General features: G+C 51.8%; 1 protein-coding gene and 1 non-coding gene across 3 annotated transcripts; both read left to right on the top strand.

Annotated features, from left to right (window-relative positions):
- Window positions 1-5,064: 5,064 nt before the first annotated feature.
- Window positions 5,065-58,380, top strand: RAMP1 (receptor activity modifying protein 1). Of its 2 annotated transcripts, none has more exons than XM_055379878.2 (3): window positions 5,065-5,326; window positions 23,483-23,621; window positions 57,802-58,380. In XM_055379878.2, the coding sequence occupies exons 2-3, from the start codon at window positions 23,497-23,499 to the stop codon at window positions 58,055-58,057; spliced, it is 381 nt and encodes a 126-aa protein (XP_055235853.1). In that variant the 5' UTR covers window positions 5,065-5,326; window positions 23,483-23,496; the 3' UTR covers window positions 58,058-58,380. The 2 variants fall into 2 exon arrangements, with proteins under 2 accessions (XP_055235853.1, XP_004033474.1); XM_004033426.4 differs by lacking the exon at window positions 5,065-5,326 and adding an exon at window positions 5,715-5,926.
- Window positions 16,182-16,260, top strand: LOC115933854 (small nucleolar RNA SNORD55/SNORD39). The gene has a single exon (XR_004069700.1). It is a non-coding gene; the product is annotated as a small nucleolar RNA SNORD55/SNORD39 (small nucleolar RNA).
- Window positions 58,381-70,403: the final 12,023 nt, after the last annotated feature.

Genomic DNA, 70,403 nt, shown 5'->3' on the forward strand with positions numbered 1-70,403 from the left:
TAACAACTCCTGTAACCATAGTAAATTTATCAAAACTAGGAAATTAACACTGGTGCGATGCTATTAACCACAAATCTTACTCATTTTTACCAATTTTCTTCCTAATGTTCTTTTTCTGTTTTAGGATCCAATCCAGTAGCCCACATTGCATTTAGTTATTGTGCTTTCTTCATCCTCCATCCTTCATCTGTGACAGTTCCTCAGTATTTTCTTGAGTTTCATGACTATTGTCATGGTAGTGAATTGTTTTATCTTGACATTTGATGAGTATTAATTGGTTATTTTGTAGATTACCTCTTAATTTGGATGTATCTGATGTTTTCTCATGATTAGATTGAGCTATATGTTTTTATGAGTACCACAGAAATAAAGTCTCTTTCTTAGCACATCATACCTGGGGATAGTATCTTTTACAGGTGATGTTATCCTTGATCACTTGGTTCAGGTGGCTTCTGCTGGGTTCCTGCACTATGAGGTTAATGGTTTTCCTTTGTAATTGAAGGAGCTCTTTGAGAGTATACAAATATGCTGCTCCTGAAACATTTGGTCACTGGTTCTAGTATTCGTCAAATCTTGGCTGAAACTGTTATTCTTGTGGTGTTTGCTTAATGATGATTTTGTGTGTCTCTCATCCCTTCTATATTTATTACTTGGAATTTTTCTGTAAGGAGGAGCCACACCTTGTCCCCTGTTTATTCAGTGTTTTATATCAGTATGCACTCGATGTTTATTTTGTTCTGTGCATTATAATACTATTCTTTTCTTACTTCATTGCTCACATTATTCCAGCATTAGCCATTAGGAGCTTCTTCAGGTTGGGGTCTGTGTCCTTTTGAAAAACCCATTCTCTTTTAAGTACTTATTTTCTGGCATCACAGGATATTTTTGGCTCATCTTGTACATTCCCTGCCCCAGCACTGGACTCCACCACTTCAACAAGCTGTTTCCTTTTATTGGAGAATAGTATTTAGAAACGAAGACCTGGTCAGGAGGTTTGCTTGTTGCTGTTGGAGTTGGTCTTAGGCTCTCTCAGTAGATATAGCTGGGAAATATGTGCGTGTGTATTAATCCAAGCAAACAGACAACGCTTGTATTTTGTCCCTGTATTTACAGCTAGTCATCAGCACCATATATATGTGTGTGTTCATACTGATACTTTGAATTTCTGTCCCTTATTTCTACCTTATACCAATAGTGAGAAAACTGGCTCACGTTATTCACAATTTATTTATGTATTTATTTGCTCAATCCTACTATACACGTAAAGTCATTACAGCGTTGCTAAACCATGGCCCTGTGAGAAACAGATTTACTAACTGGAGTACGTCATTTGTGTACAGTTCTTTTGTCTTTTGCTCTTTTGTCTAAATGTGCTTAGGTTATGTCTTTTATTCCTGATCCACCCAGGGTGGCTATGTTACACATTTGTAATATAGTCTCCTAGAGGTTAGGGGTTCCTTCAGTTTGTATGTCTGACATTTCATGTCCAGCTCTAGATGGACTTGTCTCTTGTTTGTCTCTATGGTATTGGGGTATTTTAAAATTTTCATGTCTAGAGTGTTAAGAGTTCGTCTTTCTGGAGATTGTTTCATGTCACCCGTAGGCCTGTTCATCAGCCTCCCTCTTGGCTCCACGATTTTTCTCAGTCTGCCTTTGCTCACACTAAGCATGTGACTGGCTGAGGGTAGTATAGGAGTGTGAGTTGTGTAGTGGGATTTGGTGGGAATTTTTTCCCTGTTACTCAATTCCTTTGTAGTTGGAAAATTCTCCAAGTAATGCTGAGGACAGTTTTATATAGAATTTATTTTTCACTTCTTGTTTTTTGTTTGTTTTGTTTCTTGGGGGAATAGGGAGATAGGCAACTTCTGTTCTCAGCTACTTGCAAGTGTTTTGGTTTTAACAGTGGGACTTCCTGCAGGACTTGAAAAATTGATAGTTGATGAACCTGAGTTCCCTGAGATACTGCTGTTTTTGTTAGTGTTTATCCAGCAATTGCACGATTTAAACAACTCACAGAACTAAGTTGTTATTGCTTATAAGCATGTTATCTTCAGAACCACTGATTCATTATTGATAATGATTGAAGTTCAGCCTTTAAATTGCAGGCCTGATAGTGAGGACACCAGTGGAGTCTTCCCCTTCATATCGGCAAGTTATTGAAAAACTATCTGTAGAATATTTGATGCTTTTTTTCCTTCCAGTACTTAAAAACGTTCCATTGTTTTCTGGTTGCATTATATCCCATGAGAACTCTTCTGTCAACCTTACCTGTGTTCTGTACATCAGCAGTCCCTAGCCTTTTTGGCACCAGGGACTGGTTTTGTGGAAGACAATTTTTCCATGGGGTGAGAGGGGGATGGTTTAGGGATGAAACGGTTCCACCTCAGATCATCATTCTCATAAGAAGCGCAACCTAGATCCCTTGCATGAACAGTTCACGGTAGGGTTCACACTCCTATGAAATCTCATGCTGCTGCTGATCTAACAGGATGCGGACCTCAGCCTCACTTGCCCACCTCCTGCTGTGAGGCCAGGTTCCTAACAGGCCATGATCTGGTACTCCTGTGGGGTTGGGGGACCCCTGCTATACGTAATGTCTTCTCTCTCTGGCTGCTTTTAAGGTTTTCTCTTTATTACTGGCTTTAGGCAATTTGATCATGATGTGCTTTCACATATTTTTCTAAATGATTTTTGTGCTTGGAGTTTGGGGATGTTCTTGGCTCATGGGTTAATAGAAAATGTTCCACATAGTGGTTTTTCACATATTTCCCACCCACCTTCCTCCAGGGGCTCCAGTTACACCTTAGAGTTGCCACCTGGAGTTGCCTCATGGCTCTCTGATGCTTTGTTCTTTTATTGTTTTTAAGTTACGGGATGTAATAGCTACTTGGAAATCATTTGCTCCTGTTAGTTCTTGCTTTTAAGTTTTGTTAGGCAGCACCAGAATAGCCTTTGTAATTTTTACTGACTACAGAGAGGGACTTGCCCTTCTAATTATGCTCTGATGTTCTGTGTATTTCAAGATTTTTCCACTACGGTTGGTGGGAACTGGAACTATTCCCAGCTGGGTATGGGCTCTTAGGCTCTTTTCCCTTGGGTAGTGTCCTTAGATGTGTGGGCTGAGACTCAAGTGGGACCCTCTGTGATCTCTCAAGCGCATTCTTTGCGCAGCTCTTTCCTCTCTGGTACTATGCCCTGCCAGCGTTAACTGCCTGGCTTCCCCAGACTCTCTTTGGGTTTCCTTTCTCCATCTGTGGTCTGCAAACTCCAGGAAGTGAGCAGTTGTAGCACTCACCTTATTTGTTTCCCTGCTCTCAGGGGTCCCTGCACTTCTTGTGGTCCACAGTGACAACTGTTGTTTCATACATTTTGTCCAGTTTTTTAGTTTAAGATGGGAAGGTGAGTCCAGTCCCTGTAACTTCATCTCGGCTGGAAGCAGGAATCTTATGTTAATAGTGAATTTTTAGCAGTGTTGACCAGGCTTTGGCTGTATCTTTAGCCCTACTGTGTATGCAGTAAAGCACTTGGCCATCTCCTAATCTCTTCCATTGTTTAACCTAATGCCTCTCTAGATTGAGGTACCCTGGGAGAGGAATGATTTTCCATGCTACCTGTGACCAATTAGAAATACAGATACATCAGACTACAACTTTTGAAGAAGGGAAGCCCATAGTAGTTGCTAAGGAATCTCTTACTTAGACCCAGGGTACAGACAGGAAAATCATTAGGAGAGAACATGCCTCTAGGTGTGTGCCTTACTTCAGCATTCTCCAGAGAACTGTGAATTTCTAAAGCATGTGAACTTGAGAAATAGGCTTTGTCTTCTTAGGAAAATGTATCCTTTAGGGGGTGTTGAGAAAACAGCAGTGACAGGGGCCTCTGGCCTTGCCTCCTTGCAGTCAAGCTTCAAAGAGAAAACGTCGGGAAGAAAGACTCCTGCTGAGCCTGATGAAAGAGGAGTCCCAGTTGCCAACCAAAAACATGCAGCCAAAGTCCACAAGCTACAAGTAGAAAGGGTGGCTCAAGCCAGAGTCCCTGGATATGGAGGGTGAGTGATGGTTGCAGAAAGATGCAGGTTCTTCTCCCCCACTATGACTGGCCATCGCCTAGTGCAAGATGTACGGTGGCCCTGTCCCAGGGCTGTGCTGGCAGCCACCCTTCCCCACTAGCTGTGCTGCTCTCACATGGCACGGCCTCTGGATGCCAGGCCTGTGCTCGGGCCTGCATTTCCCTTGTGCCCTTCTCTCCACCCAGCCCTCAGGACTGCCTGGGCTGCATTTTGTCCAAAGTCCTTTGTCTCCTTACTTGCACTGCAGCTGAGGCAAGTGTCCCTCGTTCCGGGTGGCTCCTGTATTGTGGCGCTCATGTCATTGAGAGTTTTAGAGGTCACCCCCTAGATTCACCAATTGAAGGGCAGGGCTTGTCGATCTAACAGTGTCTTGCACATAGGGACACAAATGTCTGTTAAATGAAGAAAGTAGGGATGCCAGGCCACCCAATGGGGTGTATCTCCTAGGGTTCAAGAACAAGGGCTAATCAAGTCAAGAGAATGTGTGCCCTCCCCCACCATCTCACCCCTCACTCAGAACACTTGGGGCCCCTGCACAGGTGGCAGGCATGCTGGCCCTGAGTGCCCTCCCAGCCTGTGTTAGAAGAACCAGTGGATGACCTCGCTGTCAGCTGTCTCCCCTTCTCTGAGCTTACTGCAGGTGGCAGCAGCCTCTCAGCCACAGACTGTTCCCTTTCCTAGGAGAAAACGTTGGTCACTCAGCAATGCTGTGCGCTTGCAGCTTCCACCACAAAAGAGACAGCTGTCGCCGCAGCACCAGGGTGGTGATTCTTCCCCCTCCAAGGGCAATGGTGCATTCCTTAGCACAAGTATAAATTTACTGTTGCTAAGAGTTCTCGGAACAGAATAATACAAGAAGGAACCACTGCAAGTGAAATCCAGCCACCAGTAATGCCGAGAGGCCAGGCCTGTGCCTCCCAGAACCTGCTCCTCCCTAGGCTTCCCCGGCCCATCTCCAGAGCGCCCTCCTTTCACCACTTTACATAAACGAATGTACCCAATATCCCCCATCAGTTTTCCATGCAGCTGCCAGAGTGCCCCCAAAGCAAACCTCATCTCAGGACTCTGTGGCCAGGCCCTCACAACCTCCTGCCAGGCTCTCGCTACCTACCCATCAACAGCAAGACTCCCAGGCCATCTCAATCCCCCCAAAGAGCCCTGTTCCTCCAGCCCCACGGCTTCTGTTCACCTGCCGTGATGTCCCCGCCTCTGCCCACCCACTCATCCTGCAGATCTGGAGCAGCATTCCAGGGCCTGGTAAGTGTGCGCCATTTTGGGTTACTACGGGTCTCGCCAGGCGCGGCGGCGAGTTTTGCCCCCCACGCTCCCCAGCGCCTGCACCTGGGCGGAGAGGTAGATAAGGCTGGGAGATCTTAGCCTTTTGCAAGGCAAGCACCAGGCAGGAACGCCCAGAACCTCGGAGGAGGAGGAGGGGAAGATCCCCAGGTGGAGACCAAGGTGCCGCTCACGCTGAGTCGTCTAGGAGACCCTCCCTAGTTTAAAAAGTGTTTATTTGCTCGGAGAACATTTCAGGAGGCCTTCCTGGGACCCCAAGTGTGCCGCCCCCCGGGAGGGGCCTGGAGACGCCCGCGCGGCCCCCCTGCAAGGTTTTACCGGCCCTGGGCGCCGCCGGCCCTGGCACCCACCCGGGGAGCCGCAGTGGGCCGGGCCGCGCGGCCGCCGCCTCCCACCGCTCCCGCGCCCGCTCCCGCCCCCGGCGCGTCTCCTCCGGGCCCGCGCCGCGGCGGGCTCAGTCCTCAGCGGGGCGCGTGGCGAGCGGACTCGACTCGGCACCGCTGTGCACCATGGCCCGGGCCCTGTGCCGCCTCCCGCGGCGCGGCCTCTGGCTGCTCCTGGGTGAGTAGGGCCAGGGGTCCCGGCCGAGCTCCCTTCCCCTGGCCAGCCGGTGTCCTCTAGGGGAGAGGAGGGGAGCGGGTGGGAGCGGGTGGGGGCGGGCGCCGCGGGCGCACAGATCCGCTGCCCTTGAACGCGGGCCGCCCCGGTTCCAGGCGGGAGGCCCCAGGGCACAGGGGAGGCGGAGGGCGCGGACCGGTGTTGCGCTTCTCGCCGGGGAAGGGACGGCTTTGGGGACGTCGGAGAGCGGGCATTCTGGAAAGCGTGGGGCGAGTCAGCCCTGCACACTGGAGAACTAGTTTTCAGAAGGAAAAACAGGACGCGGGGTTCCCCAGCCCCACACCTCGTTTCTCAGGCTGTGCGCCGCGGTGACTGCCGGCGCAGGCTCCCTTCCCTAGGCCGTCCCGCGTTGCAAAACCTGCAGACAGGCACCTTGCAGAAGACGCAGTGTTCGGGAATCAGAACCACAGCCAGTTTGTATGGAAATTAGTCAACACTGACAATCTGTCGCCTGCAGCAGTTGCTTGTTTGCAAATCACGTCTTTTGCAGAAATGAGGCCAGCCCTTTTCGGGACATTTCCATCGCTTTTTTTCTTTTTTCTTTTGGTTTGCTTGTTAACTTGGCACTTTTGGCTAATAGAAATTTAAAGAAGGACGGGTCCCTTGGTGAAGTGGTGGAACATGTTTGGCTTTCCACTTGGAGGGAGAAGTGGAGATTAGCAGCAGCCCCATGGCCACAGGAACTGGCCACACACTCGGCAAGAAACGGTGCTGTTCACTTCCCTTGTCTGTAATGTGTTCCTAAAATGCTAACTCAAGCCCCTTCTAAACCGCTTTGGTTATTGCATTATTCCGTGTATTTAGCTACCTTTTAACGGAAACTGAATAGGTTACTGGCGTGGGAGAACCCAGTGTCCCTGGGAAGGCCGGAGCAGTTGTTTCTGGTATGTGTGGCCTTTCCCCGGAAACAGTGATGTTGGTCAGAGGCACCTGCCGCACAAGACCTCTTTGGCGCTGGCACTGGACAAGCAGGGACCACCGGCGCTGTTGTAGCTGGGGGAGCGGTTCGTGGCCCAGCGAGGAGAGGGGCCAGGTCTTCTTGGGAGCCATGGATTTCTGGTCCCTATTTGTAAACCTCTCCAAGGGGTGGCAGATCTGCATAGAATCCTCAGAGGCCGATATAATATAATCTGAAAGCAGATCTTGCCACTTTAGAGTTTTGGCTGAAGTTACGTGGAAAGCAGAATCTCGCAGTAATTTTATTCTCTCCATTTGGCTTGACATGGCCTTCACTATTTTCGTTTCCTAAGAAACAAACATTTCTTTGTTAGCAAGGCAGAGAGCTGGGTTGTGGAATATTTTTTACATAAATAACCAAATAAATAAACGTTCTTTACTAGTGTCCAGAGGCTGAACCCTCTAAAGCTTGTGTAAATAAAACACTATGTCACGATCACATATAAAGACCTTCCTTGTTTACCAAGAAAACTATTCATGTTCTGCCGAAAGTCCAAAGTCCTGTAATTTTAACGTTATTTTGAGTGGCCTGGCTAATGTTATATCTTGGAAGAACAAACAAAACCTTATGAGGTTATCAGCAAATTAATGTCATTGGAGCCCAGCTGTAATTAGTAGAATTACTGAGCACAGGCTGTTTCCTTCCCAAGCTGTAGCACTAGCCAGGTCTCCTTGGTGATGAAGATTTTGCTACCCAGAATGGCAATGTGGAATTTTTTTAAGTACTCTAGTTTACAGGTTTAAGAACTTATCTGTGACAATTTTACAGTCAAGCTATTTGTCTTAGGTAGTTATTAAGACTCTCACAATCCGGCCAGGCATGGTGACTCATGCCTGTAATCCCAGCACTTTGGGAGGCTGAGGTGGGTGAATCACCTGAGGTGAGGAATTCGAGACCAACCTGGCCAACATGGTAAAACCCCGTCTCTACTAAAAATACAAAAAAATTAGCCAGGCGTGGTGGCAGGCACCTATAATCCCAGCTACTTGGGAGGCTGAGGCAGGAGAATCGCTTGAACTCGGAAGGCAGAGGTTGCAGTGAGCTGAGATCATGCCACTGCACTCCAGCCTGGGTGATAAGAGTGAAACTCCGTCTCAAAAAAAAAAAAAAAAACTGAGGATCCATATATAGTTGTTTTCCCTCTGAGCATCCTGTGTACTCTTCTGTTTACTGGAGACTCTACATGCATTCTGAAAGGTTTGTGTATAGACACCGAAAAGCTGTTCGTTAATCAGGAAAGAAGGATGCGTTAGAAGCCACTGGTTTTTCGAGTCCATCTTCACTCAGGGAATGCTGGCTGGTGCTGTCACACATGAACTCAGTCACCTGTCCTAGGAAACACATGCCTTCCTTGGCTGTCACGTGGGAGCCAGGGGTTTTTTTAATGGCTGCAACATTAATTGAAATATATGACTTTATATAAATACAAGTAGAATTGAAATGACGGGGACATCACAGGAAATGCTATGTGACTGCTTCAGATTGCCATGCGGTTTTAAATCTGAACACAGTTCTCATGCCAAAGTCCAAATCTGAAGGATTCTTATTTGTTAATCAACTCAGTGTGTTTGTTTACCCTCTCTGTGTGTCTAGCTGCAGGAAGAAATTTCTGGATTTTTGTCTTCCTTCCATAGGCGCATGCCTGTCAGTGTGCTTATTACCAGTCCGAGGCCAGGGCTGTTGAGAAACATTTATATCAACAGTGCAAATGGTAGATTCAGCTCCAGGAAATGTTTTAGGTGGAATCTTTACTTAAGACTAGTTGGAAAAGTCTGTCCTGATTTTTTTCCCCAGAATGCGCCCATTTCATAGCTTCTAATCAGTTACAACTGGCGTCTGGCTGACTGTGTGATGCAGGTGCCATGTGTAGTGTGAATTCCAGCAGAAATGCTGAGCCCAGAGAGTGAAGCCCCTCGGGCTTGCCTGCCAGTGCCCCTGCCAGTGCCCTCGCCCCCAACTCAGGCCTAGAACCCCTCTTTCCTGATGGTCTTTGTGGTATGGTGGGCTGGCCCTCAGTGGTCCCTGAGCCAGGCCTGGCCATCCAGATGGTCCCAGGGAGGAGACTGGCCGCAGGCTGGACAGTCAGTGTTCTGCTGGAACCACGGGGAAAAGCTGCGTCTTTCCTCCAGGCTGGATCTGAGTGGGGCTGCCACAGTCTACCCTGTGAGCCATGGGGGAACACCTGTCCGTGACATAGAGTACTCCTGAAGCCTTTTGAGCCCCTAGATCGAGCTCATGGGGTACACATTTCCATCATGTGACCCATAACGTTTGAGATGGGTGTCTGTCCCTTGCAGGGACGGCAGGCTCAGGGGGCTCCCAGAATGGCGTACCTGGGGGACTGTGGGAATCCTGCCCAAGAGCCTCCTCCTCCACTGGGAACCCAGGGAGGCCTCCTGAAAGAGGAGGTGCTACAGCCAGGAAGACAGTGGGAGCTGGGAAGGGGACAGGGGAGCCCGGGCTACAGTGGCCCTGGTGGCTCCAGCACTTGCTGGACCGTGTGCCCACTGCCCCAGCCCACCAGTTTCTTGGTGGCAAATGAAGAGGCAGAGATGGTGCTGCCAGGGCACTGTTCAGTTCCCAACCTGCCATACCCCCTGCCTACCTCTGACACATCCCACAGCAGACATATGAAGCCCTGGAGGGATGTCCTTGTCCCCAGTCCTCTCTGCTCCGGAACAGGAGGACCCTCAGCTGGGTGATGTTCCTGAAGGACCTGTTTCTCCTTGGCGAGGAGGATGCATCAACACGGCCACCATAGGAGGGCTCCCAGCCCAAACAAAATCGTACTCACTTCACCAAATGACGTTATTCTGTTCAGGAAAAATATTTTTTCCCTAAAATGGTTTATTTCAGTAATTTCTGGGGCATCCAAAAGGCATCACTTTAACCATCTTTTAAATCACGGCTTCTGGGTGGCTTTGTTGGAGCAGGGTCCAGGGGGACACACTAGCCAGATGTGGCAGGAGTGCAGGGCTATGGGCCTGAGTCACAGCCCCCCCGACTCTGCGTTCTCAGCTCTCTCGGTGACTCCTCGCCGTGCTCCGAGAGTGCTTCACTCCCTCCCATGTGCAGTCACACGGTGGATTCTCTGGGACCGAGAACCAGAATCCCAAAACCCCAGGCCCCGGCCGTCCACTCTGCCCTCCGCCAGGGTTAGCACCACCTCCACCCCTCACAGGGACAACTGCCCAGCCTCCCAGAACCCCCACCCCACCTGCCACCCCAGGGACAGGGGGTCTTCCTCTGTGCCCCCAGCAGACCCTCAGGGTACGTTAGTGTCAACCCCACACATGCCATGTTCAGGCCCCCAGGCCTTGGCTCCGGGGAAGCGGCTCCTGAATTAGCTGAGAGTTCTGGGAAACCACGGGGGCAGGAGGGGAGGCAGAGTGACCTGGCCCGTGGCCTGGGCCAGCTCACTCCAGGGGGTGGGGTACAGCTTGCCCAGGAAGCCCTGCCCCCTGTTCTCCCGGACCACGTATCCCCACACGAGTCTCAGGAAGGACTGTCTTGAGTCTGACACCACCTGGGAGGAGAAAAGTCAGTGACTTGCCCAACCATGCGAGTGTTTGCATGGTAGGCCTGCCGCTGTCGGGTACCCTGGCCCCAGGCCGGGAGGGGAAGAAGCCTAGAAAGCACTGCCTCTTCAACGGACACTTGGTGACTGACACCCGGGTTGGCTCTCTCTGCAGGGATTTTCTTGCCTCTGGAGGAGACAGTTGTGAGAGGGAAGACGGGGAGGTGGATGGATGAGGGAATGCCGGGAAAGCGCTGCACCGTTTCTCCTGGAAACACCCATCTGCCACCTCACACACGGGACACACGGGGTCAGGACTCTCACACACGTGGGACACCCAGGGTCAGGACTCGGAGGGGGCAGAGGACAGGGGTGTAGAGCAGCCTGCTACGGTAGGGTGTCCTACACAACCCAGGGCAGCTCCCCCAGAGGATGATCCCACACCAAATGTCCGTAGTGCCAGGGTGGGGCAGCCCTGCTGCATGTCAACCATGTAGACATGTGGTGCTTCTTAAATGCAGCAGGAAATAAACAGGACACCACGGAGCACAGCCCTGAGGAGCAGCGGCAGCACAGTCCAGAGGGCAGAGGGCAAGGACGGTTGTGCAAAGGCCCTGCTTTTTGGAAGTTCCTGGAAGCCTTTTTGACTGAAGCATGGTGGGGAAGAGGGCTTTGAGCCGAAGCTGGTGCTGGAGGAAAGACCCATTCTCTAAGCATTCAGATCTCATTCCTAGGGCAGTGGGAAAACCTTGAAGGACATTAAAGGGGGTGACAGGACAGAAGGTGTGGTTTAAAGGAGCCCTCAGCTGTGGCCCCCAGCATGGGCAGGAGGCCAGGCAAGGATAGGAGTGGGAGGGTTCCAGGGAGTCCTGGAGGCGAAAGTGATGGACTCCAGTCCCTGGGCCTGGATGCAGGAAGTGAGGCAGCACTGAGGAATGAAGAACAGTACCTGGCAGAGCTCCTGGGGGAGCAGGGAGGGCAGGGCAGGGGAGAAGAGAGGAGAGGAGGAGAGGGCAGGGGAGAAGAGAGGAGAGGAGGGGAGGGCAGGGGAGAAGAGAGGAGAGGAGGGGAGAGCAGGGGAGAAAGGAGAGGAGGGGAGGGCAGGGGAGAAGAGGGGAGGGGAGGGGAGTAGAGAGGAGAGGAGGGGAGGGGAGGGGAGGGGAGGGCAGGGGAGTAGAGAGGAGAGGAGGGGAGGAGAGTGCAGGGGAGGGGAGATGACACCCCAGGCCACAGCCAGGGCTGCCAGGAAACATGGGAGCCCCAGGCAAACTGGAATTTCAGATAAACAAGAAGCATAAGCCTGTCTCATACGGTATCGGGGACATACCTCAAAAACCACCGTGTCTCTGAGATGCAGATTTCGCAGGGCCTCCTGTCACCTGGCAGCCCCGTCCTCAGCAGCCACATGGGGTTCAGCGTTCCCCTTGGATTCTGAGGGGTGATGGTACGTTGACAGGAGTCTGTGCAAATCAAGGGTTCAGAAAGAGGTATGGCCAAGAGAGGTGTTTCTGGCGGCAGCAGGGCCTGGACTATGTCAAATCCTTGCTTGGAGGGGTGACCAGTGAGAGTGGGTAGAAACAGGCCCAGGCTCCTTGTGAGAGGCCAGAGAGGATGGCCAGGGAGGACAGGGAAGGAAACGGGCCCCAGGCACCACTGGGCACCTTGACATGATTGGTGGTGGGGGGAGGCAGATGGCAGGGTCCTTTGCAGGAGAGGCAGCAGCGAAAGCTGCCCTTAGGAGGCAGCGAGAAGGTGAAACCAGAGAGCATGCCTGTGTAGGTTTCCTCCAGTGCCTTATGGTTGTAAATACACAAACCTTTGATGCATCTGGAATTTACCTTAATGTCCTAGCAATTTTTATCAATGGCTAAATATTTGGGGGATTTTCATGGTAATTGCACTGAATGTATTAACTGGTCAGGGAGGATTAAATCAAGACCACCGGCTCAAGAAACAGCAGTCTGTTCCTCCACCCGCACGTCTGCATCCAGGCCCTTCCACAGAGATCTCATTTCTCCTGCAGATGACTCAGTGTCTAGGAATCCGGGGCTCTGTGGCCACTACTGAGAGTGGGATATTTTCCCCCATTTTATTTTCTAGCTGGTCATCGCTGGGCTAAGAGGAAGCTCCTCTTCTGTGTGTTTGTTTTGTGACTGTTGTCGCCCTGTGCCTGTTTTTTATTTTAGTTTTTTTGCTTCCTGCTTGGTTCTTCAGGCCAGTCATAAGGTCACCCGTAACCTAGGGTGGTCCTGCCACCTCTTAACAATTTTCCCTGTTTTGTTCTGCAGTCGTACTGTGTTGGAGAGTGACTCACTGCTGAGTAGGGGAGTGACAGCAGCTGCCTTCCTTTGCTGCTGGCGATGGCAATACAAGTGACCCTTGAACAACGCAGGGGTGGGGCACCGAACCCCCACATGGTCAGAAATTCGAGTGTAGCTCTTGACTCCCCCAAAGCTTAACGATTAATAGCCTACTATTGAGCAGAGGCCTTACTGATAACATTATCTGTCAGTTAACCCATATTTTGTGTGTTACATGTATGTATACTGTATTCTTTTTTTTTTTTTTTTCTTTTTTTGAGACTGAGTCTCCCTCTTTTGCCCAGGCTGTAGTACAGTGGTGCAATCTTGGCTCACCACAACCTCCAACTCCCGGGTTCAAGTGTTTCTCCTGCCTCAGCCTCCCCAGTAGCTCAGATTATAGGTGCCCGCTACCATGCCCGGCAAATTTTTGTATTTTTGGTAGAGACAGGGTTTCACTATCTTGGCCAGGCTGGTCTCAAACTCCCAACCTCAAGTGATCCACGCATCTTGGCTTCCCGAAGTGCTGGGATTACAGGCGTGAGCCACTGTGCCCGGCCTATACTGTATTCTTATAATAAAGTAAGCTAGAGAAAAGAAAGTGTTATTAAGAAAATTAGACCCAGCATGGTATCTCACGCCTGTAATCCTTGCATTTTGGGAGGCCAAGGTGGGAGGATCGCTTGAGTCCAGGGGGTGGAGGTTGCAATGAACCAAGATCACACCACTGCAATCCAGCGTGGGCAATAGAGTGAGATCCCATCTCAAAAAAACCCATAGAAAATATGTATACTTTTCATTAAGTGTAAGTGGATCATCATAAGGTCTTCATGTTGAGGAGGCCAAGAAGGAGGAGCAAGAGGAGGGATTGGTCTTGCTGTCTCAGTGGCGGCTGCGGCAGAAGAAAAGCTTCATGTAGGTGATCCACACAGTTCAGAGCCATGTGGTCAAGAGTTAACACCTTAAACCTTCTGTCTTTCTTCTTTGGGGCCAGATGCTTTTTTATTGTATTTTTGTGGGGGTGGGGGTGGGAGAGGGATGGAGAATGCATCTTCTTCCCATGTGTAAAGTAAGCTTTTGTCCTGTGAAGGAAGAACCGTTCGATGTGACACAGCAACCTGCCCAGCTGGACATTGCCTCGGTGCTGGCAGGCCGCTGGCACTGGTGAGGCTGTGACACAGGAGAAGTGGTCAGAGGCTGCGAACCTACCGTGTTTCTGGGATGAATGGAGTGTTTCCTCATTCCTGTGCAGTCTTTCGGCAGTCTCAGGTGTCTGTTGGCCTCTGTTTGTTCTGAGTGTGGCTTTGTTCTTCCTGAGTGACCTTGCCCTGTACTTTACCTTGGGAGTTTTATTACCAGCATTGGGTTTTCTTCCCAAGATACAGGTTGTGGACCCTTATTCTTTCCCTGTGTGCTAGGATAGTCAGGATGATGGAAATAAGCAGTTCCTTGAAGATCTAGAGGGTCTTCATTTTCACCTGCAAAACCACTGGGGCCAGGCTCCTTTTCATGGTGTAGAAAATTGGCAACCTTTTCAGTATCTTTCTGGTGTTATTGGTCCCCTTGGGTTTTCTGTCTTTTTTTTTTTTTGGATGGAGTCTTGCTCTGTCGCCCAGGCTGGAGTGCAGTGGAGCGATGTCAGCTCACTGCAACCTCCACCTCCCAAGTTCAAGTGATTCTCCTGCCTCAGTCTCTCAGGTAGCTGGGATTACTGGTGCCTGCCACCACGCCCAGCTAATTTTTGTATTTTTAGTAGAGATAGGGTTTCACCATGTTGGCCAGGCTGCTCTCGAACTCCTGGCCTTCGGTGATCCACCCACCTCAGCCTCCCAAAGTGCTGGGATTACAGGCATGAGCCACTGTGCTTGGCTGGGGTTTTCTGTGTCTTGTAGCAGTGATGTTGTTTTACATTTTCCTCTGAAGTTGTTCATTTTATCCACATATCATTATGTGAACAATTATTTTTCTAATTCCCTCTACATCTGTGAACATCTGTCCTTTTTAGTGCAATTTTGTGAATTTGTATTTTCATGTTATTTCTTGATCAGAATGGACAGTGGTTAATCTGTGATTAGTATCTTCCCCACTGATTCCCTCCCCCCGCCAAAAAAAAAAAAAAAAAAACAGTTCTTGAGTTTACTTACTCTACACTTTTTCTTGAATGCCTAACGCATTTCTTTTTGTTCTTTGCTGGCGTGGGAATGAAACGTCATCGGTTCTCTGCTTGGCAGCTTGGCTGGATCCCCTGAGTTTGCCTCTGCCTTGTGCTCATGGTTGATATCTTCTGGATTCTCTGTATTTGTGGTTTCTGTTTCCTCTTTAGCACGTGAATTGTTTGGAAGCAAGTTTTTACAAATCTCAGGGGCTCCGGCTTTTTGGTTTCTCTCCCGATACTCATTGCTAGTTTATTGCACTGTGGTCGGGGGCAGAGCGGGAACCACAACCATGACTTAGTGTGCATTGCGGGTTCTTTCTTGGTCTTACAAATTTTTCGTGTTGTAAATGGCCCGTAAGCCCGTGGGAGGAGTGTGGCGTTTTTATGTATCCGTCCCGGTCATCATATTAAATTTAATACTTAGGGCCTCCGTATCCTTATTTTCATCTTCTCCATCCATGCGCATTGTGTGAAAACCCTGCACTGCGTTTGTGATCCTGCCTGCTTTCCCTGGGCACGTGTTGCTGCGTGTTCGTGCAGGGGAGAGGATGGGGAATTCCATATGTGACCCTGCCAGTCACAGCTGCATGGTGACTTCTTATAGCTCTGTCCCAGTCATTGCTTTTTTAATTTTAATTGCGGTAAAGTATACACCACATAAAATGTACCATCTTACCTATTTGTAAGTGTACAGTTCTATGCCACTAAGCACACTCACGCTGCTGTACAACCATCGCCGCTATCCATCCCTAGAAGTTTTTTCATTTTGCAAAACTGAAACTCTGTCCCAGTTAAACACTAACCGCCTGCTGATTTACCACCTCCCCCAGCCCCTGGGACCCACGATTCTACTTTCTGTCTCTGACTACTCTAGGAACCTGTATTAGTGGAATCATACAGCATTTGTGACTGGCTCATTTCACTTAAGGTTCTTCCGTGTCGTAGTGTGAATCAGAATTTCCTTCCTTTTGAAGGCCAAATAATATTCCACTGTTATGGATAGACCACACTGTGTTTATCCATTCATCCATGGACACGTGGGTTGCTTCCACTTCTGGCTGTTGTGAATCAGGCTGCTGTGAACATGGGTGTTCAGATATCTCTGTGAGACCCTGCTTCCAGTTCCTTTGGGCATATACCCAGGGCATATACCCCGGATCATCAGGTGGTTCTGTGTTTAATGTTTTGAGGAGCCGCCACGGCGTTTCCCTAGTGGCTGTGGCATCGTGCGTTCCCACCAGCCGTGCACAAGGCTCTGGTTCTCAGGGGCCGTGTGAGGCCACCTCTGCCACACTGCAGGCTCCCCAGCACGCGGTGGGGAACCCAACCTTGGAGAGCCGAGCCGGGGAAGAAAAAACGTCTCCACAGCCTTGGCAACACTTGTGATTTTGTTTTCGGTGGTAGCCGTTCTAACGGGATTGAGGAGCCATTCGTTACTTCACAGGCAGACAGCAGCAGCTTTGTCGGGGACAACATTGTGGTTTCTCGTTGTCTAGTCTTTTGTCTGTGTCATGTCCCGCCACCCACCTTTTGGATGTTCCCCGGAGTCACTTAGCTCTTTGACCTGGTTTAACATCTGGTTTTCTTGTGGATTTTAATGTTGTTTACCAAATCCCAGGGCCTGCCCTGAGGGCCTGGTGACCCTGGGCAGGCCGTTTCCCATCCTGTGCAACTCTGATCTGCAGGATGGGGTGGTGTGGGAGCACCCATGTCCCTGCCTGAGGACTCTCCAGGCCTCCGTGGGGGCGGTAGCAGGGCCTGGCCCATGTGGTGCCCTGGTGCTGCTCACCCGCCTTTCTGGCTTTAAGTATGCTTGGAGCTCATCTAACATCTTATTTTCCATTTTCTGTTTCTTAATACTTACAGAGGCTTCCTACTTTTTCTCCAGGTCTGTATTTTCCTTGTTCTTCTCTGGTAATTTGGAAGGTAGACAGTCAGTTTTTAGTTCAACCTGTGTTTTATTTTATGACTTAAAAAAAATGAGGATTTCTTGGCTTGTCAACTTCAGAAATGAAGAGTGCCTGTTGACAATGTGTAGAATTTTACTGAATGGCAGTCGGGGGCAGGACCAAGGCTGGGGAGGAGGATGGAGGGTGCTGTGTGCAGTCAGGGGTCTCCCACCAGGTTCCTAAGGTTGGAGGTGAGGCTGGAGGCTGCCACAGTTATCCAAGTGAGGACTCGGAAGGGCCTGGGCATTTCCAGTAAGAGTGAGCAACACGGACGCAAGAGAGGGACAAAGAACTGTGCACAGCCCAAAGCGGGCACTTCGTGGGGGTAGAGGCTCTGAGCCCGAGAGAGGGGACAGTGGGCTGGAATGCAGTGCTTTGCTGTCTTTGAGGACCAAGATCAGATGACAGGTGGAGGAGAATCTACTTGGTGGAGGCTTTGGCGGGGTAAGCAGCTGTGTGGGTGGGAGAGGAACAACCCGGCCCTGGCCCACGGCCCCGAGGACCTTTCCTCTTCTCGCAACCGCCCCTGCACTGGCTGCTCAGAGGTGTCAGCGGATGGCGGGAGTTTCTCAGCCTGGACTTGAGAAGTTGGAATGAGAGGGTCTTGCCAGAGAAAGGAGAGCACCTTGGGGCTTCAGCCAGCTGACCCCTAGAGAGACAGGACTTTAGACAGAGCAGGGGCAGGGAGAGGAGGAGCTCAGACAGCTGAGTGCTTTCACTCTAGAGGATGTCAAGTTTGACCTGGAGGGAAGCAATGGGGAGATATCCTGGCCACACAGGAAACGCCAGGCCATGGTTGACACCTCACGCAGGCACTCGCATGCCTGAAACGGACCAGGCCATGCAGGGAGCAGACGCTCACTGGGGACAGAGGCCTCGCAACCCACCAGGGACAGATCGTGGCAACTGAAGGGGCCCTGTTCAGGAGAGCTAGATGTCAGGGAGGCAGCAGCAGGCGTTCCTATGGGCTGGGGAGCTCTGGGTTCCTCCACCGCCCCCGCCCCCACCCCAACTCCCTTGGGCCCTGGGCACTTCTACCCTCTGGGACAGTCATCCCCAACTCTCTCGGTCCTGCCCCTGCCAGTAAAATAATCTGGACACGCTCCTCCAGGATTTGCTTATAAATTAGACCCCTGTGCCACTGCGCTATGTGTTCTAAAATGTATGCAAAAATAGGCTTCTTTAAGCCCAGGAAGTCAAGGCTGCAGCGAGCCAAGAGAGCGCCAGTGCACTCCAACCTGGGCAGCAGAGTGAGACCCTGTCTCCAAAAAAGAAAGAAAGAAAACCACTAGACACGGTGATGGTTGTACAACTTAGTGAATTTACTAACAATCATTGAATTGTCTATGTAAAATGCGTGAATTTGTGGTATATAAATTATACTTCAATAAAGGCGTGTTTTAGAAGAGAAAAAATATAGGCTTCTTTGAAAGGAGGGATGCTGAGAATCGTTTACTACAGTCACGACCATCTTTCCACCCTCCCGCAATGGTATCATCCATGCCTTAAGGACGTTAGTGGTTCTTAGCGGGGGCTTCAGGATTGAGTATGGATCGAGCCTGCGCTTAGATGGACGAGGCCAGCCCCTCAGCCAAGGAGGGCCTGGCACGGGGAGGAGAGGCAGCTCAGCAGCCTATTCTCGGCCTGCCCTGGTGCTGCCGGGGGCACCTCGTGCTCTATCCAGTCCGTGCCCCTTTGCGAAAGTCGTCCACTCAGTGACGGTGATGATGGCCACACATCCACTCTCCCAGGGCCCCTGTGCTGTTGGGCATTAGTGTGGGGTGGCCAGGTGACTGCCCAGGTCGTGGGACTCACGCGTGCCCAGTGAGAGCCCCCAAAGCCTCTCCTGGGAAGCCTGAGGGAGGCAGACACCTTGAGGAAGCCCATCTGCAGCCAGGGCTCCTGCCCAAGGGTCTCAGAGCCTCCACAGACATGGGTCACCCACAGCCTTTGGGGCAGGTGTTGGGGTCTCCACAAGAGGTCTCTGACCTCACCATGCCTCCCACGTGTTCTGAGATGAGTGTGCCAGGGATTGCATCCAGGCTCTACCACTCCTGGGCTGTGTGACTCTAGGCAGGCTACTTAACCTGTCTGAGCCCCTCTGTCCCTGCCATAATGGTTATTGGCAAGGATTAAATAGGCTAATGGTGGCCAGGCACTGTGGCTCACGCCTGTAATCCCAGCACTGTGGGATGCTGAGGTGGGACGATGCCCAGGAGTTCAAGACCAGCCTGGACAACGTGGGGAAACCCCATCTCTACAAAAAATAGAAAAATTAGCCAGGTGTGGTGGCATGTGCCTCTGGTCCCAGCTACTCGGGAGGCTGAGGTGGAAGGATCGCCTAAGCCTAAGGAGGTCAAGACTCTGCAGTAAGCCATGATTGTGCTGCTGCACTCCAGCCTGGGCAACAGACCAAGACCCTGTCTCAAAATCAAATAAAATAAACAGGCTAATGGGTGTAAGGGGCTTAAGACTGGACTTGGCCTGTGAGCTGCAGCTACTAGCATCCTGGACTGGCTGGTGGGAGGGGAGCAGGGAGGCTTCAGGCATTTGCATGAACTTGACCTAGAACCTGACCTGCACTCTCCGTTTAGCCACCACTCCAGCTGGGAGGAGGACAGTGATGGGGTCTGAGATTCTCTCTCCACAAACCTAAAATACACAGCTGCAGAACTGGCCTTTCCTGCCCCATGTGGCACAGACCAAACACGGGCATCAAGTGCATTTGCTGAGTTTGAGACCCATCAGCTCTGTGCCCCTTGTCTCCTTAGAAAGCCCAAACACCTGATGAGCAGTGTCCAGGGGTCCCCTGTGGGGGGCCCGGCTGCCCCGTCCTGCTGTCCCCACCCTGTCACTTTGCTTGAGGGGCCCTCCACCTTTGGGGTGCCTGCTATGCATGCTCATTTCAGGGGCGCTGCCCTGCTGTGGAGAAGGAAGCCGTTGCTCTGAACCCCCCCAAGCAACACTGAGTTCCTAACTTACGCACAGCTCGAGGGAAGGTTTCTGTCTTAACACGCCGAGGGCCGAGTGAGGAACGCAGCCGTCTACCCAGCAACCTCTGCACGTGGCTTTTGAAAGACATGAGTTATGAATGATTACATTTGCAGTCACACAGAGGAATGGAACCCATTTGGCCCTGAGTGGCTTGTTTTAAAACTTTGGCAATTTTATCCTATTTTAAAACTTTGATGTTAGCTCTCTCTGCAAGGAAAGAAACCACATCAGGCTCGTTTAAGAAAAACCCAAGCATTCTTCGCCTGTACCTAAAAAATGAAACTGGTTTCCAGATTTGCCTGAACAGCTGCCCCTGGCCTCATCCCAGCTGTGGGACTCTGGGCTCCCATAGGGTGGGAAAGAAAGGGCAGCACTGGTCAGGGAGGGCTCTGTCCCTAAGGAGCAAGGGACAATGGGCTGGGTATGGCAGTCCCGCCCCTTGGGAGGCAGAGTGGCTCTAAGAGAGGTGGGGGATGCAGCATCCAGGAGGGACCAGCCCAGAGCCAGGCCAGGGTCAAAGCCACCGGACCAGCCCTGCAGCCAGACCAGGACAGGGGGTTGCATGGGTGGTGGAAGCTAGAACTGGCTGGGCTGCAGGATAGGAAGGCCCAGTAGGTTGGGGGCAGGCAGCTGCTCTGGACAGCCCAGGGGACAGCAGAAGATTGACCTGAATTTGACAGGGAGGGCCACCCTGTGGCCTGGGGTGAAAGGACCACTGTCATTGTTTCTGGCCCCTGCACCTGCATTCCCTTCACTTGTTGGAGACCCCACCAGAAGGAGCAGCTCGGCCTCCGCACGGGGACTGGCTCTGCAGGGCAGTTGTGCAGACCCCGCTTCCCAGACCCTCCTGGGGACTTGGGAGCCACCAGGGTCCCTTTACCAGATCCTCCACTGCTCACACCAGCCCCAGTTGGTTTCTGTTGCGTGCAGCCAAGGATCCCGACTGAGGCACAGACATGCCTGTTCATCTTCATTTGTCTTAAAAGCGGCTCTTCCAAAGCAGGAGGGGAGTCTGCAGTGGTTCATGACCCTGACACCCAATCTTTCCACTCCAGGCAGGATAGCCTGAGGCACGCTTGCTTCACTCCCAGGCAGAATGGCCACTGAGAAATCCGGGTATGGCCATCTTATTTGCTGGCTCATTTGACAAATATTAATGTGCAAAGCTGCTGGGTGCCAGCATGAGTCAGAAAGGAGTAGGAGATGAGAGGGCAGCCAAGAGGGTTCTGAGAAAAGAAAGAGACCCTCCACCAGCCCTCGGTGAGGCTCTGAGGAAATGGGCTGGGGGGCAGGGTAGGGGGTAGGCTTCCCATAGGTAGGATCAGCTGGGGGCCTCTCGGAGGACAGGGCAGCGGAGGAGGGCAGGTGGGACTGGGACCCAGGATTCACCAGAGAAAGGCAGTGGGGGGCGGGATGCCAGGAGCAGTGAGGGATAAACAGAGGGACGATTCTCCAATTGCAGCTGGACAGGCAGCCTGGAATTCCTTCCCTGAGTTGACAAGTCAGTGTCTGAGCCCTCCTGAGCTCCTGGGAGCTCCTGGGGCATCACTGTCCACAGTAGGTGGGCTTTCCTAGGGGGCATCTTGATGGGGCAGGTGTCAGAAATAGCCCCTTCCCCAAGGCTTCCCTGACTGGGGGTGAAAGAAGCCCCCAGGGTGGGGGGTGCATCCACAGCGGGCCCAGCCAGCCCCAGGGTGCACTCACGGTGCTGGTATGGACGTGGTGGGGACACACCTGTGCTGTCGGGAAGCAGCATGGACTCAGGTGGGTACAGAGCCTCCTGAGGTGTCCCCGGGGTGCCAGAGGGAGGCTGTTCTGCCCTCAGCCTTCCCCGGGGCAGATACAGCTCCCTCTGTGGCCACAAACTCCAATGCTGGGCACTCATGCCAGGGGTCGAGGGTGGGTGACCCACTGGAGTGAGGTGGGGGGACTCTGTCTCGCTTGCTAGCAGGTCCTGTCCTGAGCTCCTCCGTGGGGCTTTTTCCAACTCCCAGACTTCCATGCAGGCCCGACCGCACCCACATCACTCCCTGGCTTCTTGGGCTAAACATCCCTGATTCAACACACCTGGCTCTTTGGGACCCATTCATGGCCTCAGCCCGGTGCAGGGCTCAGCCTTTCTGGTCAGCACTCTGCTCTCTCTAGCAGCTGTGGGCTGGGCCAGTGCCCAGGTGTGCAGTGTGTGGGATCCGTTCACCCTGACACACCAGCCATTGGGCCTGGAGTGGTGCTCTGCGACAGCACCCCCACCCCACCCCCGCGTGGCCACCTGCTCGCCCTCCCCCAGGTGCACCTCCAGGGACATCAGGCCATTCCCTGTACTTCCCGCCTCCCATCTGGTGCCTAGCCCCACAGCCCCAGGGGCGGCCAAGTGCTCTCTGGTCCATACCACTTCCGGCCATGGGACCTGAGGCCCAGTTCTGAACCTCGAAGCCTCAGTTCCCCCATCCGTAAATTGCTGATCGCAGTCAGATCCACTTTGAGGCGGCTGTGTGTGAAGAGCTCCGGGGTGCCCGGTGCATTGGGGCAGCTCCAGTTCCTCTGCGTTTTACTCAGCAGTCCGAGGGGCGCCTCGAGCTCACACCCGCCCCAGGCCACGTGCCGGAGACTGGTACTCCAGAACCCCTCGCCCAATCTGCCTGCCCAAGGGCAGCCACCTCTCCTTGGGTGGGCTCCCTGGGCCCGAGGCTGCAAGGGGCAACTTGGTGTCCTCAGTCACAAGGCCTAGGGGGCCAGGCAGTAGGCTGCAGGGGCTGGGTGCCCCCAGCGTCTCTCAGGGCAGCTCTGGCCTCCCAGTGCCAAGCTCCTTCCGGGAATTTGGAAGGGCCAGGCCGGTAGGGGTGGGGCTGGGGGTCCCCCCTGGGCAGAGGATGTGGCCTGGGGGGAAAAGGAGGGGGACCTGGGGACAGTGGGAGGGCCAGGAGCCAAGCCCTAAACAGGGAATGCAAAGCCCCTGCCCCCAGCTGCCCTACAAGGTGGCCAAGAAAGAGGCTCAGCCTGAGGAGGAAGAAGAAGCCTGGTGGGTGGGGGGACCAAGGGCCATGCTCTCCCCCCCCCCCCCCCCGGCCAGCAGTGAGCTACGGGGGAAATGAGTGAATCCTGATTCTGTGCGGGGCATCGCTGGGCAGGTCACTGTTGCTCTGGTGTATGGCTCGAGGCAGGAGGAGGGAGCACAGTTCATGCTTCCATTTGTCGGCTCGGTTCATAGCCCGCAGATATTCAGACAGGAGATGTGCCTGCAGCTCCTGGGCTGGGGGGCACAGCCCAGCCCAGCCCATCCCCAGGTACCCGTGGAACAGGGGCAGCCAGAGACTGTCTCCGGGCCCCTCTCATGCTGCCCATGCCTGGGGCAGCCCGGTGGCATAATTGTGGGATGGAAAGTGCCCTGGCCCAAGCTGGCACAGGCACTGAGGGCCAAGCCACCCTTAGCAGGCAGGGAGGGCCTTTGCTAGGTCACAGAACGACTGATGAAGAGCGTCTGCTTGGAGCCGCAGTCGCCCTCTCCAGGGGTTGCTCAGAGGCCCTGTTCTCATGGAGTCCGGGCTGCAGGGGGCGGGCGGGCTGGCGGTGATGCCCCTAGGCCTCTGCTGCAGCCCATCATCTCTTCATGGTCATGTCTATTTCAGCCCATCACCTCTTCATGGCCACTGCCTGCCAGGAGGCTAACTACGGTGCCCTCCTCCAGGAGCTCTGCCTCACCCAGTTCCAGGTAGACATGGAGGCCGTCGGGGAGACGCTGTGGTGTGACTGGGGCAGGACCATCAGGTGAGTCCCATGGCCCCTGGTGGGCAGGACACGGTTGGGGAGGGAGAGGGGGCAAGCGGAGGAGGAGTGGACTACGTGGGGGCTGTGGAAGATCCTTCCTAGACCCCAGAAGTGTTCTTCCCCCAGTGGGGGGGGGCCAGTAGCAGGTGGACGTGAAGAGTGACGGTGGGAGGAGGCCACGTCCTCAGTAATCTGGTCTGGGGATGGAGGGTTCAGACTGGGCCACGTCCAGCCAGAGATGCTCGTGGCCTCTCCAAGGGCAGGCGCCTGGGGAATGACTGAGAGTAGGGTCTCATGCCCAGGGTGGCCGGGTCTCTGACTGGAGCCTGGCTTCAGGGACATCCCTGCTGATTCCCTCTGTCCCTGTGGTCAGGCCAAAGCTGTCCTTCCTGGCCGCGCCCTGTCCAGGGCTCAGAGCTTCTGGTAATGGAGCAGGCTGTCACCACCCACAGCCCCCAGCAGGATGGCTTCAGCCGAACCCTTCCCCGCCTGGCCCGATCCTCCTGCCCAAGGGCCCTTCTTCCTGCTTGAGGGGCTCCCTCATTGCCTCCCTCAGCCTCCTGGGTGCTGGGCCCCCATCAGCAGGTCTGGGGGTTCTCCCCAGCAGGCCCAGGCTCCTCTGCCTCCAGAGCGGCGATCAGAACTCGGCATGTCCACGATCGACTTTCGAGTCCTTGTTTCTGCCTCCGTGGGAGGCGCTGGGGTGTCCTGGGGCTGCAGTGGGTGAGTAGCGGGGTCAGCAGTGCATGCGTGGAGCTGAAGGCCACCGCCTCCCTGCCATGCAACCTTCGCACAGAGATCTGTCTGTGGGTTCACAGCGCAGCGCAAGTCCTGGTGCCCCACCGATGACAAGAGCTTTCCCCAGTGCCTGAGAGAAAGGGAGCCCTGGGGACTGGTGGGAAGGGCCAGGGGCAGGAAGGAGGGCCTCGGGAGGGTCTTCATGGAGGAAAGGTTGCACCAAGGTCACACACGAAGAGTACCTGTGGCTGTGGTGTCCCCTGAGGGTCCAGGACACACCCGGGCACAATTCTGTGGGGTTGAAGACCCCTGGTTGGACTCGTCACCCCTCCCCTGTGGGTTGCAGGCTGGCGTGGGCACAGGGAGAAAGCCCACAGCTGGGAGGCCCTGAGGCTGGGTGGCTCCCACTGCCCCTCTGAGCCTGGGTTTGGGCCTCCCTCTACCCGCAGAGCCCCGCTGGCCACAGCCTGCCCTCTTCAGTCTTACGGAGGTTGGCAGATGAGTGGCCTCTGTTTTCTCCTCCCACCGGCCATGTGCTCTCTGCCCACTTCGTCCACCCCAGGGAACTCCTTCAGGCCCAGAGTCCGTGCTCAGTGCACTGTTGTTGAGGCGACTCTGTACCTTGGGAGCCCAAACTTTTTAAAAAGTAGGAAGGCATGGGGTATATGCAGGTGTGCATGCTGGGATTTAGAACAACGGAAACTCCATACCCTCTGCTCCAGTTCAGGTGGGAGAGTTGGTGCTCCCAAAGGTGGGAGGGCCAAAGTCACGGCTCCAGCCTCAAAGGCCCCTGATAAGACACAGTGAACCAGGGAGCCCACCCCAACCCTCTGGGGTCTCTGGGGGCCCTGTGCCCTCAGCAGGGTCTCCTCACTCTACTGTACTGAAGATCTCTCCAAGATTTCAGGGCCTCCTTTTCTAAGCTGAAAAATGAGTTGAGTGGGAAGAGGTTGTTAAAAATCAGAACAGCCTGTTCTTTAGGCTAATTGGCCTTCTGCCACAGCTGAGTCATTTGTATTTAAATTAAGATTGCATTTTATTATGATCCAGGGAAGACACAGTGGGGGGGCCCCTGGAGAAAAGCACTCTCCCCCGCCTGCTTTGTGGAAGTGATGGTTAATTTGTGTAGATTGATTGTGAACGGGAGGCCTGGCAGAAGACAGCAGGGTAATGCACACAGTGTTCTACAAGCAGCCATGGCGGAGTGTCCTTAGAAATGGAAGCCACCACAGATGGCTTCCTGCTGTGCCAGAGCGCAAAGAGGAATAACTAGCGCTGAGGCCAGAGAGAGTTTGCCATCCTCGGAGCCGAGTGGCCATAGCTGGAACTAGAAGGAGGGGGAGTTGCTGGGAATTTTCTTTTTTTTTTATTTTTATTATTATTATGATACTTTAAGTTCTAGGGCACATGTGCACAATGTGCAGGTTTGTTGCGTGTGTATACATGTGCCATATTGGTGTGCTGCACCCATTAACTCGTCATTTAATGGGTTCAGCACACCAATATGGCACATGTATACACACGTAACAAACCTGCACGTTGTGCACATGTGCCCTAGAACTTAAAGTATTAAAAAAAAAAAAAAAATCTGACTGGGCACTGTGGCTCATGCCTGTGATCCCAACGCTTTGGGAGGTCAAGGCGGGTGGATCAACTGAGGTCAGGAGTTCCAGACCAGCCTAGCCAGCATGGTGAAACCCCATCTCTACTAAAAATATAAAAATTAGCCGGGCGTGGTAGCACACGCCTGTAATCCCAGCTACTCGGGAGGCTGAGGCAGGAGAATTGCTTGAACCCAGGAGGCAGAGGTTGCCGTGAGCCGAGATGGCGCCACTGCACTCCAGCCTGAGGGACAGAGCGAGACTCTGTCTCAAAAAAAAAAAAAAAATCAAGATAATTTAGGAACCAAGAAGGAAAAGTCCACATCACAACAGCATCTCAGCACGTCAGCCCAGGCCTGCCAGCCCCTGGGGTCTGCATTTGGCAGAATGATGCCCCCCCAGAGATGTCCATGCGTAATTCCTGGAACTGTCGATGTGTCACATTACACGGCAAAGGGGATAAAGTCACAGACAGAATTGGTGACACTAATCAGGTGGCTTTGAGATGGGAGATGCGGGATCATCCGGGGGCCCAGTGCTATCACAAGGTCCCTTAAGTTGGTCCCAGCTTTGGCTACTGGAGAGCCTTCACACTGGCTTCTGTGTCCTTTCGACATTGCCCCTGGCTGTTTTTGAGCACTTTCTTTCTTTCTGGTACCACGAGATGTTCCAGGCTTATTGTATACATTTTGTGCCCCAGCCCTGAAGTCAGCCATTTCTCCAAGGAACCCTGGTTCCTTTTGTTAGAGAATGGTATCTAGAAACCAATATATATGTGCGTATGTGTGGGTGTACACACACCCCAGGGATTTAGATGGAACCCAACGAACCATAAAGGTGCTAGAAGAAAACATGGGTGAATCCCTATTTAAGCCATGGTATCGAGAAAGGCTGGGTAAAAAAATATTGTTTCAAAAAATTGGCTTGCCCAATCCCAGGGCCCAGCAGGCCAGCAGGCTGGAAACTCTTGGGAGCCGATGCAGCATTCTTGAGGCAGAATTTCCGAACATGCTGGTAAGGCCTTACCATTGGCTGGGTGAAGCCGCACCCCCAGCATCAAGGATTATCCCCTTTACTTAAAGACAACTGATGATAGATGTTAACCACATCTCCCAAATACCCCCACAGTGACCCCTAGATTAGTGTTTGACTGAGTAACTGGGCACTGTAGCCTGGCCAAGTTGGCTCATAAAGCTATAATCATCACACTGGTTCCAGGGGCAGAGCTCTCTGTGCAAAGGTGTGTTCAGACAAATGGCATTGTCCCTCCTCCTACTGCCCCTGCCCATTTCTCTCATTCCTTTCACCCTGTTCCCACCCAATTCCTGTGGGCAACTCATCTCATCAGTTTCTGGTCTTTCTTTCCTGTATATCTTTTGCATAAATGAGCAGATGCCTGCATTTTCTTACATCCCCGTCTTTCTTATATAAAGGGTTGTATACTAATGACACTCCTTTGTACTTTGGTTTTTCTTCACTTAACAACATAACCTGGAAATCTCTCCTTGTCAGTGCAGAGGGAGCCTCCTCCTTCATTTTTACAGCTGTATAGTACTCCACCGCGCAGAGTCTTTCAGCCATTTTCCTTTCAGCCAGGGCAGAAGCCAAGCGAGCAGAGGCACTTAGGTTGTGGCCAGTATTTTCCCATTTCAGCATCGACGTGAATGGCCTCATGCATCCGTGTTTTCCCAGCACTGGAGCTGACTCTTCAGAGTAGATACCCAGAAGTGGGGTCGCAGGACCAAAGGTGAGAGCAGGAGGAATGTGTTAGGTTTTGCAACGTCCCTCCAGAAGGCTGATGCCAGTTTGCATTCCCACCAGCAGCGTATGGGGTGCCCGTTTCCCCAGACCCACCAACAGACTGTGTTGTCGTCCATTAGAGTTGTCACTGTCTGATAAGTGAGAAGTGATGTCCCAGCAGCATGTGAGTTTGCATTTCTGTCCTTAGGAGTGAATCCGAACATCTTTCGTATGTTTACAGGCCGTTCTTTTATCTTTTTGGCAAATTGTGTCTTTTCCTATTTTCTATCAGGTCGTTTTTAAAGAGTTCTTTGTATGTTAGATGGGTTAGGCCTTTGTCTCTCGTGTACATTAGAGATTTTCTCCTAGTTTGTTGGTTGTCTTTCACCTTTGTTTTTTTTTTCTTTTGGTGTTTTTGTTGCCACACAGTTTTTTTAATGTGGTCAAAACCATCCATCTTTGATCGCCTCTGGATTGGAGTCCTAGTGGAAAGCCCCTCCCCACATGAAGGGAAAAGAGGGATTTTCCACGTTTTCCTCTAGCCTGTGTGGTCCCACTGGTTCCATCGAAATCCTTGGCCCATCGGAGTTTATTCCAGTTTATTCTTGTGTATGGTGTGAACTATGAATCAAATGTTATCTTTTTCTGGATGGGCTACCCACTTGTCCCATTTATGCAAACGTCCATCTCTGCTCCCCGTGACCTGAGATGCCACCGTTGTCATGCACTAAGCTTCCCTGTGCACTTGGCCCGTGCCTTCTTAAATCGTCGCTTTCCCAAACCTTCCTCATCTCACCTGAATCTCATATTGATCTATTCTCCAGAACTATCAATGGGTCCTCACCGCCTGCTGAATGTTTACCTAATTATCCCTTAACTTATTCCAAGAAACGCGTTTACTGTAGCTGGCATTTATTACCGCGTGCTGGGCTTTGTGTCGAGCACGTAACGTACATTGGCTTTTTCAGGTCAGCAGCAGCCTGGCGGAGGTGGGGCTGTTGTGATTGCTGCTTCACCTGCCAAGGCTCGCACAGCTGGTACCCATGGCTCCCTCCTGGTTCCTGGTGGAGGTGGAGGGATGCCCTGCCTCCATATAACTGTGGCCTCCTGAGATGGGGGTGCCAGCCTTCAGGTGCTGCCTCCGTCCTGGCAATGTCCCCACTAACCTGGTGAGGCTCATCTCATTGAGACACCAAGCCTGGCAGTGGGCCAAGGGCAGCCAGCCTTCCAAGGGTCTCCGGTAGCAGCAAGGGCCTGGGGTTCTAGGGTGGGCAAGTTTGTCCAAGTAACTAGTGGAGGAGAAGAGGGCCCTGGAGAGAACACGAAGGAACAAATAGGGTGAGAGGCGCTATGCTGCCTGCAGGCAGGCCATCACCAGGTGTGGGCCATCACCAGGTGTGGGCAGGTGGCACTGTGTCTGTTGGATGAGCGAGACCCCAAAGTGAGGCTGACTGGCAGGCAGCCAGACAGCCAGGCGGCTGGCCTCAGGGAATGCTCCCAGCCCGAGCAGGGTCCCAGCTGGTCTCAAGGACTGTGAGCCAGGCAGGTGACCTGATGGGGGACACAGGCTCTGGGAAAGGCCCCTCTCTGAGCCAAGTGCAGTTGAGGCTTGGCAGCTGGGGCAGAAGCCAAGCAAGCAGAACCAGGCAGTTATTGGGGCCTGGTATCCAAAACCAGGCTGGCATGGAGGCCAGGGGATTCTGAAGGCAGGAGCCTCTGGGCCAGAGCTGCCACATGCCTGCTGCCGCCCAAGGTCAAAGCTGTCCCAGGGCCCTGGGCTGGGCCTGCAGGTATGTTGGTATATGGCAGAGGGAAGCTTCCAGACTCTTCTGAAATCAGAGATCTCATTTAACAACAGCTGCGTGTCAAAGGGGACTCACCTTCCTATGAGCGACACAGACAAAGGCGGCCGGCCAGCCTTTTGTGGGATACACACACAGGAGTAAGTGGGGGCTGAGACATGCTCGTGCCAGCTCCTGGTGCCGGCCCAGAAGTCTTGCTTCCTCTATCAAAGCAGATGGGAAGGAGGCCCCCCGTGATCCCTGCTTTACTCGGGACATTGAATAGAAGTAAAAAGTGAATGGAAGACTCCTCATGGCCTGGTGCAGTGGCTTTCGCCTGTAATCCCAACACTTTGGGAGGCCAAGGCAGAAGAATTACTTAAGCCCAGGAGTTTGAGAACAGCCTGGACAACAAAGTGAGACTCCATCTCTACAAAAATTTTAAAAATTAGCTGTACATGGTGTTGCACACCTGTAGACCCAGCTGCTTGGGAGGCTGAGGCGGGAGGATCACTCAAGCCTGAGAGGTCAAGGCTGCAGTGAGCCATGATGGTACCACTTGCACTCCAGCCTGGGTGATAGAACCAGACCCTGCCTCAAAAAAAAAAAAAAAAAAAAAAAGGCTCCTCCTCTGTACAGGGGCCATTCCTGGGTCCCTGCCCTGGCCTGTGGGTCCACTTTTTTTTTTTTTTTTTTTTGCGCATTCAGGGTTTGTAGCCACTGCGCTTGCCCTGGGACCTTGGCTGCCCGGCGTGGATCTGCACGCAGGTGCTTGCTGGGTTCCGACAGCCCTTGCCCTGACCGTGACCCCACTCCTCCGCTCATCCTGTTGCTTTGTTACCTGGTTGGTGGATTTTGTCAGGTTGTCTGTTGTGAGCAAGGCTTGGGGGTGATTCCTGAGCCCTTTCTAACACGTGTTGGGTGTCTTCCACTCAGCTACATGGAACAGGTCCCTGAAAAGTGGCGGAATGAGCTCAGCGGGGCCAGGCTCCCCTGCAAGCTGGCTGGGCCGTCATTTACCAGGGGTTATCGTCTCATTGAGCTGCAGCCTTGGTTTGCTGATGGAGGCATAATGTGATTTAATGTATTAACTGGAGCTACAATCTAATTTGAGGAGGTATAGAAAACCTGGCAAATGTGTCATCGGGAACTCTCATTTCCAGAGACCTTCCTATGGGTGTAGGGGAGGGAGAGAGAAGGCAGAACAGAGAAGAGAAGAATCTGGAACGTGCTGGACTCGGCTATAAAACATGGGTTTTTAAAAGCCTCACGTCAGATTTCCTCACCTAAACAAGAAATGCTCGGTTGATCTAAGAGGGAAGGGGACACGCCTATTCCACCCCACCCTGTATGGCTTCAGGGTCTGAGTGCCATCTTGGGCAGGGGAAAGGTGTCCTCGGGGAAGATGCCAGAGGATGGGGCCACAGCCTGCCCAGCATCTGAGGTCACTGGGCCCCAGAGAACCAGACTTCACTTCCATACCAGCTGGGATGCCTCCGTCCCTCTGCCCTAAAGCTTCCAGGTTTGTAAATACTGACCATGGTAGCCTCAGGTCACCTCAGCTTTGGTTACCCGAGGCTGTCACTGCGGACCCTGCCCTGCCCTGCCGACCCCGTGCTGGGCAATCATGGGCCCTCCCCCAGCCCAAGGAGCTGCTCAGAGGATGGGGCTCCAGGCCCCAGGGAGCGGGACTGCAGCCCAGCGTGGTAGTTGGGGGATGCGAGACAAATGTCTGCAGTGCCTGCTGTGGTACTGTGGCTCAGCATGGCCAGCGCCAGGCATGATGCTCTGGGTCCACACGATGTTGGGCAGGGTGCACCAACACTTTGGGGTCCTTCCCAGCCTGCTGCATCTCCCTCCTGCTGCCTTCTTTGTGTCTCCTGCTAAAAGAGTCAAGTCAGGAAATTCTTCAGAACTCAGCAGCAACATGGGAACAGCTGCTTGTATTTTGAATTTCAGCAGGAACTGAGAGGGAGGCTTCTTCTGAAATCACGAGGGCTGTCTGGGCCAAGGGCAGGGTGTCCTCCTGGATTCCTGCTGAGCTCGACCCCCACGAGGTCTCGGGATGGGCTGTTCACAGAGCCCTGCCCGCCGCCTGCCCCTGCCCGGAGGCCTGGCCCTGGAGCCCACCCACCTCCCTGAGGCCTGTCGTGTGCATCAGGAGCTCCCAGTACAGCATCTGGGGCTGCCTCGGTGCCCTCGTGGGTTTGTTCATGGCGGTGTCCGCCCTGGAACTTGCCACATGCCCACGAGCACTGGGACCCCTCTGTGCTATCCCTGGTGGCTGTGGTGCTGTCATCCCTGTGTGTGCTGGTGGAATAGCGTGGGCTCCACGGAAAGGCCCTCAGGCGCGGACAGGACAGATGGCAGTGCCCAGCACAGCCAGGTCTCAGAGGATCCAAAGGCGAGCATTGCCCAGGCCGAGGCCGCCCTCCCTGCCTACCGACCTCCCTGCCCACCGCCACACCATCTCTCCTGCCGTGCCCCTCTCTGTGTGTCTGCACCGGGCGTGAAGCCAGTTCTTGTGAGGAAAGCCCTGGCTAGATGTCTGTTCCCCCACCCTCTGCCCCCCCTGGGTGGGAGAATCTTTCCAGGCATCTCCAGAGCACACCCCAGGGGCACGGAAACCCGGCTGCTGACCCCTGACCTCCTGGGGCCTTCAGCACTAATGACCAGCCCCGCAGGAGGCGGAGGAGCAGGAAGAGCCCCTGGGAGCCGGGTCCTCGAAGACTCCAGGCTATGGCTTACAGAGGAGAAGGGGGCGGAGGAGTAGAGAAGCAGGTGGCTGGGCCAGGAAAGACATCAGCTCGCGCAGTGACACCAGTCTGGCTCCCCTGAGGACGCCACTCCTGCGGCCTGCACAGGCATCAGCCGGGGTGCCCGGTCCCCATGGGGACGAGCTGTAGACACAGCTGTCCAGGGCTGGGCAGAGTGGGGCAGTGGCTGGGGATATGCCGGTCCTGCCCAGGCCGCCCCTCGGGGGTGTCATTCCACCTTCCTGTAGTCTCCTTGGCACGCGTGACCGTGGTTGCGCAGGGAGCGCCTTCTGCTGGTTTTCAGCACTGGAGAAATAAACCAGGGCTCAGAGTCCTTGGCAGCCGCCCCTGGAATGTGTTCAGGTCAGGGGTTGCCTCACTTAACGTGCGCTCCATGGTGGGTTCGGATGAGGATCCCCAGAGGATCCGATGACACCTGCCTGCTGGGCTGGGGGGCTCTGGAATGGGGAGGAGGAGCCCCATTTCCCTTCTCAGAAAGCTCCAGGAGAAATGCATCTGTGAGGGCCCACAGAGAGGAGCCCTTGTGTTGAGGGAGCTTGGAGGCTGGGGCTGGAGCGGGCGACTGCTGGCCTCACCCCTCCACACCCAGGGACCACCATGTCATCCTCTGCACATCTTTTTCTGAAGTCTTCTGGCCCTGGGGGAAGGCACAGATGTAGAGACCTTCCCCAGACCCTGTGGTGACTTAGTGCGGAGCGTGGCACTGAGCCCACCATGGCGTCTTTCCCATCAGGTGATTAACTGCCTGGTTTCACATCCTCCTGAGTATGGGGATGAAATTAGGCCTGTGCGTCAACGTGAAAGGTCAGACATGGGGTGACGCTAAGCAGATCCCGGCATTGAGTGAAAGGGTGGGCAGGTGGAACATGTCTGGTGGCGGGGGCTCGTCGTAGCTCAGCATCCACCCCCGCCTCCCCTGTGGACACTAGACTACAGCAGCCACACCCCCAGAAAGCCCTAGAACCATCCAGGCTGTGCAGACGGGACTTGGCTGTCCTGGGACACAGGCCAGTTTGTGCACACAGGGCTTCACTGAGCCCCGAAGGCGGCCTCCTGGGCTGCCCACGGGGAAGGGGTGGGGGTGGGGTGGGAGAGAGAGGATGAAGATGTGCCCTTGTGTGTGACACCTCTGGCTGTGGGTCCTGTGTGGGGAGGGCAGTGGGTAGAGGACAGAGCAGATGTCCCCTCCTAATGCTGACCTTCACTCCAGCCCCCCCAGGCTGGGCCATGGCATCTCCCAGGATCTATCCATTCATCACTCAGATGGTAGACATGTCCCAGGCACAGGCAGGGCCAGCAGCATTCTCAGTCCCCTGTGGGAGGGCCTCCAGGGAGCAGTGGCACCTCACAGCCTTCCCTGTGCATAGTTCGAGGACACCAAGTATCTTGCGGGACCTAAGCACAGGGTGCCCTTTGGGATGCGTCTTGGGACAGGCCTTGGGTCTGAGTCCACTCTTGTTTCAGCTTCTTGTCTCAATCAAAAAATGGAGAATGCACTTTCTGAAAAAGAGACTGAGTTTACCCTCACTGCCCAGGCAGTGGAGGCCGCCTCACTCTAGGGCAGGCCACACTGGCACGCTGTGGTTCCCTACTGCTGCTCGAGTTAAAGCCATTTCCTGGTTTTTGCTATTATAAATGATGGAGCTGGGCGCAGTGGCTCGCACCTGCAATCCCAGCACTTTGGGAGACCAAGGCATGTGGATCACTTGAGCCCAGGAGTTCGAGACCAGCCTGGGCAACATGGCGAAACCAGGTATCTACAAAAAATGTAAACATTACCTGAGTGTAATGGGCGCACCTGTAGTCCTAGGGAGGCTGAAGTGGGAGGATCGCCTCGGCCCAGGAGGTTGAGGTTGTGCCACTCCATTCCAGCCCAGGTGACAGAGTGAGACCCTGTCTGAAATAAATAAATGACAACACTATAAGAACTTGTGTACATATATCCTTTGTTTTTTAAAAAAAGATTTTGTTGTTAAACATTCCTGGGAGAAGTAATTCATGCAAGTGGGCTTACTGTAGCATGTACCATGAACATTCTGTGGTTCTGGGGGTTTTTTTTGAGATGGAATCCTGCTGTGTCACCCAGGCTGGAGTGCGGTGGCACAATCTCGGCTCACTGCAACTTCCGGCTTCTGGGTTCAAGCGATTCTCCTGCCTCAGCCTCCCGAGTAGCTGGGATTACAGGTGCCCGCCACCATGCCTAGCTAATTTTTTGTATTTTTAGTAGAGACAGGGTTTCACTATGTTGGCCAGGCTGGTCTCAAACTCCTGATCTCAGGTGATCCACCTCCGCCTCTCAAAGTGCTGGGATTACAGGCGTGAGCCACCACGCCCGGCCCATTCTGTGGTTCTTGATAGATTTTTGCCAGTTGTTCCTCTAAAGAATTTTACTAATTTATAATTCTATCAGCAACATATGAAAATGCCTAGTTCCTCATAGGCTCGTGAGTATTGAGTTTGTAGGGATTTTATTTTCGCAGGTCAAAAGGAGATTTCCTCTGTGGTTTTAATTTGCATGTCTTTGGCAATTAGGAAAGTTGAACTGGTCTCTGACAGTTATTTGGAATTTGTTTTTTCTCAAGTGCAAGTTACGTCACCATGACCTTTCCTATTTGTCCTGTGAGTCATTGCGCTTTTTTCCTTTTTTTAAGACTTTATTTTTTAGAGCAGTTTTAGGTTCACAGCAAAATTGAGAGGAAGGTACAGAGATTTCCCATATGCCCATTGGAGGTATTTTTAATCTTCTTTTACAAATTCTTTTTTTTGTTTGTTTTTTTTGAGACGGAGTCTCCCTCTCTTGCCCAGGCTGGAGTGCAGTGGCACAATCTTGGCTCACTGCAACCCCTGCATCCCGGGTTCAAGTGATTCTCCTACCTCAGCCTCCTGAGTAGCTGGAACTACAGGCACCCGCCACCACGCCCAGCTAATTTTTTGTATTTTTAATAGAGATGGGGTTTCACCATGTTGGCCAGGCTGGTCTCGAACTCCTGACCTCAAGTGATCCATCCGCCTCGGCCTCCCAAGATTACAGGCATGAGCCACTTTGCCTGGCCATAGATTCTTGAAGAATATATAAATTAACTATTTGCCATTGTGCTCTAAATATTTTCTTGTTTCGTTTGTGTTTCTTTTGATGTTCATTTTCCACACTGTCGTTCATTAGCTAATCTGTGAACACATGGATGCTCCGATTCACCCCTCATCAGTCAGTGACCGTGTGATCTCTGCACAACTGTAACTGTCCACAGACTGTCGTCTCAATTGTGAGAGTCATATGCCCACAAGATTATGTTCTGTGTCTTTGTAGTTGTTCTGTGTTTTGAAATGATATGTATCTTCTTAACACAGTGGATGGACAGAAATGTATTTCCTTCCCACCTCAGTTATCCTAACAGAATTTGTTAAATAATGTCGCCAACCTCCATTGTTTTGTGTTGCTTAATTTAACACATAATAGCTTCCTATGTGCATTGGAGTCTATTTGAAATAATTTTTACTTATATTCTGGGGTCGTACCACGCCATTTAAATTACCACAACTTTACAATATTTCCTACAATTCAGAAGGCCTCTCCTACCATGTTTCATTTTCATTATATTTTACATTATGTTTTGCATGCTTTGATATATTTTCTGCCTATTTTTCCAAAAGAACTTAAGAATCATGTTGCTAAATTCCATAAAAAGTCATTGCAGCCCTGACCTCCTGGGCTCAAGCAATCCTCCCACCTCAGCCTCCCAAATAGCTGGAACTACAGGCATGTGCCACCACACCCAGCTAATTTTTATTTTTTTGTAGAGACGAGGTCTCCCTATGTTACCCAGGCAGGTCTTGAATTCTGGGCTAACGCAATCCTCCTGCCTGAGCCTCCCAAAGTGCTGGGATTACAGTTTGATGGGCTGTTACCTGATACTGCTTTTTAGCGAATAGTAGGAAAACTACCATGGACCTTGAGGACGAAGCATGCAGTGCCAAGTGGGGCCCGCCTGCAGAAACCCCACCGGCTGCATCCCTCCTTCAGCGCTGTGCGCCTCTGTGGCCTCCCCAGTAAAATGGGTATAGAAAGTGATGAATAAGGAAGCTCCGGATTTTCCTCTTTGTGTTTCCTTAATCAGGTTTTAGGGTTAGGACCACGTTTGCCTAATGGAATAGACATGCTAGCCCACCATTAGAATCAAGGGTGAGAAATAATTTTTTTTTTTTTTTTTTTTGAGACAGAGTCTCACTCTGTCACCCAGGCTGGAGTCCAGTGGTGTGATCTTGGCTCACTGCAACCTCCACCTCCTGGGTTCAAGTGATCCTCCTGCCTCAGCCTCCTGAGTAGCTGGGACTACAGGCACTCACCACCACGCCTGGCTAATTTTTGTATTTTTGGTAGAAACGGGGTTTCACTGTGTTGCCCAGGCTGGTCTCAAACTCCTGGGCTCAAGTGATCCACCCGCCTCGGCCTCCCAAAGTGCTGGGATTACAGGCATGAGCCACTGCACCGAGCCAGAAATAATTTGTGATGTGAGAATTACTTATTTCTTAGAAGTTTGAATGAGTTCATCACTAAGACCATCAAACCTCAGTAATTTGGGGGATTTCCTTCTCCAGTTACTTCCTCCACTATTGATTTATTTTGACTTTCTAGCTCTTGTTTTAACGGTTATCTTCATCTGTGTTTATTTGGTCTATGTCCTTCAGATTTCTCAGTTAACTGAAACGTGCTGCATAGTATTCCTTTACATGTTTAATAGCCCTTAGACTCAAGCTTATGCCTCCACTTTTGTTTTTTCTGTGTTTCTTCTTTCCCCTTTTTTTCTTTGTTTAGATGCTATTTCATTCATCAAAAGGAACTGAGAGGCCACTGTTTAATGAACCGCACATGCCCAGTTTTGTAGTCTTTAGAAAATAGGCCACACTTTGCATCACCATGTCTTTTCTCAATTTTTTTGCTTTAACTTTCACCATTCACTTCCCCCCTTTTCCCTTTCTTAAAATTGCTTCTTTCCTAAGATATGATTTCAATCCTTAGTTCATCATTTTTCTCACTTTTCTTGAAAATAATAAAGGCATTTAAGGCTGTGATGTTTTTCTCTAAGGACTTTCCTCATTCATCACTTTCTATAGATTTTGATATGTCAGTTTTTTTCATTGTATTCTCTTTTTTTTTTTTTTTTTGAGTCGGAGTCTCGCTCTGTCACCCAGGCTGGAGCGCACTGGCATGATCTCGGCTCACTGCAAGCTCCGCCTCCCGGGTTCACGCCATTCTCCTGCCTCAGACTCCTGAGGAGCTGGGACTACAGGCATGCACCACCTACGCCCGGCTGATTTTTTGTATTTTTAGTAGAGACGGGGTTTCACCGTGTTAGCCAGGATGGTCTTGATCTCCTGACCTCGTGATCCGCCTGCCTCAGCTTCCCAAAGTGCTGGGATTACAGGTGTGAGCCACCGCGCCCGGCCCATTGTATTTTCTTAACAGACAGATATTGTCTTCTTGACTTTCTTCTCAAGACAATTTTTTCCTTAGGTAAGTATATTTTAAAATATACTATTTCTATTTCTGTTTATTCTTAATCTCTTTTTTTGCCATAGGGAGGAAATGTAGCCTGAATCATTTCTGCTTTTGTATTTTTATGGAGATTTGATTTGAGACTAGTATATGATGACTTTTTGTGAACATACAATGAATACTTGAAAAAGAATAAATTATCTGTTTATTCTATTTAATCCCCACCAAAACAAACATTAATGTTACCTTGTTTTGATCTTCAGCTCCTTTATGTGTTGCTGAATTTCTTATGTAGTTGATAATGAAGTATTTTAATTTTATAATCATATTTTTATCATTTCTACTTCTTTTTTCTCAGATATAGTTGCATATATGTTTTGCTCTGTCTTTATGGCATTTAGATTCCATGTAATTATGCTGCCATCACCCATGCCTCTCATTCTGATACCTCTCCTTATCACATGTAATCATTTTTGCTCTAAATTATTTTTTGCTATATATTAACATTGGAATCCCAGCCTTTCAACTACTTGAAGTTTACTGGTAACTCTTTTTAGTCTTCCTATTTTGTTTTAATGACCTCTCTTGCCCACAGCTTATTGCTGGATTTCATTTTTTCTTCTGGAGAGTGGCAAGCCTTTTAACACAGGAAATTAAGTTGTATTTTTTCAATCTTCAGGCACTCCAATTTTTGTCTTAATTGTTTATCTTTCCATGCTGATTACTTTTCTTTTCCCTCAATTGTTGAAACACCATGTGTTTTTTCTTTCTTTTTTTTTTTTTGAGACAAGCTGGAGTGCAGTGGTGTGATCATGGCTCACTGCAGCCTCAACCTCGTGGGCCCAAGAGATCCTCCCACCTCAGCCTCCCAAGTAGCTGGAACTACAGGCATGCACCACCTCATCTGCCTAATTGTTTCTATTTTTTGTAGAGATGGGGTCTCACTGTGTTGCCCAGGCTGGTCTTGAACTCCTGGGCTCAAGCAATCCTCCCATGTTGGCCTCTCAAAGTGTTGGAATTGCAGGTGTAAGCCACCGTGCCCAGCCTGTGTTTTCTCTTCTATTATTACTGAAATACTGGCAAGCTATTTTTCATTCAACCAGCCATGAAATGTGAAGCAAACAGATGTTCTTATCTTGTATTTATTATCTTACATTGTCCAACCACACACTTTGGCCTCCCCTGTGTGAGATGACAGGAATCTGGGTTTTGGGCTTTCTCTTCTCTCTCTCTCTCTCTTCTCCATCCTTCTCCCACTCCCCCACTTCTTCCTTCTCCTCATTGATTGCAATTAATGTTCTAAAACCTACTTTTTCCTTTCTCTCTTCTATGTAATTTGGTTTTTAATTTTTACGCTGTTTTTCTGACAGTTGCACTATTTGCATACTTTTATCAGTAATAACCCTTGCTCTGATAGGGCTCTTGTTTACTTATCTTTGCAAATATGTTGTTAATTCTAGCGTGTCTTATTTTTAGCATCATTCCCTTTTACATGTTACCTTTTAAATTCAGGCGATTATTTCAAGTAGGTCCTAGAAATAAGCCATGTGATTAATATATTCTCAGAATTCAACAATTTCTAAGGAGCTCTCTGCCGTCTTTGCAACATGAGTGACAGCTTGGCAAGATAATAAATCTCCAAGGAGCAACCTTGTTCTGTGAAGTTCCTGTAGCTGTTGTTCCATTGTCTCTGGGTGTTTGGGATGTCATCAGAGAAGGCAGAAGGGATTGTGATTTATGCATATTTTTAAAATCTGACCTCCTCCTTCCTGGCATGGTTGCTTGCAGTATTCTTTTTGGTTTAAACATTTTGTGAGAACTTGTTTTGCTGATGGCCTCGTTAAGCCTGCAGAGGCTTTGGTGTGCAGTGCAGTTTCCTCCTCGGACTCCTTTCTCCAGGACCGGACGCTGACATTCCCCGATAGCTGAGGTTTCTGGACGTGGTTCTCCGGCACCCTCCTCTAGCCCCCCTCTGTGCTCCAGTGGAATTATTTTTGCCTTCTTTCACTTCTTTGTCATATCTTGCACTGTTTCCACCTGTACATGTTACATCCTTTTTCCAGATACATTTTTCCAGATAATCTGTTTTTACTTTCTGTAATACAAATTCTGCTTTTTACTCTTTCTAAAGTAGTTTCGGCCGGGTATGGTGGCTCACACCTGTAATCCCAGCACTTTGGGAGGCCAAGGCAGGTGGATCACTTGAGGTCAGGAGTTCGAGACCAGTGTGAGCAACATGGTGAAACCCTGTCTCTACTAAAAATACAAAAATCAGTTGGGCGTGGTGGCACGCACCTGCAGTCCCAGCTACTTGGAGGCTGAGGAAAGAGAATTGCTTGAACCCAGGAGGTGGAGGTTGCAGTGAGCCAAGATTGTGCCACTGCACTCCAGCCTGGGCAACAAGCACAAAACTTTGTCGCAAAAAAATAAGTAAAAATAAAAATACTTTCTTTCTTTCTTTTTTTTTTTTTTTTTTTTGAGACAGTCTCACTCTGTCACCCAGGCTGGAGTGCAGTGGCGTGATCTCAGCTCACTGCAACCTCCGCCTCCCAAGTTCACGTGATTCTTGTGCCTCAGCCTCCCTAGAAGCTGGGACTACAGGTGCATGCCATGATGCCCAGCTAATTTTGTGTATTTTTAGTAAAGACAGGGTTTCGCCATGTTGCCCAGGCTGGTCTTGAACTCCTGACCTCAAGTGATCAGCCCACTTTGGCCCTCCAAAGTCTTGGGATTACAGGCGTGAGCCACTTCACCCGGCCTAAAGTAGTTTTTAATTAGGATATTGTAATTGAAACTAATTATACTGCAGTGAATTAAAGTTTCCTTTATCCCCAAGCCTAAGGGACACATTAACTCACCTCTTTACAGGGAGGCCAGATTTCTGCCATTGTGGGAAGGAGGCAGGAGGAGCCGGGGGCAGCGCTGGTGTGGGAGCTAGGCCAGGGCGAGGCTGGCTGTGGAAGGGCCCTTGGGGCAGCCGCAGGCCATACGTCCTCAGACCTGGGGCAGCCAGGACCACCAGGGAATGTTGCTGACAGGCAGCACCAGCGCCTGAATCCCCCGCCCCAGATGGACCTGGCTAGGGGGTGAGACTCCCCTGCCACCCCTCCATCCCAGAAGCCAGGCGGGGCTGAGGCTCTGTGGGTCCCCACCACACTTATTTCTTGGCACCTTCATCCTCCTGGGGCACTGTGGCAGTTCCAAGGCCCAGGGTGTCCAGGTGGCTTTTGAACTGTGGAGAGGCCCCTGGACGGCTGGAACCTTCTCCCTTGCTCGGGTGAGTGTGGCTCCCCGTGGTGCACAAACATGTTCAAAGACGGAACAGAGGGACACGTGTTCATAGGAGGTGAGACAAAGCGTTGCCAGCCCTGGGGAACAGGAGTGGCCTATTCCTACTCCTATCTGGTTGTGGTTCTCCTTCGACAAGTTAGGTGAAGGCACCTTGGTAGCAGGGTACCCTTCAGAATCCAGATACCTGATTCAGTTCAGCAGCCATTTGCTGAGCACTTAGCAGGCACCTAGCCAGTGGTGCCAGCCACCAAGGGCCCAGCAGGGCAGGACCTCCCCCTCCCTCCTGGAGCCACGGCCCCCCAGCACCGTGGCCTCTGGAGCCCCTCACCCTCCCTTGAGGTCAGCCCTATGGTGGCGATTGTAGAGCGAGTCAGGAGCGAGACAGGAGGCCACGTGTTGCCTGCCTGTGTGGGGCTCCCATCCGAAGGCGGGGCAGCGCGAGTCACATGCCCACCCCCTGCTGTGCAAAGGGGTCCTGTGGGGGGGTCATGGGCTCCCATCAGAGAATGGCATGGTGGTGGCCCTCTGAGGGAGTTCTCGCCACGCTGCTGCCGTGAGCCGGGGATCAGTGAATCCATTTTAAAGGTGAAAACACCGAGGCTCCGTAACTGCCAACTCCTCAAAGCCCCCACAGTGAACACCCCACGTTGGGACGTTTCCTGGCCTGGCCCTTTCCCCACACTCAGTGTTGCCCTGAGCTCCACACGAGGTGAGATTGGGACAGGAGGGCAAGGGTGGCAAGGCTGCTACCCCGATGGAGGCGGCCAGTTGGTGGGATGCCCAAACGGGGACCAGCATGGTGCAGGGCGCCCCGTGGGTGGGCAGGATGGGTCGCTGAAGGCTTGTGAAGCCCAGCAGGGGTCCCTGAAGAGTCTAGTGGCATCGGGGGAGAGTTTCTTGTGCAGGGAGGGCGAGTATGCTTTGGGCCGGCTGGCCTGGGGCTGAGACCAGGGGTGGATAGGAGGGCAGAGCCCGTCCAGCCTCCGGGCCAGCGTTGCTTCACAAGGACAATGCCCCCAGGGTGTTAGCATCCAAATATAGCATGCCGGCTGTCATGCTTAATCCTGAGACTCGGACACATGTCACACCCATGTCCCCATGAGGTGGGAACCCTGGGGCCTGGGCAGGCCTGAGTGTGGTCTCAGCCCCATGACACACAGCTGGGCGGCTAGACCTGGGTGTCCCCACAGGGGTGCCAGGACACCTCCCAGGGGTTGTAATGAGCCCTCAGGGTCACATGCACCCGGCCCACAATGGGCACAGCTCAGCGATCTCCCAGCATTCCCTGATCCTCGGACCCTGGGACGCAATGCAACCCCTGCTCAGGCCCAGATGCAGCCAGCACAGGACAGTCTGTGACTTTGCCTGGGACACCCACTGCATTTTAAAACTGCACTTCATTTGGCAGCCCCAGGAGCCAGGGCGCTGCCCAGGCCTGTTCTCAGAGGAGGTATTATGCCCGTCCGCCCGCCCGCTGTGGCTGCTCTGTGGGGAGCCTGGCTTGGCAGCTCCCAGGCTGTGTCTGGTGCCAGACCTGGCTGCACATGGAGCCAGGGATGGATTTAGAAACCTCTCGCTTCTCCCAGCATGGGCAGAGGCGCCCAGATTCCTCCCCGGCCTGGGGCCACCATAGCAGGAGAAGGGGAGGGAGGCAGAGGAAGCCAGGCCCAGGGAGGGCCCTGAGTGGAGGAGGCCAAGCAGCCCCCAGGCAGACCCCTGGACCGTTCCCCAGTCTGCACTGCCGCCTCAGGGACCTCCCCATCACCTCAGCAAGCACCCTTTTCTGTAAGGAGGGGGTAAGAACACCTGCCCTCGGGTGCTGTGAGAAGCACACTCACACAGGGAAACAGGTCTTAGTATTTTCTTAGACTTTGTTTTGTTTTGTTTTAAGGCAGGGTCTCACTCTGCCGCCTAGATTGGAATGCAGTTGCATGATCTTAGCTCACTGCAGACTTGACTTCCTGGACTCAAGCAACCCTCTTGACTCAGCCTCCCAAGTAGCCAGGACTATAGGCACACACCACCACTCCTGGCTAACTTTTAAACTTTGTGTAGAGATTGGGGAGTCTCTCTGTGTTGCCCAGACTGGTCTGGAACTCCTGGGCTCAAGCGATCCTCCTGTTTTGGCCTCTCAAAGTGCTGGGGTTGCAGGCGTGAGCCACTGCACCCAGCCTCTTAGACTTTTGGACAGCAGAGGGGCCAGGCCTTTAAATGTCCTGGGGGTGTGATGTGCTGTCCGTGGGGATGGTGGGGTCACCTGCCCCAGCCTCAGTGGGTCCCTCTTTTACATGTCTGCAGCTCACCAGATGCTCCCGTGTGGCACTCAGCTATCATGGGGTGTGCATCCGTCCAGGCGGACCCCAGAGCCCCGCATGCAACCACGGGCCCCGCCTGGGCCTCAGCCTCCATCCCAGGAATGGGAGAACCAGCTTCACTTCAGGCCAGGAAAGAGGGAGACTGAAAGAGCAGATGACATGGGACAGGACAGAGCCTGAGGCCCAGACAGGCCATGAGCAAGGGGAGGTGAGAATAAGGCCACAGGTGGTCCCGTGTCTGCCTTCCCTGCTCAACGTGCAGAGAGGGCTGGCCATTTTCTCCGGCTTCATCAGCATGCTCTACAGTCACTGCGAGTGTTGCAGGAGGAATTGTGGCCTCCTCCACAGCAGCGAGAACACTGAGCCCTGTTTCATCTGTCTTCCTCCTGTTTCCTTGAACCCTCCCAAGATTCTTTCTTCGGTGCGTTATTCACGTTGTTCCTTTTCCTGCAAGAGAGAGGCCTTTGTCCTCCTTGTTCAGCAAGCACCTAGTCAGTGGTAAAGTGCAATATTTACCTGGTAACGAAGGTGTGGAATGGAATGGGCTTCCATGATTTGGCGAAGTGTTTGCAAGAAGCCTGTGGTGAGGCTTCTTGTTTACAGGTCCAGGTGTCTTAGTGGAAACCTCAGAAACACATGCTCTCGTGGATGCTGTCATTCTTCTTTTTTTTTTGTTTTGGTTTTTTTGGGGTTTTTTTTTTGTTTTTTGTTTGTTTGTTTGGTTTTTGAGATGGGGTCTCGCTCTTTCTCCCAGGCTGGGGTGCAGTGGTGCAACCTCAGCTCACTGCAACCTCCACCTCCCGAGTTCAAGCCATTCTCCTCCCTCAGCCTCCTGAGTAGCTGGGATTACAGGCATGTGCCACCATTCCCAGCTAATTTTTGTATTTTTAGTAGAGACTGAGTTTCACCATGTTGGCCAGGCTGGTCTCAAACTCCTGACCTCAGGTGATCCACCCGTCTCAGCCTCCCACAGTGCTGGGATTGCAGGCGGGAACCACTGTGCCTGGCCAGATGCTGTAATTCTTTGGAAAGGGGTGGAGTTGGCATTTCCCCTTATGCTGTTGGGAAAGTGGCTTTGCTAAGATGTCAGAAGTCCCTGTTAATACAACTTAAATAGATAAACCATAGACAGAGCCTGGGGAAAATTCCTGTTTAACATATTCATTTGCATGCAGTGATGACACTTATTTCAAAGCATTCCTGTCTCAGCAATGCAGTAGGTCAAATGTGTAGGCATCCCTGGGTTGGCACAGGTACATAGAACTTCTAATGCTTGGCCTTTTCCCTAGTTTGATTGTACTTTCTGACCAGCCTGATTTAGGAAGGGTTTGATAGTACAATATCCGTCTTTCCCTCACGCGTGCTGCCAGTCCCAGGGGGATGGGAGCAGCCACTCACCCGTAGGAGTTCCAGGTGTGCACAGCTGGCTCAGAGCCTGCTGGCCCAGCACACATTTCCCAGGCCAGCACAGTGTGCTGAAGTGCTTTTCATCAGTTAACAAGACTTCCTTATACATTTCCCCAGTGTCAAGAAAAACAAAAGGTGCCCAGTTCTCTGCTGCCTCCAGCAGTGCTGGGCAGAAGTGAGACAGGAAGCCAGGCTCCCGAGCTCACACACACAGACGTAGGTGGGAAGCTACACTGCATGGGCTTTCATATCCCCAGGTCCCGGGCTGAGGCCTCTTAAAGACAAGCTGGCCCTGCGCTTGCTCCACGCGTGATGCACGCCAGGCCAGGCCACAGCGTGGCTCTCTGTCAACAGAGGAAGTGGCGCAATAAGTGGCCAGCCCCTCCCTGCTTTGGAAAGGTCCCGCTATTCACAGAATCCTGGGTGTGAGCCCTGACACCAAAGGCAGAAACCACAAGGGAGAAGCCAGCCCTGGCTGCCTAAATGCGAAATAAGCCTGTTGCTGGCTGCCACGAAAATGCCACTGCGTTCCAGTCCTAAATGGGGTGCATGCTATTGGTTTGAGACAGTGATTTTTTTTTTTTCTTTGAGACAGGTTCACACTCTGTCACCCACGCTGGAGTGCAGTGGCATGATCTCCGCTCGCTGCAACCTCCGCCTCCCGGGTTCAAGCAATTCTCCTGCCTCAGCCTCCTGAGTAGCTGGGACTACAGGCACACGCTGCCACACCCAGCTAATTTTTTGTATTTTAGTAGAGATGGGGTTTCACCGTGTTGCCCAGGCTGGTCGCGAACTCCTGACCTCAGGTGACCCGCCCGCCTCGGCCTCCCAAAGTGCTGGGATTACAGGCGTGAGCCACTGCACCTGGCCGAGAGAGAGATTTTTATCTCATTAAGAAAATAGCTTCTTTCTGTGTTTTCAAGGTTGTGGCTTTTTTAAAATCAGAAAAGAATATTGAGTTTTCTCAAATGCCTTCCCAATGCGTATTAAAATGATGGTACATTTTTTTCCCATGGTGTATTAAAGTGTGATTTTGTAGTAACAGGTTTAAAGCATTCCTGAAATTAGCCCTCCTTTAAATAAAATATGCTATGTGGCTAGATGAAGTTTGTTAGCATTGGGTAGGGGACTTGAGTGTCTATTTATAGGTGGAAGCGAAGGGCATCTGTTCCGTCTGTGTGCGCATGCATTGAGACGCATGTCATGCCATCTCAAGAGGCTTGGGATCAGGGTTTGTTAACTTTTAAATGAACTGGGAAGCTGCACATCTTTTTATTTCACTTTAAGAATTTGCAGTGGCTCACGCCTCCCACACCTGTAATCCCAGCACTTTGAGAGGCCGAGGTGGGAGGATGGCTTGAGCCCAGGAGTTTGAGACCAACCTGAGCAACATAGTGAGACCCTGTCTCAATTAAAAAGAAAAAAAAAGAATTTGACAGAACTGCCTGGGATCTAGTGCCTTTTGAAACAGCAATTCTTTAATAACATTTGCCATTTTTCTTCTTGGAATTCCTCCTTTTTAAGTTGATATTTGATAGTTTATAATTTAACCAAAATATCCCAATTCACTGAGGATTTTCCAATTTTTAACAAACCTTTTTTACATATTAATCTCTTATACTTTTTTTTCTGTTTTTTGTTTTTTGTTTATTTGTTTGTTTGTTTAGGACAGTGTCTGGCTCTGTTGCCCAGGCTGGAGTGCAGTGGCGCAATCTCGACTCACTGCAACCTCTGCCTTCTGGGTTCACGGGATTCTCGTGCCTCAGCCACTCAAGTTAACTGGGACTACAGGTGTGTGCCACCATGCCTGGCTAATTTTGATATTTTCAGCAGGGGTTTTGCTATGCTGCCCCGGCTGGTCTTGAACTCCTGAGCTCAAGTGATCTGCCCACCTCGGCCTCCCAAAGTGGTGGTATTACAGGCGTGAGCCACCGCACCTGGCCTATATTAGCTTCTAATAATTATTGATGGACAAATTATGTGCCATTTGGAGAGATTTATTTTGTTCTTTTTAAAAAATATCTTGCTTTGGATACTTATTTTGTTTATTTTCATTTATTTTTGTTTAATAAAATAATTTACAACTATTAATTTTTCTCAGAATTCACTTTTGCCCCTATTCCATTCATTTGTACATATAGTATTGCCGATCTTGTTTTCTTAATATTTTGTAATTGAATTTTTAAATTCTCCTGTGACTTCGGAATTATATAAATGATCTTTCATTTCTAGGAATTCCATTTTTTTAAATTTATCCTTTTTTTAAAACTAATTTTTAGTTTTCAGTATTGCAGCCTGAGAATATTGACTTATGATTTATACTCTGGGGATTTGATGAGTCTCTTTTTGCCGCCTAACACAGACCCAGCGGCCTTTGAAAAACCGGCTGAGTCTCTGTAGAATAGAACCTTTATCAGACAGTCACTGCATCGGTTTATTAACATTATTTTTCATAATCACTTTGTGCTACTGTTTATCTGCCTAGCCTTGGGAGGTGTGTTTAAGTCTCCCACGTGTCTTGCGTTCCTGGCAGCTGCAGGCTGTCTGTACGCTGTGGCGCAGTGCCAACTGTCCTGGGTGGAGCATCCCCATCAGCCCCACTGATGGCCCTTCTCACCGGCCTGGGCCAGGTCTGCTGGGAAGCCCGCACCCCTGCTCACCTTCTGTCTGCGTCTCCTGGGTACATCCCTCTCTCGCTGTCTTCCTTCAGCCTTTGTTTCACTTTGCCTTGGAGGTGGCCGCTGTGACCAGAGTAAGTGGGATTTTTGCTCTTACCCTCCCTGCCCTGGTGGTGTCTGCAGTCTGGTTGTTGAGACCAACAGTGGGTGAATAATCACATGAGTTCATGGACAGCCACAAAGTAACACCCATCTATGAAGGAAAACCCCACTTTGCTGGGGAAGCCAAATATGATTGAAGCATCCAGAAAGGCCTCTTTGAGGACGTGACATTTAAGCGAAGGGCGAGCGTAGGGTGGCCTTGTGAAGATGAGGCTAAGAGCTTTCCAATTAAAAGGAACAGCATGTGCAAAGGTCCTGAGGCAGAACACTGGCCACTGTGGCTAGAATGTGGCCAGCAGGAGGGAGGGGACCCAGTTGAGCGACCCACACAGAAGCTTCTGAATCTGGGACAGGTGTAATGGTGAGCACTGAACGCATGAAGCAGGGGTGGGAAGGTGTGGACGGTGGGCTTGGGCAGGGGCCAGGGTGTGGGATGTGGCCTGGAGAGCCCGTGGTAGCTAAGCCCAGCATGCAGAGTGGAGGGCGGTGGAGGGGTTTGATGGCTGCCCCTGACTAAACCGGGGGAGGCAGAAGAAGGGGTAGATAGATGCCAAGCCCCCACATACTCACTCACTACAGAAAGGTGGAAGCTGGTATGTGGGTTGTAATAACCCATCCACCAGGACGAGTCACTTCTGCCCCATCCTGGGCACAGCGATGGGGCCTCAGGAGGGGAGGGCACCCTTGAGGGAAAGGGGAGCCATGATAACTCAGGGGATAGGCATGGCATGGGGGTCCTGAGTCACATGTGTTCACAGCCAGAAGTGAACAGCCCAGGCTTCAGGTGGAGGAGGGAGAATGGGGAACTCACAGGTGCAGCCCAAGGCCAAGAGAGAAGGAGCACTTCGCGGGGGATGCCTCTCCACCAGGGGCTGGTAAGGGCCGGGGGGCTTCAGTGAGTGAGGATGCCCCACTGCCACCCGGAGCAAGGCTGGAGTGAGGATGAGGTGGGGGCCTGGAGCAAGGGTGAGGTGGAAGAGGGAGGAGGAGGAGGGGCTGGGAGGAAGAAGGAGGGGCTGGGAGGAGGAGGGAGAGGCAGGAGGAGAGAGGGATCAGGAGGAAGAGGAGGGGCCAGAAGGACGGAGATGGAGGAGGGAACAGGAGGACCAGGAGGATGCAGAGGTCTCCGCAGAGGAGGTCGGGGGGACACAGCAAGGAGGAAAGTGGGGTCCTGCCCCCAGGGCCCACCCCGCGCCCCCACTCACCCTCCCACAGAGCCCCTTCCTGCCTCAGAGTTGGGTCCCGCGGGGCCCCCAATTCCACGCAGGAGGCCACTGAGACTGGAGAGGCCCAACGCCCTGTCCCTGCTCCCTGTCTGCCCTGCACGCCTCCCCCATGAGCCGCTGTCACCAGAGGGTCCCAGCCCTGCCTGCACATCAGAGCCCTCTGGTGGGAAGACCCAGGCTGCCCCAGACACCAGGCACGGGGGCTGCAGATGTAGTGACGTCAACATCTAGTTTCCTGTGAGCCTTCCTGCTAAAATGAGCTGTTAAATATAATTATAAAAAGTATGTATGCTCAAGGTAGAAAACCCAAAAAAATTGAGAGAAAAGTCCTTCGTGTTATTACCATTCTGGTGGGGATCACTCCTGTGACATTCTGCTGTGTCCCCCTCCCATGTGGACCATTTTACCCCAATCCAGGCTGTTTATGGCACCTGGTCTAACCTGCTGCTGCTTTTCAAAACTTTATTTATTTATTTATTTAGCAGAGAGACTGGGTCTCACTAGGTTGCCCAGGCTGGTCTTGAACTCCTGGCCTCAAGCGATCCTCCTGCCTCAGCCTCCCAAAGTGCTGGGATCACAGGCATGAGAGCTGTTCTTTTGCCCAGCTTTAGAACATAAATATTTTTCCACATCTTAAAATTTTCTTCCTAAATATAATTTTAACAGCTACGTAATGGAGCCACTCATAAACAATTTCTGTGACCGCTGTCCTGTTGTGTGCTGTTTTTCATAATTATAAATCTGCAGTGGACACCTTCTTACATCACTGTTATCTATATTTCACATTATTAATTTAGGATAATTCCCAGTAATGCAATTACAGGGTCAGGAGGCATCCATGAGTTTGAGATTATTGATACATATTGCCAAATTGTGTTTCAGAAAAATTGTACCAGTTTATCTTCCCTGAGGATTGCTATGAGTGCCTGCCTCAGTATCCTACACCTTCACTAGCATTCAGCATTCTTTTCTTTTTTTTGAGACAGGGTCTTACTCTGTTGCCCAGGCTGGAGTGCAGTGGCAGGAACATAGCTCACTGCAGCCTCAATCTCCCACCTCCCTGGGCTCATGTGATCCTCTGACCTAAGCCTCCCAACTAGCTGGGACTACAGGTGCATCCCATCATTGGCAAATGTTTGTTGTTGTTGTTTTTTTAAGACAGAGTCTCGCTCTGTCGCCCAGGCTGGAGTGCAGTGGCGCGATCTCGGCTCGCTGCAAGCTCCACCTCCCAGGTCCACGCCATTCTCCTGCCTCAGCCTCCCGAGTAGCTGGGACTACAGGCGCCCGCCACCACACCCGGCTAATTTTTTGTATTTTTGGTAGAGTTGGGGTTTCAGTGTGTTAGCCATTTTGTATTTTTTTGTAGAGACAAGGTCTCACTATGTTGCCCAGGCTGCTCTCAAACTCCTAGGCTCAAGCAATCCTCCGGCCTAGGCCTCCCCCAGTGTTGGGATTACACGTGTGAGCCACCACACCCAGCCTAGCATTCTCATTTTTAAGAGGAGTGCCGTCTGGATGTTTGGTCTTTCATTTCACATGCTTAGTAGTCATTTGTATTTCTAGAAGAAATATTGGGCCGGGCTCGGTGGCTCACGCCTATAATCCCAGCACTTTGGGAGGCTGAGGCGGGCGGATCACGAGGTCAGGAGATCAAGACCATCCTAGCTAACACGGTGAAACCCCGTCTGTACTAAAAATACAAAAAAAATAGCCAGGGCGTGGTGGCGGGCACCTGTAGTCCCAGTTACTCGGGAGGCTGAGGCAGGAGAATGGCATGAACCCAGGATGTGGGGCTTGCAGTGAGCCGAGATCATGCCACTGGACTCCATCCTGGGCAACAGAGCAAGATTCTGTCTCAAAAAAAGAATAAAAATCAAAATAAATAAATAAATGAAAGTTAGCCAGGTGTGGTGGTGCACGCCTGTAATCCCAGCTATTCTGGAGGGTGAGGCAAGAGGATCACCTGAGCCCGGGAGGCAGAGGTTGCAGTGAGCCAAGATCGTGCCACTGCACTCCAGCCCGAGCAACAGAGCAAAACGCTGTCTAAAATAATAAATAAATTTTAAAAAGCGAATGTAAAGCCAAAAGTGCTTTCCCCTCAGATTTTCTGACGATTTAGACACACATTGCCTGGTCACCTTTTGCTTAAGTATAAACTCAAAAAGGACAAGAAATGTATACGTCATGAGCCAGTCAAGTGAGGACCTGTATCTTCATCTTAATAGGAGACTAAGGCTTGAACAAGCGAATGAGGTCTCCAGGATCACTCTGGGTAAGAGGTGGAGCTGGGATTTGAACCCAGGTCTGTGGGTGACAGGGCCCAGGCTCAGATATTTCATATTAGGGCCAGCCGGGGGTAGCTGGGGGACAATGCAACCCAGGGTGTCCCCAGAGTAGACGACTCACCTGTGAGCATCAGTGATCACACTTCCTTACCAGCAATTAAACAACCATGAACAGTGGTGTCGGGCCTTGACTTGGGACCCAGATACGCTGGAAACTCCCACCATAGGATTCAGGAACATTCCAAGCAAAGTTTGCTTCGAGCCCCAGAATAGAAGGTCCTAGCCAAAAAAGGATAATTACTCAGTGACATGAGAACTGAAACTTTAGGGAGTTAAAGCCAGGGTGTATTTTTCATGACTATTTTGGGTCCTTCAGTCCGTTCTGTGTTCTTTTGGGCAGAAGAATGTCTGTACTCTGAGGGGAATTCTTTTATCGCATCCTCACTGACGGAGCTCACGACATTTATTGAAAGTTTCAGCTGTCACTTCTGTATAAATAAACAGGATGAAGTGGGCAGCCGACTGCACATTAGAGATATTTTTAGACGTGGGTGGCACTGCAATCCAGAAGGCTGACATATCAAGGAGAGAGTGCCTGGTCCCAGAATAGCCCACCCACACACGGCCCTATCTGCCTCAGCGTGGCCTCGGCATGGGTTCTGTGGTGGCATGGGTTCTGTGGTGGCATGGCTTCCTGCATCCGCTCCTTCCTGTTCTGTTTGGCCAGTGCAGAGATGGCAATAGCTCCTCCTAAAAATGCCACAGCTCCGCTCCTCAGAGGACAGGGGTCAGTGTTCAGGATCATGTGTCACTGGATCTGCAGAACACCAAAAACTAAACTGCCTGCGGGTTTGGTGGGTCTGAGATATGGGAGAGGATCATCATTCAAAGCAGCCTTCATTGGTCAGATGCAGTGGCTCACGCCTGTAATCCCAGCACTTTGGGAAGCCAAGGAGGGTGGATCACCTGAGGTCAGGAGTTCGAGACCAGCCTGCCCAACATAGCGAAACCCCATCTCTACTAAAAATACAAAAATTAGCCAGGCATGGTGGACCATGTCTGTAGTCCCAGCTACTTAGGAGGCTGAGGCAGGAGAATCGCTTGAACCTGGGAAGCGGAGGTTGCAGTGAGCTGAGATTGTACCACTGCACTCCAGCCTGGGCAACAGAGCAAGACTCTGTCTCAAAAAAAAAAAAAAAAAAAAAAAAAAAAAAAGGCAGCGTTCTCACTGTTTAGCCCTGTAGTTGAGAAGGCTGGTCTTGGTTTTCAGCAACAATAACACGTCTAACATTTACCATGGACCGGCCACATAACGTGCACTCATTCGTTTTTCCCCCACGATGAGACTCAAACCGTCACGACTTCCTGTGGCTTTTTCCACTTCTGTTTTCTTCTTGAAACATGAGTCCTTGTTCACCTGGAGAGACCACACACCCCAATGCCTACAGGGAGGGCACACTCTCTGCTACCTCTCCCTCCTCATGCCTCATCTACTAGGCCTCTTGGATGGGCTAAGGGAGGCCCTATGCACTCAGGGCAGTGACCTAGAGGGCAGCCAGGGAGGAAAAACAGTGACCGTATGATAGGGGCGGGGGTAGAGGGGTGCTGGGATGCCGGAGAGGCCCCTACTTTTTCTGTATAGCCTCTTAAAGCCCCCAGGGGTCTCCTCACATTTAATTTATGGCCTCTGATCCATTTACTCACTTTCTAGATTAAATATAAGGAAAAGTACCCTTTTATTATCTTCATTTTCACTGTTTTTGGAGCCCTTCATCTATTTATGTGGATCTCAAATTCTTTCTTATCACTGAAGAACTTTCTTTGACATTTCTTGTAGCACAGGTCTGCTGGCAATGAATTCTCTCAGCTTCTTTTTTCTCAAAAGATTCTTATATCAACCTCTTTTTTTTTTTTTTTTTTTTTAAAGACAGTCTTGCTCTGTCACCCAGGCTGGAGTGCAATGGCGTGATCTCAACTCACTGCAACCTCCGCCTCCCAGGTTCAAGTAATTCTCCTGCCTCAGCCTCCCGAGTAGCTGGGATTACAGGCATCTGCCACCATGCCCATCTAATTTTTGTATTTTTAGTAGAGATGAGGTTTCACCATGTTAGCCAGTCTGGTCTCGAACTCCTGACCTCAAGTGATCCACCTGCCTTGGCCTCCCAAAGTGCTGGAATCACAGGTGTGAGCCAATGTGCCCAGCCTCAACCTCATTTTCAAAAGGTATTTTTTTCTAGGTACGGAATTCCAGGCTGACGAATGTGTTTCCCCTCCCCGCAACCTCTAATACTTTCAAGATGTTGCCCATTGTCTTCCCACATGACAAGCCTCTGATAAGAAATTAAGAAATCTGCTGTAACTCACTGTTCTTCTGTATGTCTTTTTTCCTCTGACCTCAAGATTTTTTCCTTTTTCTTCGGTGCTCAGCAGTTGGAGTTTGATGTGTCTATTTGGTTGTTTGCTGTTGTAGCTGCTTTGTTTTCTGTCCTGTTTGAGGTTCTCCAAGCTTCTTGGATCTGCGATTTTATGTCTTTCATTATTTTTTTAAAAGCCTGAGCCATTATCTCTTCAAATATTTCTTCTGCTCCATTCCCTCTCCTCTTTCTGGGACTCTCACATGAGTTGAGGTTGATGTCATTTACAGGATTGTCATGTTACACAGTTCTTGGATGCTCTGGTTTTCCCTCACTTTTTTTTTCTCTTTGTGTTCCAGTTTGGTTAATTTCTACTGACATATCTTCAATTTCTCTCTTTCCTCAGTTTTCGTGTCTGCTGATGGGCCCATTGAAGGAATTCTCTCTGATGCCATATCTTTTTATTTCTAGCAACTGTCTTTGACTTTGAGTTTTCACCTCTCTGCTTAAATTCTCCATCTGTTCATGCATATTGTCTACCTTTTCCACTAGACCCGTCGTCATACTAGCCATTCTAACATAACTGTCTAATAGTTACAACATCTAGGTCGTCTCTGAGTCTAACTCCATTCATTGTTTTGCCTCTTGACAATGGGTTGGTTGTTTTTTGTTGCTTCTGAACAAAAAAATATATAATTTTTATTGAATACTGAACATTCATGTATAGAACAGAGGTGACTATGGTCAATAGTATTTACATGTGGAAATGGGTAAGCCTCTTCTGTCAGACCGTTAGTGTGGGATTTGAGTCAATCTTGTTAGGAATTGAGATGGGTTTGGGATTTGTCATTGTTATGGTTATCTTCAATGTACCATAGGCCTCAAGTACCTCTAGCAATGAGCTGTAATTGCCTTGTGCCCAGGGTTGGGACTAGGGCACTGGAGGAGATTCCTCAGTGTGGTGCCCCACCCTCTGCTTTCAGCTTTCTCTTGCCTGCCTGTGCTGCAGCATGGATCTCACCCCACTTTCTCTCGGCAGTAGATGGCTGCTGCTTGTTATTTTACCAAGGTTATGTTCAAGGCTTGGGGTGGGTTCTCTGTGTACTGGTCCAGCCTCAGTTTAGACAGGCCCTTCCCTATGCCCTTCACCCCAGCATTCCTACCCCTCTTCCCTGTGGCAAACTCTGTCGGGGTCTTGGGTGCGACTGTCCTGTCCCTTCCCCAGCGAGAAGAGACCTCTGGTGGTAGTGGTGGTGGTGGTGTTTTTGAGACAGAGTCTTGTTCTGTCACCCAGGCTAGAGTGCAGTGGAATGATCTCGGCTCACTGCAACCTCCACCTCCTGGGTTCAAGCGATTCTCTTGCCTCAGCCTCCCTAGTAGCTGGGATTACAGGTGCCCGCCACTGTGCCTGGCTAATTTTTGTATTTTTAGTAGAGATAGGGTTTCACCATCTTGGCCAGGCTGGTCTCGAACTCCTGACCTTGTGATCCACCCGCCTCAGCCTCCCAAAGTGCTGGGATTACAGGCGTTAAGCCACCACACCCAGCCAAGGCCTCTGTTTTCTATGGTGCAGGATCGTAGGCCAGGATGGTTTCCTGGTGCCCTTCCAAGGAAAAAGAGTTCCTTCCTATCCTTCCCCTAGCCACGATGTGTCTTTGTCTGTGCCCTGGGGGTGACAGACTGTGCTGTTCCTCCCTCAGCAGCCTAAGGCATCTGCTTCCCAGGAGAGAAGAGTCTGGGATGGTGGAAAGGGCTTTGAGCCTGTTCCTACCCTGGCTGCAGCCCTGGTGGCACAACTTCCACAGCAAGCCTGGCATCACACTGGCATCATGGATACGGGGGTGAAGGGGACTCAGCACCTGCCCTAGAGACACTCAGGCTGCCCCCATGGGGCAAGGGCTCATTCAAGGCTCTCTGGCTTACGGATGCCCACTGTGGCCTCAACCCCCAGTGAGTGCAACTTGGACCCAGACAAGGAATTGTCCAAGCTGTGGCCAGATCTGGCCACCGAGGGCGAGGGACAGTGGTGAGGTGTGAGACCCGTGCAGTCACACCCTGGCCCTCTCACATGGCAGCCCTCCAGCCTTCCCAAACCTCCATTTCCCTGTCTACAAAACAATGGGTAACAGCGGTCCCCGAGCATGAGCGAGCTCACACACAGGCCTTGCCGAGCCTGTGCCTGTCATGCAGGGGTACCCAGTGGACCTTCATGATAGCAGCAGTTATCATGGAATGGTGACAACAGTGAATGCCACCAAGACCCCTTCAGGCCATCAGTCCCTAAGAACAGGCTCTGAGCCCCATGAAACGCCAGAGGGGCCTTTCTTCCTGAGTCTCAGGGCTGTTCTGTGAAGCAGGAGGTCACAGGGGGTTGGAGGGAATGCAGGGCTGGAGGGAGAAGGAGCCGGCATGGTCTGGGCTCTACCCACGGCCAGTGATGTCTCAGAGCCTCAGTTTCCTCTGCTGGAAGAGGCACTTGACACCCACGTCCTGGGTTGGAAGATGACACGGAAAAGCACCGATGGCTGGGTCCACTTGGGTTTTGTCCACTTCATTTCAAAGGGCATCCTGTGGCCTACAAACCCACATCTATGGAAAAAGTTGTTCAGAAACAGATGGCGTTTGCTCTCCCCAGAGAGCCCTGGGGAGCAGAGTCCTGAGAGCACCTAAGGGGCAGGGTGGGAATGAGCTCACCCACTGTGGCTTCGAGGGTTAAAATTCCTGGAGCAGAGGGGACTCCGCGATGGCTTCTCTCCAAGCCAAGCCCAAGGAACACCCCAATGGCACACCCTCTGCGCGTGCCGCCCAGGCCCCTGGCTCGGCACGGCCACCTCCACTCCCTTCCTTCTAGCCTGGTGGCAGCCATACCTGTGGGTAAAGGCACCTGCAGCCATGGCAGGATAGGGTCAGAGGCCTTGTGGTGAAGTCCATATGGGGTCACATGCACCCGGTCACACACAGAGAAGAACACAGTCACACCCGCACACACAGTCACACACAGAATAACACAGTCACACCTGCACACACAGTCACACACAGAATAACACAGTCACACCTGCACACACAGGTTCACACACACACACAGAATAACACAGTTACACCCACACACAGGGACACACACAGAATAACACAGTCACACCCACACACACAAAGAATAACAGTTACACAGGGACACACACAGAATAACACAGTCACACACCCACAGACAATAACAAGTTACGCTCACACACAGGGACACACATACAGAGAGAATAACACAGTCACACACACACACACAGAGTAACACAGTGTTACACAGTCACACATAGAATGTCACACACTCAGAGAATAACAGTCACACACAGAGAATGACAGTCACACCCACACACAGAATAACACAATTACATATACATAGTCACACACACAGTCACACACAGAATAACAGTCACACACACAGAATAACACAGTCACACAGTCACACACAGAATAACAGTCACACAGAATAACACAGCTATACACACACAGTCACACACAGGGAATAACAGTCACTCACAGATAACAGTTACACAGTCACATAGTTACACACAGAGAATAACAGTAACACACAGTCACACAGAAAATAGTCACACACAGTCACACACAAAATAACAGTCACACAATGTCACACACAGTCACAAAGAGAATAATAGTCACACAGTCACATGCAGAATAACACAGTTACAGCCACACACAGAGAATAACAGTCACACACAGTCACACACAGAGAATAACACAGTCATCCACACAGTCACGCACAGAATAACAGTCACACACACAGAGTCACACACAGTGAATAATAGTCACATACACAGTCACACGGAAAATAGTCACACACACGGTCACACAGAGAATAACACTGTCACACATTGAATAATAGTCACACACACAGTCGCACACAGAATAACAGTTACACATAGTCACAGTCACACACAAAGAATAACAGTTACACATAGTCACACACAGTCACACACAAAGAATAACAGTTACAGTCACATACAGAATAACAGTCACACACAGACGCGACACCAGCCTGCGACCTTGCCCAGAGTGGCGGAAGGAGCTGGTGGCAGAGGTTCGGGCCTTATTGGCCACCCAGCCTGGCCTGTCCTCCTGGTGCAGACAGAGCTGCGAGAGGCCCCACGGCCACACCAGGGCTTCCTGCGCCACGGGCCGCCATGCAGGTCGCCTTGGAGTCCCCTTGCAGCCATCGGGCCCCTGCCCTCCTGGATCCAGGGCCACTGCCTCTGCATCGGGGCTTCTCCGAGCCAAGCTTCAGGGCTGCATGAGGGGCCACAGTGCAGCACCCCGGGCTGGGGTCCCACGTTGGATCCCCCACCTGCCCAGGGTCTCACCACCTCCTCTTCCATCCACAGGAGCTACAGGGAGCTGGCCGACTGCACCTGGCACATGGCGGAGAAGCTGGGCTGCTTCTGGCCCAACGCAGAGGTGGACAGGTTCTTCCTGGCAGTGCATGGCCGCTACTTCAGGAGCTGCCCCATCTCAGGCAGGGCCGTGCGGGACCCGCCCGGCAGCATCCTCTACCCCTTCATCATGGTCCCCATCACGGTGACCCTGCTGGTGACGGCACTGGTGGTCTGGCAGAGCAAGCGCACTGAGGGCATTGTGTAGGCGGGGCCCAGGCTGCCCGCAGGTGCACCCAGGCTGCAGGGTGAGGCCAGGCAGGCCTGGGCAGGGGCAGCTTCTGGAGCCTTGGGACAGAGCAGGCCCACAATGCCCCCCTTCTTCCAGCCAAGAAGAGCTCACAGGAGTCCAGAGTAGCCGAGGCTCTGGTATTAACCTGGAAGCCCCCCTGGCTGGAGGCCACCGCCACCCTAGGAAGGGGGCAGGGACGTGACCTTGACTTACCTCTGGAAAGGGTCCCAGCCTAGACTGCTTACCCCATAGCCACGTTTGTGGATGAGTGGTTTGTGATTAAAAGGGATGTTCTTGAACTTGGAAAGACTCATTATCTCTGGGTACCCATCACTGGGAGAAGGGTGGAAACCCAGGCCCTGCGGACTCTCTTTCCTCTGACAGGAGGAATCAGGGGCCTTTGCTCAGGGGTGGCATTGGAGCCAGTGCTGAGTGCACTGAGGTGCTCCTGGGGATTCTGGGGCCCTTGCTGCCCCCCGGCGACACAGTCCAGACCAGGGCTGGACACACTGAGCTCACAGACCAGGAAGGGCTGGGACCCTCCCCACAGATGCCTGGGGCCTCGGGTGCAGGCTCTCTTCTTGTCTGTCCCCGAGGCATCACCGGGCTTGGCCCTCTGCCCGTCACCTCCCTGCTCTCCATCCATGCTTCTGCCCACGCCCCTACCTGCAGCTTCCAGAAGCCTCTGGCTCCCCAAAGGAGCCCCTCCACGGTCCCTCCGGGGTGTCCCCTGAGTTCAGACCCCTCCTCTCGGGTCCCTGCAGCCCCCAGGACCTGTCCCTTCTCCAGTGACTGAGAAGAGTGTCCACTCCCCCATCACCTTCCGCTTGTCCTCTCCCTCTGCCCCACATGACAGCCCCATCCAAACACGGCAGCCAGTGACGTGGCCTTGTAGGTTCAGCTGTAGCCCACCATAGCCACGTGGGGCCACCCACCGCCCAGGCTGGGCTGAGCCCACCAGACCCCAGGCAGCCCATCACAGCAGCCTCCCCAAGTAGAGCCCCTGAGCCTCCTCCCGGGTGTTGCGGTCCCCACCCCACGCCCACAAGGTGCACCCATCACGGGCAGTCCCCACCTCCCCACCCAGCCAGTCCCAAGAGGCATCCCCAGCCTAAGAGACCAGAAGGAGCCCCGAGTGGCTTCTTGGCTTCTCCAGCGGAACCGTGGCTGTGGTGTGGGCCCGTTTTCCCAAGAGGAGCAGGCGTGGCTGCACCTTACACTGGGTCAGGAGAGGAGCCCAGGGTCTACTGACAGTGGGCGGTGGCCTCAGGGACTGATCCTAGTCTCTGTCTTGTTGGGAACCGCCGGGACTCCACTGTCCGTGACCCAGTCTCAGCCTTGGGCCCTCAGTGAGGGTCTGGTCAGTCTGCTACGCCAGGCCCCAGCTTCCTCCGCTTCTAGGATGTCACCACCTGTGAGTGGAGAAGCCGAGGGTGCTCTGGGGCCAGTGGCTTTGGGCCACAAGGAAATAATAAGTATGACAACAGCAGTAGCGTTTGCGTGAGCCGGGCACTGCGCTGTGAACTTGTGCTCATAAAACTCTCAGAGAAGCCCCTTGAGGGAGGGCCTGTCGTTGTGCCCATTTCACAGAGGAGGAAAAGAGAGTTCAAGTCACTTGCCCGAGTTACTTCAATAATCTGTCCAAGAAGATTCCTTGAGATACTCCAATACACAGGACAGATGAAGGCGAAGAGGGGCCAGGATGCTGCCTCCCCCTTCTCTCCTCTGTTCCCCCCTCAGCTCCTCCCCCACCTGCCCCCTGGGCCACACTGGGGTCCAGGCCTCACCCCTGTGATCACAAGCTGGCCTTTCCTGAGAGGCCCCAATGAGGGTGAGGAGACGGGAGGTGGGAGCTTCTCACACGATTTCGACCTGCGATACTGACGGCATCTCTCAGACAACCTGCAGCCGGGCCAACCTGGGTTGGGGGGCTGTGCTGGGACCTAAGTCAGGGACCACCGGAGGAGGTAGCCCTTGAGCCGCCCTAGAGCCCGGGCCATGGCTGGGTCGGTCGGCTAGGCAGGCCTGGGAGCTTGGGGTGGAGTCCTCCTGCAGGGGACTGGGGAAAAGAGGGATTCACTGAAAATTGCCACCAAAACAGCGCCCACGGGGATGGCCCACAGGTCCACTCCGGGAACATTATCAGTGAGGCCAGGCTGGGGCTGTCCTCTTACCAGTAAGCATTTGTCACCTTAGTTGACGATGCTTTTTAAGACACTGTCTAGTCCACACCACTCACTCTGCCATCTCCACTTCCAGAAATCTCACCCCTCCCTGGGATCCAGGGACCCCTGAGCCCTCAGCCAGCTCTTCCTCCATCTGCCTCCTTTCCTAAGGGCCCAGTTGTAACCCACCTGTACTCTTATGTCACAAAGTGGTTATGAGAGCTGGAAGAAAATGGGACAATTGTCTCGGCTCATCCCCCACTTCTCCCCTAGAAAGCCAGGGAGCCCTGAGGACCCTAGTGGCTAGCCCAAGGTCACACCACCAGTGGCAGAGCCCCAGGCCCTGGCTTCAGCAGCCCCGCGGCCCCCGGGCCCCCAGGTGGGGATGCAGAGCCCACTGCTGCACATGCAGAATCTTCCCAGAATCCGTTTTAGGGCTGTAGTATCTTCAGGGACAAGGCCCTCACCTTGCCATGTGCTTTGCCAGCCATGTGTGTGTGTGCGTGTGTGCTTGTGTGTGCACGTGCATGTGGGTGCGTGTGTGCGTGCATGCGTGCGTGTGCATGTGTGTGCACGTATGTGTGTGCATGTGTGTGTGTACAAACAGTAACCTTCAAGTGCAACTATCCCTTCCAATGTTCTATTGCTTTATTCAGTGGTCACGACGTGGGTTTTTCATTGGTTCCAGGCCTGCTGTTTGCTGCTGGTTGTGGTTGTGGAGGGGTGTGTTATACTTTGTGAACATGAATCTCCTGCCACACATCTTTCTAGGTGGCCACTCACAGCTGTGCTACCACTTGCCTCAGATTAATAAGATTTGTTTTGATTAAGGAAAGTAACCTTTCCCAGGACACCGGGACCATGGCTGCTTTTCACATCACAGCACCAACAGACCCTCATGACCACTGCCCCATTATAGGGAAACAGACCAAGGGAAACTAGACACTGACATTCAGAGGCTGGTTTTGTGTAGAAGAAGGTGTTCCCAGAGCACTAATCAAAAAGGTCTGATCCAGAAGATTTCACCCAACTTCATAAACTTCAGAGTGTTGGCTGTTCTGGAAGAAGGATGGTATGCCTATTCTACAACTTGGAAAAGTGTGTCTACTGTCATCAGAAATAAATGTGACAGGCCGGGCATGGTGGATCATGCCTGTAATCCCAGCATTTTGGGAGGCCAAGGTGGGCAGGCAGATCACTTGAGGTCAGGAGTTCGAGACCAGCCTGGCCAACATGGTGAAACCCCATCTCTACTAAAATTACAAAAAATGAGCCAGGCATGGTGGTGCACACCTGTAATCCCAGCTACTCAGGAGGCTGAAGCAGGAGAATCACTTGAACCCAGGAGGCGGAGGTTGCAGTGAGCTGAAATGGCGCCACTGCACTCCAGGCCGAGCAGGAGAGTGAGACGAAGAGGAGGGGAGGGGAGGGGCCGCAGAAAAGACCGCGCTGAGACCAGGTCTTCCTTACTGTCCCGCCTCCACACGCTCCCAACTCACAGGGACAATAGTGGCATCTTCTTCAAGTGGGTATTATGTTAATGAGGTAAAATGGGTTAGTCTGAGTTTTCCGAGAAGTAGATGTGGAGACTGGGTTTCAGATGCAGAGTGGTTATTGGGGCAAACGCCGGAAGCGTTAGGGAGCCAGGGGGGAAGACCGGGGGATCTGCCCTAGGCTGCCATGCCGTCTAAGGTTCCACAGAGCCATGGGGGTGTCCTTGCACCAAAGCCAGCTGTCAGAGCCTTCCTGGGGGAGGAGGTCTGCCTTAATCGCTTCCCAGCCCAGCCTCAAGCAGCGGGGCAGCCCTCGTGAAGCGTGGCCTCGCAGGAAGCCATGAGGCATTTCAGAGCCAGCAGCTGGAGCCCTCGGTCGGCTCTGCTCCCTTGGTTGAACCAAAGAATGTGGCCTTATCTGGAAATAAGGACTTTGCAGGTGTAATTAGTTAAATTCAAATAAGATTGTACTTGATTAAAGTGGGCCCCGCATTCAATATGCCCGTGTCCTTAGAGAAGAGGGGATACACCAGGACACAGAGAGAAGGCCACGGAGATTGGAGCCCTGCAGTGAAGAAACGGGGGTGCCGAGGTATCACTCCAGAAGCTGCGAGACACAGAGGCTCCCCGCAGAGCCTTCAGAGGACACAGCCTCCGCAGCCCCTCCTGAAATCACAGCTCAGTAGGCGTTATCATTAGAATGCTTTAGACAGTACTAACAGTGCGCAATGTCATTACTTAAAAATTATCCAAGCTAAGGGAAGAGATGAGGGTGATGGAGAATTTCTCAGTATTTACACTGGACTTCAGAATGTGCGTTTGTGAAGGTTTAGGGGGAGCAAGAGAGCTTTCAGTTTTCCTTCTTCCTCGTCAGGTCACGATGGGCAGCGGGTGAGGTCTACGGGGAAGGCCAGTTGTGGCTGGGATGGGCAAAGTTCTGCCCTTACCAAGGTGCCCTGTCCGCTCAGGTTGCTGGTCAAGTATTTGCACATCACAAGGCTGGGAACCAAGAACTGAACGCCAGCATGTAAGATGGTAAAGGAGAGGTGGGCCGGGCATGGAAGCACCGTCCCTTCTCCAGCCTTCTCTGATGGGCCCAGGACGGGAGGCAGTGTTGACACAGGGAGGGCCTGGGGTCTCTACTAAGCTGACTGGGAAACCAGTGGCAGGGGTGTGTGTGTGTGTGTTTGATTTTTGATCTGGGGGGAGTTTTTTGTTCTTTTTTTTTTAATTAATTTTTTTTTTTTTTTGAGAAAGAGTCTTACTCTGTCGCCCAGGCTGGAGTGCAGTGGCCTGATCTCGGCTCACTGCAACCTCCACCTACCGGGTTCAAGCAATGTCCTGCCTCAGCCTCCGGAGTAGCTGGAATTACAGGCATGTGCCACCACGCCCAGCTAATTTTTGTATTTTTAGTAGAGATGGAGTTTCGCCATGTTGGCCAGGCTGGTCTCAAACTCTTGAGCTCAGGTGATCTGCCCGCCTCGGCCTCCCAAAGTGCTGGCATTACAGGTGTGAGCCACTGCACTCAGCCTCCAAAGGCAATTTTAATTAAAAGAAATGAGATTGAATGGCTTTATTGTGTCCTGAGCTGGAGAAACACTCTCTTATCCAGAGTTTGTCATAAAAATCCATGTCATAAAATGTCACAGAAATCCATAGGAAAAAAATGAATTGGAAGTCAAAAAAGCTTTAAAAAGCAAGGGAAAAATATAGAATTTAGCATGGGAAATGGAATTGCCCAAGTACGTCACTTAATGCTTGTCTTAATGAGCTCCCAGAAATAAAATTGCTCTGGGGACAGGGTTTCTTGTAAACCAAGAAGCAGCTCTGGATTGGAAAAATCTTCAAAGAAAGGACATCCTTGTTGGATTTCCTACTAAGGAGGCCACAGACAGCCTGGGAATGGAGGGGCAGAGGCAGCACCAGAATGCACAATGAGCCTGAGCCTGGGAACAGGTCACTCCTGCCGGAGAGAAAGCCCTGAGGCCTCTGGAGATGCAATCTGCCTCTTGTTTGTCAGAAATGAAAACTAGGCTGGGCACGGTGGCTCACGCCTGTAATCCCAGCACTTTGGGAGGCTGGGAGTCGGGGTGGGGGGATCATTTGAGGTCAGGAGTTCCAGACCAGCCTGACCAACTTGGTGAAACCCCCAGTCCCTACTAAAAATCCAAAAAAATTAGCCAAGCGTGGTGGCACGAGCCTGTAATCCTAACCACACTGGTGGCTGAGGCAGGAGAATCACTTGAATCTGGGAGGTGAAGGTTGCTTTGAGCTGAGATCACACCACTGCACTCCAGCCTGGGAGACAGAGTGAGACTCCATCAGATAGATAGATAGATAGATAGATAGATAGATAGATAGATAGATAGATAGATAGATAGATAGATAGATAGTGGTACCATCTTTCTGGAGGCCAAGTTGGAAATATGTACCAAAAGTCTTAAAATGCTTATTCCCAGTAATTTCCCTTCTAAGAATGTATCCCAAGGACATAATTAAAGATGTGCAAAAGGGCAGGAGGGAAAGATCTTCACCTGGAGTTATTTATAAGAGCAAAGGGTGGAAACACCCTCAGTGCCCAACACTGGAGGACTGTCAATCAGATTAAAACTCAGATGACAGGGAAAAACTGTTCAATCCAATCAAATCCAGATGACAAGGAAAATAGGTTCTTTTTCTTTTTTTTTTTTTTTTTCCAGAAACAGAATCTCACTCTGTCACCCAGGCCTTGGAGTGCAGTGGCACAATCTTGGTTCACTCACTGCCACCTCCACCTCCTGGGTTCAAACGATTCTCCTGCCACAGTCTCCCAAGTAGCTGGGATTACAGGTGTGCACCACCATACCTGACTAATTTTTACATTTTTAGTAGAGACAGGGTTTCCCCATGTTGGCCAGGCTGGTCTTGAACTCCTGACAAGTGGTCCACCCACCTCGCCCTCCCACAGTGCTGGGATTACAGACATGAGCCACGATGCCCAGCAGGTTCTGATCTTGACTGGACCCCTTTTTAGCTGAGTGACTTTCAGCAAACTTTTCATCTTTCTGATAATTTTGTGTGCATGGAAAAGATGACTTAGCATTGGTCACATGCCCTATTCCAAGGATGGTGTTTGAGCTCCAAAGAGCAGGCCACCTGCCAGAGGACCCGTATTTTGTGGGGACAGGGATGAGAATGGGCAAGAAGAGAGCAGATGTAGGCTGGGAGCCTTGAGAACGGGAGAGGAAAGAGGTTTCAAGACATTTTTCTCTAGATTGTGAACATAATTGCACTTTGGTTCCCCCTAGAACAAATTTAAGAAGGACCTACATTGCTTTTCAAGGCTATTTTAGGAGGTGAACTTGGATCTGACTTTGTTTTTTTTCTTCCTGGGCCTGTGCGGAGGTGGGCCATGGGTGCCCATCTTTATTTGGGTTACAAAAATGTGAAGGGGGTGCAGAGGAACAGCAGGAAGAGAGCAGCCCTCCAAAGCATCCCTCTCTGCCCCACCCCAGCCACAATCCTTGGGCCTGGGGACAGTGCTCATGCCCCCACGTGAATTGCTTCCCCACAGACACTCTGGCAGGAGGCCGGGGAAGTTTGCTTCCTGTTTTCTGGAGGCAGGGCGGGAGGCAGACAGGGGTGACTGGAGGTGCATGTCCATGACAGGTGGCAGCTGCTTTCCATCCCCAGTGCATCCTGCCATGAGAGCACCTACATCCCAGCCCTGCCCCTGCCACCTAAGATCTCTTCTTACAAGAAGCAGTGCCACCTTTAAAATGGTTCAAATGGTCAGGCCGGGTGCAATGGCTCCCACTTGTAATCCCAGTACTTTGGGAGGCTGAGGAGAGCAGATTGCTTGAGCTCAGGAGTTCGAGACCAGGCTGGGCAACACGACGAAACCCCATCTCTACCAAAAATACAAAAACTTAACCAGGTGTGGTGGCGCACACCTGTGGTCCCAGCTACTCTGGAGGCTGAGGTGGGAGGATCACTTAAGCCCGGAGGTGGGAGGCTGCAGCAAGCCAAAATCATGCCACCGCACTCCAGTGTGGGTGACAGAGCAAGACCCCATCTCAAAAAAAAAAAGTTTCAGATGGTCATAGGTGTGAAAGTATATAATGTAAATAAAATGTTTTAAAAAACAATATTTTTAAAAGTTGTAGCATAGAAGTGATGGCACCAAGCTGCCTTAGTTGAAATCAAATCCTGGCTGTGCCAATTAAAAATGGTGAGGCAGGCTGGGCACAGTGGCTCACGCCTGTCATCCCAGCACTTTGGGAGGCTGAGGCTGAAGCTGGAGGATCACTTGAGCCCAGGAGTTTGAGACCAGCCTAGGCAACATAGTGAGACCTCATCTTTACAAAAAAGTTAAAAAAATTAGCTGGGTGTGGTGGCATGTGCCTGTAGTCCCAGCTACTCAGGAGGCTGTGGGGGAGGATCGCTTGGGCTGGGGAGGCAGTAAGCCATGATCACACCACTGCACTCCAGCCTGGGTGACAGAATAAGACCCCATGTCAAAAAAAAAAAGAAAGAAAGGCGAGGCAAGCTCCTCAACCCTCTGGGCTTCGGTGTCATCGCCTGCAGAGGGCTGGCCATGGACACTTCAGGGACTCACAGTGAAGACAGCCCTTGGCCATGTGGCAGGCACATGGCAAACGCTGCTAACCGGGGCCATAGTGATTCACTTTCACAGCAGGGCTGGGAGCTGTGGCTGCACGTGCACGTGAACATATGTGGGTAAATGCTCCTGTCTCTCAGTGTTCCCAGCCCTTCTGCACAGAAGGTCGGGTGAATCAAAGGGAGAATAATCGGTGATCATAATGATAGGAAATGATCGAGTTTGGGGATTGTCTCCTCCTCCTCGGGCTCGGCTGAGGATAAAGCAGTGCAGTCAGGGTCTGCTCAAGCTGCTGCTATAACAGGCTGGGGACTTAAACAACAGAAGTGCGTTTCTCGCAGCTGTGGAAGCTGGAAGCCTGAGATCAAGGGGTTGGCAGGGTTGGTTCCTTCTGATGCCTCTCTTCTTGGCTTGTCATTTCCTCCCTGCCTCACATGGTTGTCTTTCTGTGCCTGCATCCTAATGTTTTTTTTTTACTTTTGAGACAGGGTCTCGCCCAGTCACGTAGGCTGGAGTGCAGTGGCGCAATCTCCGCTCGCTGCAGCCCCCACCTCCCGAGTTCAAGCAATTCTCCCACCTCAGCCTCCCAAGTAGCTGGGATTACAGGTGTGTGCCACCACGCTTGGCTAATTTTTGTATTTTTAATAGAGACGGGGTTTCACCATGTTGGCCAGGCTGGTCTTGAACCCTTGACCTCAGGTGATCCACCCATATTGGCCTCCCAAAGTGCTGGGATTACAGGCATGAGCCACTGCACCTGGCCCTAATCTTCTCTTCTTATAAAGGCACAGTCACATGGGGTTAGAGCCCACCCAGTTACCTCATTTAACTTTAGTCACCTCTGTAAAGACCCTGGCTCCAAACCCAGTCACATTCTGAGGTACTGCTGGTTAGGACTTCAAGATGTGAAGTCACATTCTGAGGCAGGGACACAACTCAGCCAGGACAAGAGCCACTTCCCCAACCATAAAAGTGTCACCCAGGGCAGTGGGGTTTTCTACCTGACCCAACACAGCCAATTTCAGCTGGAATGGAATTAAAGTGTTGTAATTCACGTGAAAAGTCATGGAAAACGGCACTGCAGTAAGGCATTGGCTATGGAAACATCACAAGATTGAATAAAGACCTGCTTTGCATCAATGCACATCATGGCACGTTCTCATTGTGGGAAAATGTGGTTTAATGAGGGAGACACGGGGAGGGGCAGAAGACCTCAGGGAGATTCCAAAGAGGATTCCCAAGCAGGTGCATTCACGGGCATTGGTGAAAGGCAGCAGGGGCTTGTCATCCCGCTTCTGAAAAATGGCCAACTCTCCACTGATGTCTGTGTTCCCCCATGGGGGAGAGTGGGGGTGGAGAGGGCAGGACCACCAAACCAGCCTGCCGGGGAAGGTGGGAGACAAGGGCAGGAGTGCAGCCTGGGCCTGCTTCCTGAGGCCAAGAGATGCCACCCCTGCAATCCCAGCACTTTGGGAGGTCGAAGTGGGCAGATCACCTGAGGCCAGGAGTTTGAGATCAGCCTGGGCAACACAGTGAGATCCTGTCCCTACTAAAAAAATTTTTAAAAACTGAGAGAGAGACAGATGTCTGCCGGCCAGCCTCACACAGCGGGCCAGGCCGGAGAAAGCAATGGAGGAACAGAAAGGCCCTGAGCCCCTATGAAGGGGCCCATCCCTGACCTCTGCTCTCCTAGTCTTCATCAGCCTGGAGGTTATGTCCATTTTGCAGTTAAGGAGATTGAGGCACAGGCAGGTGACAACACATGCCCAGTGTCCCTGAGCGCGGGTACTAGAGCCGGAATTGGAAGCCAGCTCTCCGACTCCAGGGCCCCCAGTTCGCTAATGAGTCTCTGCTGCCCTCAGCACAGGAGAGTGTAGAACCATCAGGAACTGGGATTGGAGGAGGGGAGAGCAAGGGAGGCTGTCTGCCTCCAGCCATGTGTGCACTCAGGTGACTCACACCTGAGTGTTTGCAACTCCGGGTACCATAAACCCAGTGGGGCACCCTCTGTGTGACTCATGCCCCCTCCTGCCCAAGTTCTCCCAGGGCCACCCCTGCCCTGGAGGAGTGCCCAACACAGCAGCTGTCATGGCCGATCTCCTGGGAAACCCACCTGGCAGAGCCCAGCCCAGGGAGCCCCACGGGATGCTCTGGTTCTCCTCAACACTCTCTCTGGCCCATCAGGTTCAAGGACAGCTCTAAGTCTTACCCGGGAGAAGAAACTGGGGCACCTCCTGTTTCCTCCGCTCTGCCTCTCAGCAGGGTTTGCTGAAAGGAGAGCTGTGGCTGCAAGTCCTGCACCTGTTTTGTAAGCGTCACCTGTGCTTCCTGGGGATGGAGTCCTGCCCTGGCCCGCTGTTCCCAAGGAAGGCTGGCAAGCTCAGCCCCCCAGCCAGGACAAGTTGTGGGAAAACCCTGGGAACATAAGGCCACCCAGCTGAGGGAGGAATCTCTGCGTGTCCCCAGAGCACAGCTCAGTCCCCAGCCCATCACAAGCTGGCCCCACGGGCAGAGCACCCTCCCACAGCCCCACTGCCCCTGCTGTCACGTTCCTGCAGCCCTGCAGCCCACCCAAGACTGCCAGGGGACCCTCCTTTCCTCCCAGCCCCCCAATTTTTAATTAAAAAAAATGATTTCCCAAACTGGTACCAATAAGCAGTGAATTCCTGTTGACGAGTTTGGAAGGGACTTTTCCAGTTCATAGATTCCACGGTTTTAAAAAGATCACTGCTGTCTATAGTTTTCCAGTCCTGGCCCCGTGGAAGGTCACACGCAGCTGAAAATAATTTTCTGGATCAGGAAACAGGCCAGACTGACGCGTGCCCAGGCGGTTCCCTTGCTGGCCTTGGAAGACATCTGGCGGACACCTGGCTGCAAAGGCTTGACTTGGAGTCCAGCTGGGGTTCAACTAGGCTCGCTGGAGGGCAGGGGACCCTGGAAAGAAAACAGGGGCGCAGCTTGCCCTGTGGACCCGGGCTGCCCAGCGCGATGACACGGGACCGCACGGCCCGCAGGACCCCAGACGCCCGCTAGGGGCGCGCGCGAGCCAGGGGAGCCACGAGGGCCCTGCGGGGAGCGAGCCCGGCAGCCCCGCCCAGGACGCCATGAGTTCTCCTGCTCTTACTCCCCTCCCTTTTTTTCTATCTTTTGTTTTTCTTCTTTTCTTTTCTTTTCTTTTCTCTCTCTTCTCCTTTTTTTCCCTTTCCTTTCCTTTTCTCCTTTTCTTTTAAACAAAAAGCATAGTCACATGTACAGCACAGAACAGCCAAAGAACATCTAATGCCTAGCACGTTATACTGAAAAAAACTATTCATTGGCGTCATTAATTGTAAATAAATGTGACATACACTTCATCAGCCAATCCTCTATTGTTAGACATGAAGCTTGTTACCAATTTCCCCCTATTTCTTGTCACCTTCTTTTATTATACAAGTACATTGTAGAAAACACAGGGGAAAAAAAGGCCGGGCGCGGTGGCTCACACTTGTAATCCCAGTACTTTGGGAGCCAAGGCGGGCAGATCACGAGGTCAGGAGATCGAGACCAGACTGGCCAACATGGTGAAACCTCGTCTCTACTAAAAACACAAAAATTACCTGGGCATGGTGGCATGTGCCATGTAGCCTGTAATCCCAGCTACGCGGGAGGCTGAGGCAGGAGAATCGTTTGAACCCTGGAAGCCGAGGTTGCAGTGAGCCGAGATTGCGCCGTTGCACTCCAGTGCAGACAGAGCGAAACTCGGTCTCAAAAAACAAAACAAAACAAAAAGAATAAAAAGCAAATACAGGTAAACAAACCGTCTTAATTCCAACTATTCAGATAACCTTTAACATACATTTTGGCATTAATTTATACTTAAGTACATAGATGATAGACAGATAGATGCTTGTATTAAAAAAAAAAAAAAAAGGGCTTGCTGGGCGCGGTGGCTACACCTGTAATCCCAGCACTCTGGGAGGCCGAAGTGGGCAGATCACTTGAGTTCAGGAGTTCGAGACCAACCTAGCCAATATGATGAAACCCCGTCTCTACTAAAAATACAAAAATTAGCTGGGTCTGGTGGT

Source organism: Gorilla gorilla, chromosome 11, assembly GCF_029281585.2.
Source record: "Gorilla gorilla gorilla isolate KB3781 chromosome 11, NHGRI_mGorGor1-v2.1_pri, whole genome shotgun sequence".
NCBI lineage: Eukaryota > Metazoa > Chordata > Mammalia > Primates > Hominidae > Gorilla > Gorilla gorilla.

Coding starts and splice junctions, on each gene's coding strand:
- RAMP1 (XM_004033426.4), top strand. CDS start 5,875: ATGGCCCGGGCCCTGTGCCGCCTCCCGCGGCGCGGCCTCTGGCTGCTC. Junction 5,927..23,482: donor CGGCCTCTGGCTGCTCCTGG/GTGAGTAGGGCC, acceptor TGTCTATTTCAG/CCCATCACCTCTTCATGGCC. Junction 23,622..57,801: donor GACTGGGGCAGGACCATCAG/GTGAGTCCCATG, acceptor TTCCATCCACAG/GAGCTACAGGGAGCTGGCCG.